Below are 72,089 nucleotides of genomic sequence, written 5' to 3' on the forward strand. Positions count from 1 at the left end.
CACTAGACCATGTGCCCTGGTTTGCTCATGGCTTTTTGAATTGGCTGATCCGTCATTACCATAATGGTATGAGCTTGGAAGTATGGATGAAGCTTTCTTGAAGTGACAATTAATGAAAAGGCCATCTTCTCTATCCTTGGGTACTTTGCTTCGGCGTCCTAAAAGGCTTGACTTGTGTAGTACACGGGTTGTTGCACCTTGGATTCTTCACAAATTAAAGCTAAGCTAATGGCTGTCTATGATACAGCCAGATACAAGAAAAGATCTTCTCCTTCTACAGACGGGCTCAAAAGAGAAGGTTTCGCTAGATACTCTTTAAGATTCTAGAAGGCTGCTTCACACTCGTCCGTCCATTGAATAGCTTGCTTAAGAGTTTTAAAGAAGGGGAGGCACTTATCAGTGGCCTTCGAGACAAACCTGTTCAATGTCGCCACTCGTCTACCTTTGCACCTCATTGACCATCCTGGGAGAAGTCATGTCAGGTATGGCTCTAACCTTCTCTGGATTTGCCTCAATCCCTTGCTGAGACACCATCAAACTGAGGAATTTTCCTGATGAGACTCAAAAACACATTTCGCAGGACTGAGCTTCATTCTATACCTTCTCAAAGCATCGAACGTCTCTTGGAGGTCTTCAAGGTGGGTTTTCACTTCCTTACTTTTTATGAGCATGTCGTCCACATAGACCTCCATATTCATGCCTATCTGTTGGTTGAACATTTGGTTTACCAGTTTCTAGTACATGGCACCTACATTCTTCAGTCCAAACGGTATGACTTTGTAGCAATATAGGCCCTGGCTAGTGACAAATGCAGTTTTTTCCTGGTCTTCTTCCTTCATGAGAATTTGGTTATAACCTGAAAAGGCATCCATGAAGGTTAGCAGTTCATAGCCAGCTGTTGAATCAACGAGCTGATCAATTCTGGGAAGGGAAAAACTATCTTTGGGGCATGCGTTATTTAAGCCTGTGAAGTCCACACACATTGTCTACTTTCCATTGGACTTTTTTACCATGACGACATTGGCAAGCCATTTGGGGTAGCAAACCTCTCAAATAAATCCCTGCAGTTAAGAGCTTCTCTACCTCTTCCAAAACTACTTTGTTTCACTCTGGGGCAAATACTCGTCTCTTCTATTGGACAGGCTTCTTCATTGGGTCGACATTAAGACAATGCTCTATCACACGTTCGTCAATTCCTAGCATATCTTTATGGCTCCATGCAAAGACATCCAGGTTCCTTTTCAAAAGCTTCACCAGCTTGTCCTTTAAGGAATTTTGGAGCTCCTTTCCTACCTTGGTAGTTTTGGAAGAGTCTCCTTCCACCAACTCTATATTCTCTACCTCTCCATGGGCTTGGATGCTAGGACCGCTTGGTAACATTCCTTGGCTAAGAGTTGGTCTCCACTTATTTCTCCAATCCTGTGTTGGGAATTTCAGTTTTAAGCAGTATGTGGAAGTTGCAGCCTTAAGGCGATTTAGGGCTGGTCGTCCTAGAATCACATTATAAGATGAATGGCAGTCAACGATTAGAAAGTCTACCTCCCTTGTTACTTGTGCTAAGTGAGTTCCTGCTGTAATCTGTAGGGAAATGATGCCCTTTGGATATACACGGTCCCCACTGAAACTGACCAAGGGAAACTCGAAAGGTCTGAGGTGTTTTGGATCCAAATTCTCCGTTGGAATGCTATCATGTACATCATATCTGCCGAGCTTCTGTTATCTATCAAAACTCTCTAGGTGTTGTACCTTTGATGGTTATCATGATAACGAGGGGATCATCATGTGGTTGCCTGATTCCTTTCGCATCTCACTTGGAAAAAAATGTCGTCATTTCTGGTGCAATGATGTTTGGCTATCTAGTGCTTGACATGAACACTGTTGACTTGCCTTTGGACTGCCTTCCTTAAGGACTTGTACGATCCCCCCAGTAATTGGTCCTTCAGTGATCGTCCTTATTTCTCCTACGACCTATTTGGGATTATCCCGATCTTCTTCTTTGTGGTTGTTAGTAGACATCTCTTTCGTCCGATGGCCAGTCTGAAAGTCTTTTTTGACAAATTTTTGGAGTTTTCCCCTTTGGATTAACTCCTCTATCTATTCTTTCAAATCCCAGCATTTGTCAGTATAATAACCATAATCCTTGTGGAATCGATGGTACTTCTTTGAGTCTCTCCGCTTTAAGGATGAACTCAATGGTTTAGGCCATTTTAGTGCAGGGTTGTCCTTTATCTGCATGAGGATTTTGTCCACGGGCATTAGTAAAGGTGTGAAATTCGGCTTTTTCTTTGATGATGCCTCTAGACCACTTTTGCTGGCCTTGGCTTCTGAGAGATTATCTTTACAATCCCTCTTCTTGCCCTGGGATTCAGTGCTCTCTTCCGTCTTTCGCTTGCTTGTTAGTCCCTTTGCAGTTAATGCATTCTCCATTCATATATACTTCTGTGCTTTGAACAACAAATCTTTCATTGAGGTTAGAGGGGTCTTCCCTAAAGAGAAGACGAGGTCAGGATTGTTCAACCCTACCTGGAAGGTCGTCATCATCACCTAATCATCTACTTCGTCAATTTCCAGCACTGCTTGGTTGAAGCGTTTCACGTACTCTTTCAGGGTTTCCCTTTCCTGTTGCTTCGCAGTTAGCAGATAGGAGGTGGGCCTCTTATGGCGTTAGCCCCCAATGAAATGGCAAACAAACGAATTGCTTAGCTACTTAAGGTTCGCGATAGATGTCATGGGTAGCTTGCTAAACCACACCCTTACAGCTCCTCTAAGGGCTGCTGGGAACGACCTACAAATTACCTCGTCTGGGGTCTGCTAGAGGTTTAATATCATCTTGAATGCCCCTATGTGATCTAGGGGATCCTTAGTGCCATCGTAAACTTCTAATTGTGGGAGATGAAATTTAGGAGGCAAGGGGCACTCCAAAACGCTAGTAGTGAAGGGTGAGTCAGTCCTTTTGATCATGCCATCAAGATTTATCACTGTCTTTCCCTTCATGGCGTTCTTGACTTCATCCAACTCCTTCCTCATGTTCTTCATCATCTCATCACTACCACGAGTCGACTGTGCGGTATGCTCAAAAGTTTCTCTTCTGCTATTTCTTGGGCTATGTGCTTCGTCGTCATTTTTGTTGCAGTTACGTCGTGAATTTGACGTACTCGTGCCCTCTGGTCGCACTTTTCACTTCAAGTCTTCATTTTGTTTCATCAATTCTTGCACATTAGCTGTCAGTGCTTGAATTTGTTAAGCCATCACCACTGAGTCTATCAGTGCAGTTGTGGTTGAGTCCATCGGTTGTAAGGAACTTAGTCAGTAGAGAATTCAACAACTTATTGATTGAGAGTCTGTCATTCCCACAGACGACGCCAAACTGATAGAACGTGATTTCGCCTTGTCAGTATGTTCCTCGTTAGTACGATAGATGACGTTGAGATCCTGTGTAAGAGGAAACACTAAGTAGATAATGACACTGGTTTGGGGCTTGCCAAGGACTCTCCAATACTTAAATTAGCTTAAACTCTTTAGAAATAAGTAATATATAGAGTAATTTGTGTATGTGTTCAATATCCCTATTTACTTGTCTCTCCTGCCTTTATATAGCCTCAGACTGAGTAAATGCTCAGTCTACTGACCTCTCTATCATTGTACCATAGTTGGAGGATTTATGCTCAATAATGACCACTTAATCCCAGCCTTTTAACATTCATAACAGCCATTTAAATACGCATCATTGGACGGCAGTAACGCTTGTCCATACTTTTACTCGTCATTAACATAGACGGTTTGCAAATACGGACGACCATTTATGCACTACTCATCAGAAGATGTAAGTGCTCATTCACATTATTTAAGAGTACATGTGATGCTATTTATGTGTAATTTGTAAGTATAAGGTGTAAAAAGTAGTATAGTTTAAGGTGTAAGTGTAATTTGTTCCGACACTTTCTCTTCTTTTTGCCTTATATGGGCGTAGGTTTAACGTTCTCAATGTGATGCTATTTATGTTCGAAACACACGCCAAGCTATTTTAAAGTGCAGTGTAACCAACACACGTCGCATTTATTGGTTATAATATGAAAAAAGAACTCATTAGCGAAGAAAAATTTAAGATTACTCAAATCTTGGATGTGATGTGCATTTGAAAGACCCCACAAATTGCAACTGCCAATTGCCACTGTCCTTTTGGACAATATGTTTTGCTTTCCAAACAAAATCATGACATTAATACATTTCTTCAACATTTCTGAATTGAATTCCATCCCATCCACAATTTCTAACAAGACTATGAGCATTTTGAGGTACTTAGGTTTTGACAGTACTTCTACGAGCTTCACTCATTCTACTCACCCCATTTGCATGACTCGTTAAGTCGCAATAATTCTCTTTTAGATATTGAATCATGTGTTGTCCCCTTTCTTTGATTTCCATCTCCACTAACTCCCTATAGATTGCACTTTTTTCTATCATGCATTAGGTATTGGTTGGGCTCAACTAATGAAAAAGCTTATTTTTAGGAGGGTCAACATTGGAACGGTGGCAAAAAGTTTTATAGTTCAATTTGCCATTTTATTGTGTTTCTAGACATCCAAAATTTTAATTTCTCTACACCCAACTATCGATGTATAAATAAATAAATAAAAATTGGTAATGGGTAACCTAATTACTTCTTAGAAATCGAAATCAATACACATATCTATCTATAAATATAAAAATTTAATTAAAAGAGAGGGGGGAGGGGGGGTTTGTGTTAGGATAATAAGATGAGCTCAAACTGAATTTACTATTTGCAATCAGTGATAGAAATTAAACAACTGTTAAATGAATGAGTTGAATAAAAATTATAGGGTAACTTATTATTACCTCAATTAGTTAGAACATGAATAAGACCACCTAGGGATGTGGTCCAATAGTTTTGATTTTGGTGTGAAGTAGGTCTTGGCTTCCCTATAAGACAATAACATGACGTTGGTTTGGTTTAAGGACTACTGTTTTTTGCTATTTGGAATTATTTAGATCATTAAGTGGGACTAAAGTTAGGTTATGGCTCAACTTATTTGAGCGAGCGCTTGTAAATTATTTTTTTGGATCTCACATTTTGTGGGCCTGTGTTTTCTTGGATCCAAGTCATTCAACACCTTATGGACCCTTTTAGGTACCTTAGACATTGGTTCCTCAGTAGATAGGGAGTTGACATGATCACATTCAAATTAGGTTGTCACAGTTGATCACCCCTTACCCTATTGTTCATTAAAAATGGAACCTTTTTAGCTTATGGTTAATTTTCTTTTAAAACATCACTTTCAATGTTTGGTTGTAATTTCTCTTTCATTCCATGTAATGTTTCAAATGTATTTGGTTGGTTTTCCTTAATAGATTCTACAACATATCAAGACAAACCATACTCGTTTATATAATAGGTTTATTGTGGAAAGAAGTCCAATAAACTATTTGAAGTGAAGCATGACTACCTTTTTAAAAATAAAATAGAAAGAAAAGAAGTGTGAGGCATCACTTAAGTATGTGCAGTGCAAAGGTGGCTTGGCTGGAAAGAAGAGTTTATAGTGGTGTTGCCACTATCAACCTTTTTTCTTTTTTTCTTTTTTCAGTCCTCTTCTGTACAAGTACTCCTGATTACATGTTAAGGTCAATGCCCACAACGTGACTTTTGATTCTTTGGTTTGCATATTGAGCCGCCTGCTAATTTTTTTCTTTTTCTTTTTTAGTTTGGTGTAAAAAAGAGGATCCATTGCTGATGAGGCTCCACATATTACGCATTAGCGATATTTAGAAAATTATTTATAGTAAGCAAATTTTGTTTCTATTGTGCATTGATGGTGTTGGAGAAAATATCAATAATGGATCATGTTTGTGCTGTTTTTTTTTTTTTTTTTTTTTTTTTTTAAAGAGATGGACCTCTTGATCGCGTATCTTTTAATTTTGTTTCTATTCCTGCACTTGTTTTATCTTTCAGTGGCTTCTCTTTTTCAGTGGGGGAGTAAAAAAAAAAAAAACATTTGAGAACAAATGAGAAAATCCAAGCAAATCTCTTGTAGGAAAATAAAAAAAAATTTGAATTTTTTCCGACAAGTAAGGGATTGGGATTTAAACCCAACTTCTCTCTATTAGCTCTCGTTTGGGAGGAGGAAATAGAATGGAAAAAATAATTTTAGAATATTCTTCACTTCCCTTATTTGAGAGTTTTAATGAAAGGAATGTAAAGTTCATTTTCTTGTTTGGGAGTTTAAGTGGAAGGAAATATAATGGGTAAGAGGGAACACTCATTCCCTCTATGTTAGTCCCAAACAAGATTACTTATATTTCATTTATTTTCATTCATTTATTTTAAAACATTTAATCAAAGTTACTTAATTTCATTCCATTCATTTCCCTTATTTAAATACATTTCATTCCCTTATAATCATTTTATTTCATTCCATTCTACTCCCTTATGAACTCCCAAACGAAACCTTAGGGAGACCGGAAATATATCTAATTGAATCACAATATTTTTAATTAATATTTATATTATATTAATTTGTTAATAGTACTAATAAAAAAAATTGTTAATAGTAATTTTTCTAATATGGGCGTATTCATGCATGTGTGACCGAGTTTTTTTTTTTTTTTTTTTTTGGGCATTGTGTGACCTAATTAATCCTCCTTATAAGGTTAATATCTAATAAGTAACTTGATTTCAAACCTTAATCAAATTTTTCACTCCTTACTTTGCAAGATTTTGAGGCTTGGCAATACCTCGAATGATCAAATCATAATCTAATTTGAATTCATCATTTCACATTAATTTTGTTTAGTATGATTCTCTTTAAAATTTGTACGGTTTTTTTTTTTTTTTTCCTTTTCTATTTTAACTAGATTGTGCATGAACTTGCATACATATACAATCGTAACTACACACAAAACATAAAGAGAACTATCATCTTTCTAAACTTTAACAAGTACAGAGAATTTGTCTAGTTTGCTTTAGACATGCACATCTAAAAAAGGAAATAGTTAAAGGGTTTCTTAATAAAAATACAAGCATAATATATGTTTGCTCTTGCCAAATTTTTTTTTTTCCCCTTAAGTTCATTGGATTGGTTCAATTTTTTGAGGCCAATTAAAATTTTTTAATGTCTAAATTTTAAAATATTATTCAAAAATTTGTGGAGCCCCACGAACCCTTAAGGCAAGCGTGCAAAGAAGGTGATGATAAATAACAAAATATTTCACCAATTATTGTTAGCATGCATGAATTATTTTAGAATTTTTGTGCTAAATAATTTAATTATTGACTCAATATGTTAAGGTAAAATACAAGATGTTGCAAATTTCCAATGTTGTTGTGACATAAAAAAGAAAAAGAATTCATCAGGAAAAAAAAAATATATATATATATATATATATTTATATAATTAGGTTTTAGTTAGGTAAAGCAGGCCCATTGGCACAGTGAGTCTAACCAACCGAAAGGAAACCAAGACCCAGTGGTTTCATTCCAGACGAGTCTAGACCATGAGGATGCCTTGAGGTCCTAAAATCCATTGGAGGACGAGTTTACTAGGGACGAATTCATCCTACGAACATGTCTTTACGTGCAAGCATATGGAATGGACAGACGCATGTCAAATAAAAAGCAACACACATATGCTAAAAGTGACGGATATAAGATACCATAAATAAAATGAAGTCTTTACAAATAAAGCCCAAAAAGCAGTAGGGCACTTAATATTGCTTGAAAAATAAAAAGCTAAGTTAGGGGATCTTGAGGGACGGGAGCTGAAGGGTTCTTATCCTTCCCCAAGGGGGGGTCTTGGGCATCCTGAACAAGGGAACCTTCAATGGTCTGAGGAACAGTAGGTAGGGTTAGAGAAGTGACGAGAGCGTCTGTAGCAAGTTGTGTAAGGATGACGCCATCATCCTTAGGGTCAGGTACTGACTCAGTAAAGTCGTCGCTCTCTCCAAGGACAGTATTGCCGGTAGGTGTTAACAGCAGAGACTCATCCATGGTAATCTTGGATAAATCCAAAGTTTTTAGATGGACTTGACTTGTTTAAGGCAGTCCTCGAACCCATTACCATAGTAGTCGGCGTAGGAATCAATAAACAACTGCGACGCCTTGAATTCCTCTACGGCGTCAACTCTAGCCGTCTCTACCTACCCCAAAAAAGTCATCAGCTCTTTCTCTACTGATGCCTTGGCCTCCTGCATCTTCACCTTCTAACGGCCCTCCTCTTCTAACTTATCCCTTAGTTCATTCACCTCCATATTTAGGGTGTGAAAGGCATCCTTATATTTTTCTTGCTCATCCTTCAAATTTGTATTATGCTTCCTTAAACGATCGACGACCCCCTCCTTGGCGACGCACCAGTCTTGGAGCACCTTCATATGCACCAGGGCTTGAAAGAAACACAACCGTCAATCAAAAAATAAAAAGTGATGAGAGGAAATTAGCCAAGAAAATATGCTCACCCAGGAGAGGTTGAAGAAAGTCGACGCCCCCAGCTCGTCGGTCCCTTGCTCAACACAAGGGTCCACATCCATTGGCTTTATGATTAACTCCATGGTTTCAATAGCGTACTCCTTGTGCATGAGAAGGCGACGGGATCCCTCAGCAACGAGACCAGTTGACATCATTAGTCCTTTACCTGCTTCGTGGCTAGGCTTAAAGGTGACTTCTTCTTGGGATGTACATCCCCAGGGGTGATGGTAGCTTTTTTGGGAGGATGGCCGCCCCCTTTCCAACGGCCTTAGGGGCTGACGAGGACTCCCCCTCTTTCAACTTAGCCTTCTTCTCTTCCTCTTTCTTACGAGTGGTAGTTGCCCTCACCTTCTGCTTGGCTGCCTCCATTTCTGCAAAGACAAATGACGAGTGTTATAACAAGTATCCAAGTACAAAAACGACGAGAGAAATTAAGGGATACTTATGCCGACAAGAATAGGCGTTTAGCCTATAGGCTATTGGCGTTGGCTCCAGACCTCTATAGTAAAGGTGTAAAGTGTCGAGTTTAATGAGGTCCTGACACTTTCGCTCCTCCAACGGGATCTTTGTTACCTGATGGATAAAGGCTTCTTGCTCGTTTGTGATATGTGGATGGACACTATCTGAAGACAAGAAAAATAGACGACGTTAGAAGTTGAAACAAAAAAAAAAATGAACGAAAGGGATAGACGGGATTAACTTGAATCCTTGACAAAAGCCCAAGTGTTGTCAAGACCATGGGGCATCGTCTCCTACTCTTCCTGACAACATACCCAATTCATCCTTTTAACAAAAAAATACCTGCCCTTCCAATTCCTATTGGAGTTAGGCATGTCAGATACTAGCTTCAGCGCCTTCTTTCTTGCCACGAAGTGGTATATTCCTTGGGGTGAGACTATATGTTGAGGACGATAGCACCAAAAGAACTCGTCAATGGTTAGCTAACGGTTCCCACCACTTAGACGACCCCATAAAATCTTAGCCCCAATAAATATCCTCCAAGCGTTAGGGGCAATTTGGCTGACAGAAAAACCCAAAAAAATTGGCTAACTGATGGTGAAGTGCCATCAGCGGTAGCCTCAATCTTGCCGTAAACATGGCATCATACATGCCAACATTGGTGGTCTTCCCTGAATGGCATTTCTCAAACTTCCTAGGGAGATGGATTGGGATGTCGTCCAGGATTTGGTAGCGGTCACATAATGTGTTAAAAACCTTGTCCAACATCGTCGGCAAAAAGTCATTGATAGTCCATATCTTAGGGAGGATGAAAGGATGGTCATCTCCAGGGCTTCCTGAGGTACTCTCTAAAGCCCCGTCACCGTCATTATTATCCCCGTCACTCTCTCTCTCTCTTCTTCCCCCTCATCATCCTCGTGGATTGACGACTGTTCACTTGTCGCGTCTCTAAACATCTTACTACCTACAAACGACGGATTCATTCTAAGAACCTAAGTTGACGGCCTCACTAAAGAAGTGATAAAATTGAAAAATGAAAATAAGAAATAGAGTAAAAGAAAAGGGAACTTACGAGTAAAACACTCCCTCAAAAAAGGACGGTTTCAAAGAGATGATGGTAGCAAAGGTGATGAGATCAGCAAGCTGACGAAAGCAAGGCGTTCAGAAGGTGACGGGCTTTCTCTCTCAAGATCAGCAAGTGTTAAAACTAAGGAAATAAGGAGAAGAGTTGAGATATATATAGATAGAAAATGCACAGAAGATGAGGTGACACCCTCATCCAGAAGCAGGGCCAATTAACTCACGCCATGTGTCGCATTTAATAAAGGCTGCTTGAGGTACCACCCATAAATGACCTCACTTTTCTCCTAAATAAATAATAAATAATAAAAAACCACAAAACTAACTCCATAGCCCGTCAACTAAAGCTGACGAGGCTGTGGAGTAGAGGGCAGCTGATAAGGGTAATTTCATAATCCACTCATGATAAGGCAAAAGGTGACGGTCCCAATAAACTCTTTAGCTTTACTTGTAAGAGATGGCAATGGCACAAAGGTCTACAGTTCCACCTCTAAGCTGATGACGTCACCCTAGACGATGAAACAAGAAGCTGACGGTTTAAGGATGAAGAGGACATATAAACTATTAGATGAGTCTGACATGCGTTGTCTTGGTCTCCATGCATGCATGTATAAGGAAACATCTTGTGCCCCACGCTTAACCGTAAACAGAAAGACTCTTACAAGGAAAGGATTCCGTAAGATACGCGAATCAAAGAGGACCTTTCCTATAAGGAAATATCTTCTTAACCAAGGCACAGATGTTAACCCTACATTACTATACTACTATAAAAACCCCAAGACACTTACAATCAAGGTACGCATAATTTATCCTAGGTCTGGCACTCTAGAGTTGTGAGAAGTTTTCTAACTTAACCTTCGGAGGGTCTTTGGTCGGCATCACATCGGTGCTCTCTATTAGATCTTCTCTTTTTGTCGTACAGGTATTGTTGCGAGTGCGTAGGGGCTGTGTGGCTCATTGGAAATTTTTCAGCATCATCACTATTAATGTAGGTTTTTCAAAATTGGTTATTGAGGGCAACAATACCAATGTCATGGGTTCAATCACTTCTACTAGTGTAAACCATCTCGGTTAGGCTATATTATTAAGGACATTCAAAGTCTTGCTCATAGGCTTAGTTGGATGAGTGCTAGTTGTGTAAAATGAGGTGCAAATACTGTGGCCCATTCTTTGGCTAAGTATGCCAGGAATATCACTGAGGATATGTACTAGATGGAGGACTCTCCTCTGCCAACTTGGGATACTATGATTCATTATCTATTCATTGAATGGAAATTGATTTCGTTTTCCAAAAAAAAGGGTTAGATGCCAACAACCTTGTAACTTAATTGGCTCATTCTAATGTACTAAATGCTTGGGGGTCTTGGAGGGAAAGAGTTCGAATTGCGGAGTTATAACATATTGTAACCATCTCAAAAAAAAAAATATATATATATATATATATTTATATATATAAGGTTAGTTATTGATTCTCAAAAAATAATAATAATAAAATAAAAAATACAGGTTGGCTATCTTTAATGTGGTACCCATTTAAATTATTGTTGAAGTTATAATAGATTCGTTACCTATTAAAGAACTCCAATATAAATTACCTAAAACTTTAAGATTTTAAGAGCATTTCAATAAATAAAAAATAAAAAAATTGCACAATCAAAAAGTTACTTTATTTATTTTACATTATTACTTTAACAATACACCTTACATCATATATTCACTTACCACCATTTTTAAATATTTTTTTCAATTTTATTTTACATTACTACTTTAACCATAATTCTACATCTCATACTCTATTCTTTTTGTAAGATTAAAACAATCTCGTTGGAATAAAATTATACAGTTTTAAGATATAAATGTTGCTACAGTAACATTTATTTTTAGGTGTTAATTGCAGCAAAATACAAAAATATTAATAGTAATAGAGCACTGGTTGTGGAAGTAATATTAATCATTTGATGATACATTAAAAGGCAAATAGATAAAAATTTAAAGTAAAACATCAGATAAAAATGTTCTAAAAAAGTCGCTCAAGAGGAGTAATTTTTAGGTACTCATGGAGCATTGTAAATGGTGCTCTGAGGGAGCACCATTTCACTATATTCCGGGAGTATTCAAGTATTTTCCCTCGAGAGTATGAGCTTAGCTAGTCCATATGCTACTAATTTATAAGCAATAAAACAATATTATGTACACAACAAAATTCACAAATTTTTTCACAACTTATTTTATAGTTTATTTTTTAAAAATAGTTACAAATATTGCCATCCTCGCAGCTTGAATCTTTTCCCCCCCTAAAATTCCAATCACTTTTATGCATAGAAATACCAATTTAATTGCAAGACCTTAGCAACTTATTCAATAGTTAGATTTTGAGTATACAACATCACTTTCTTGGAATTATCATTTATATTATTTTTGTTATACATCAATTACCTAAACAGTTATGAAAAATCATATATTATATAATAAAAATTAGGCTTAGACGCCGTGGTTGCGCCAATTGGCTTCACCAAATTGCATAATTTTTTTTAGATTTTTAGATTTAAAAAAATATATAATTTTTCTTCTCCTATAATCTCTAAGTTGATAAAAATCTTAATTTGATTACTGATGATGCTGTAAATATCACCAGTGAGCCACGATCTTCCCATGCTCGTAACGATACCTGCACAGCAAACAGAGAAGACCTAATAGAGAGCATCGGTGTGGTGTCGGCCAAATACCATTTGAAGGTCAAGTTAGAACTATTCTCATAACTCTAGAGTGCTAGAGAATGGCAAATTATGCGTACTTTGATTTGTGAGGGTATTGGGGCTTTTATAGTAGCAGAAGGTTGATCTCTCTTCCTTGGTGTAGAAGTCTTTTCCTTATAGGAATCCTTTTGAATAGTCTCAAACGTGATGGACAAAACATTTCCTTATAAAGGACATCTTTATTAATGTGCATATTTTCCGGAATCCTCTTTGTGTTATGATTCTATTTACCTTGGGATTCTATGGTGGCTAAGTGTGTGTTGCAAGTATTTCCTATCTAGGGTTTCTGGCCGCCATGTGGGTGCTTGATCCGTTTCTGTTGCATCTGTTTATGCAAATTTGTCCATAATAGCCCTCTACACAGGTTGGGCCTGTCCTTTATTGGCCCACAAACGTGGAACCATCAGACCCATTTCATGAAGATCCGTTAACCTAGATTTTTACCCTCTTCAGTTGCCCCTTCACCCCATGGGGTCGTCATTTTTGAGCAGAAGGACCCGTGGGGTGACGGTTCGAGGTTTAGGGGATGACTGTTCAAACGCCTGTGGGTCGACGGTTCCAATACGGAGGCTGTGAACTGTGCTTACCCTTGACAGGTTGTCAGGAAGCCATTTATGACTTATAACACGTGTCGCTCTTTCATTGGATATTATCTCGAATCGAAGCGTTGCTTCGTCTTCCGTGCACTTTCTCTATAAATATCATACTCTTCTTTTCTCATTTCTCTACTTTCCACTAAAACACATTGTCAGAGCGATTTCGTCATCCTTCTCAGAGACCACTCCATTCAGTTGCTGTATCCGTCATCAACGCCCTTCCTCTGTTCACTTACTGACTTGGTAAGTACTCTCTTTTTCACAAGTCTCTTTTACCTTCAGAGACTTTTTATTTTCCTAGACTTTATACAACTGTCACCCCTTCTAGACCTGTCAGAATCTTAGGTTTTGTCGTCATGTGTAGGCAATGTCTAATGCGTCAAGTAACTAGTCAGTTGTCCATGATGGGGTGGATTACGAGGAAGTATATCCGTCCGGTCACAAAGACCAAGAGAGTCCAAGAGAAGAGAGGAGTTCGTCTGCCTCTTCCTCATCCTCAACAAATGAGGATATGAAGATGGCTGACCCAGAGGAGGTTTCTGATGATGGCAAGGAACAACCAATAAAGTTCGTCATAGGTGCTAATGGACTTAGGGAGTTCATCATGCTACTAGAGCGGACAGTGAATGTTTTTAGGTCCACCATCAAGGAGAAACACTTCAACACTCTTAGGGCTAATTACCAAATTCCAGATAACATCCCCATCCGTCTACCATATAAGTCAGAGAAATGCTACTATGAAGGGGTAGAGGGTGTTGAGGTGTATGAACAGATGCTGAAGGCAGGACTTAGGTTTCCACTAAGCTCCCTTTACCGTGAGCTTCTCAAATACTTGGGCCTGTCTGTTAACCAAGTGTCCCCAAACGCCTGGAGGGTCTTCATAGCAATGGAGGTCTTGTACGGTGCTACGTCAAATGGTGCTAGGAGGCTGACGGTGCGAGAATTCCTTCACTGCTACCGTCCAGATAAAATAGACAAATCAATGGGAATGTATAGTTTTGTGCCTAGGAGTCTGTTGTTGAAGGTTATATTTGAAACCCTAGACTCCAATAGGGACTGGAAGAGCCGTTATTTCTTCCTAGAGGGTGATGAGTGGATGTGTCGTCCAGGGGACACGGAACACATGCCCGTCGACACAACTTGGGGCATATTGCCTCCGTCCAGTATGCACCCGTCCTAGTGTGTGAACTCTTTACAACTGTTCAATTCATTATAATTTCAACACTTTTAATCGTCTTCTTCTTTGCTGTTAGACGGCGTCCACAAGTTGAACTTGAGGAGTTTAGCTTTCCTAAGAGAATTTTTGCCAAGACCAAGTCGGAGGAAAGGACTTGGGCCAAACTAGTCACACTTGATACCATCCATTGGTATTGTGACGGACCTGAACCAATGCTAGCAGCCGTCAAATACAACGCCAGAATTCGTCAACGTAAGTCCGTCGTCCTCATACTGTTTGAAGGGTTTTAATTTTTATCTTAGTAATTAACTTCATCCGTCCACCTCTATAGAAATGGAGGACACTAAGATGAGGGCAATGATTAAGGCACAGGCTGCCAAGAAAAAGGAGACCGGTGATGTGGATCCCAAGGGGACGGGCTCAAGCAACCCGTCTATAAAAAGGAAGCAACCGTTCAAAGGGGACCGTCCTTCTAAGAAACCCAAGGTTCCTTTGGAGCCCGTTGTAGGCCTAATGGCTGAGGGTGCAAAGACAGTCACCCCAGTGAAGCATGGGCTGGCAAAGGCCCTATGAAGGCTCTGTCCACCAGTCATGAGAAGCCACCTATCCTCCTCAGCGAAGACTCTAAATATGCCTTGGAGCAGCTTTCATCCATCATAACGTCGGAGGATTATGAGAACTTAGGCAATCATTCCACGAAAGCAATGGGGGAGACCGGACTCTTTGCAATCGCTTAAGTAATCTTGCCCGTTAGCCTTCCGTCTGTCCTTTCCACTTGGCTTTCCATCTAACCCCCCCCCCCCTTTTGTGTTTCAAGCTATAATTATGATGAAAGGGATGATGAAACGGTGTCTTAACCGTGAGACAGCCTTGGAGCGTGTACAAGCAAAGGCAGAGCTGACAAAGAATGAACTGAGTCAGCTTAAAAACTGGAAATCCACAATAGAGAAGAAGTTTGATCTCTCGGAGAAGGTGAGGAAGGAGCTTGAGTAGAGCATGGTGGAGGTGAAGAAGGCCCTTGAGGCCAAAAGTAAAGAGGTCCAGGACCTGAAGTATAAGCTCCGTCAGGCTAAAGAGGTGGTGATACGTAAGTACCGTGACTCCGACGCCTTGCTGTCCGAGCTGGGAGACTCTTATTTGGAGGGTTTTAATGATACTCTCCGTCAGATTAAGAAGGCCTACCCTGACTTGGATTTGTCCAACATTAAAGTTGAAGGCCAAGCTCAAACATCCGTCATGCCCGTCGCCTCGAAGGATACTGAGGATCTTTTTGCTGAAGATGTAAACCAAGGCGACAGGGGGTCAACCCAGGCGCAAAATGTCCAAGGTCCAGCCCAACCTATTGGGGATGATGCCTGTTAGCTTGAGGAGGAGAAGGATGCCGACGTTCAAGAATAGTTTTTTTTTTTTTTTTTTTTTTTGTAAGTTGGGAGAACAATTCATCATTATATTTGTATGTTGAACAATTGCCCTTCAAGGGTTTTATGATTTTTTTATCCGTCAATGGTATTTATTTTGCTAAATGGCTTATTCCGTAGTTTTTATGCAACACGCCCGTCTTATTTAGTCTTTTTGTGTGACCGGTTGTGACCTTTGTAATCTGAATATGATTTAGTGAAATTTCCATCCTCCTTGGGTGGACCGTCCATTTTATGGATTTGATAAAGTTTTCTTCCTTCTTAGATGATCCGTCCACCTTATGGACTAAGATTTTCATCCGTCTTGGATGATTCGTCCATTTTATAGACTAAAATGGTCGTACCGTCTACTTTATGGATTTAGTAGAGCTTCCATCAAACTTGGATGGAACGTCCATTTTATGGTCTTATGATCTGTCCATTTTGTGCACCTTTTTTCTTATCCATTTGGACAAACCGTCTATTATACGAACCATCCACTTTATGGACTTTGTTACTCATCCTGTTTGGATGATCTGTCCACTTTATGAACGTTGTTTCTCATCCTCCTTGGATGATCCGTCCATTTTATGGACTTAATAAGAATTTTCATCCTTTTTGGATGATCCGTCCACTTTTGTGGACTTTAGTTTATACTCGTCCACCTTTTGGACTTAGAATTTTTATCCTCCTAGGATGATCCGTCCAGTTTGTGGACTTTAGTTTATACCCATCCACCTTTTGGACTTAGAATTTTCATCCTCTTGGGATGATCTGTCCAGTTTGTGGACTTTAGTTTATATCCGTCCATTTTTTAGACTTAGAATTTTCATCCTCCTGGGATGATCCGTCCAGTTTGTGGACTTTATAAGAATTCAAGTAGAAAAACATAGATGTGTCTAAATATTCTTCTTAAAAAAAAAAAAAAAAAAACATGCATTTTTAGAAAAGTACCTGCCCCTTTAGGCTTAAAAAGATGCATAAAGTATTGTAGCAAAAAATTGTCTAAGTAAAACTAGTAACTGTAGTAAAACTAAATAAACTGGGAAATTGGGAAGCATCATTGCTCTTCATATTATCTCTACTGGTAGTATTTCCGTAGGTTTTCCATGTTCCATGGGTGCTGAAGCTTTCGCCCATCCAGCGTCTCTAGGTGGTAGGTGCCCTTCCTCTGCCATAATGCGATCTTGTAGGGTCTTTCCCAGTTGGGACCGAGCTTTCCTTAAGAAGGATCTCTAGTAGTGCCCATTACCTTTCGTAGTACAAGATCTCCAACCTGAACGTATCTATGCCTAACATTGAAATTGTAGTGTTTCGCCATGAATTTTGATACCGCGCCAACCTTTGCTCCGCTATCGCCCAGACTTCATCCACTAGGTCGAGCTGAAGGCGCATGGCCTCTTCGCTCTTATCCTCGTCGTAGTTCTCCACCCAATAGCTTGTAAGCCCTACTTCTGCTGGGATGACAGCGTCACTTCCGTATGCTAGTCAGAACGACGTTTCTCCAGTGGGTGTTCTTGCTGTAGTTCGGTACGCCCACATAACGCTAGGTAGCTCGTCCGGCTAGATACCTTTTGCCCCCTCGAGCCGAGTCCTGATGATCTTGAGCAAGGATCGATTCGTGACTTCAACTTGCCCATTGGCTTGTGGGTGTGCGGGTGACGAGTAGTGATTCTTGATACCTAGCTCCGAACAAAAGTCCCTAAATGCGCTGTTGTCGAATTGCTTTCCGTTGTCGGAGATATGCATTCTGGGTATCCCGTACCTGCAAATGATATTCCTTCAAACAAAACTTTGAATGTTCTTCTCCGTGATAGTGGCTAGGGCTTCTGTTTCCACCCACTTAGTGAAGTAGTCGATACCAATTACCAGAAACTTTAGCTGCCTAATTGCTGTCAGGAAGGGGCCCATGATATCTAATTCCCATTGAGTGAATGGCCAAGGGGCTGTCATGGGGGTCAGCTCTTCGGACGGTTGCCTGATGAAATTACTGAACCTTTGACACTTGTTGCAGGTCTTGACATAAGCTTGTGCGTCCTTCAGCATTGTAGGCCAATAGTATCCTGCTTGGATCAACTTGTGCACTAATGACCATGGCCCTGAGTGGTTTCCGCAGATACCCTCGTGGACTTCTCTCATTACGTAATCTGTTTCCTCGTGGCTTAAACACCTCAGGTACGGTCGAGAGAATCCTCTTTTATATAAGACATCTTTTATCAGCACAAATCGTGATGCTTGGACCTTCAACTTCCTAGCGACATCATTCCCGTCTGGTAACACGCTAGTCTTCAGGTATGATATCAATGGCGTAGTCCAATTGCTTTCAGAATCTAATTCCTGCACATTTGTTTCGTCATCAATAAGTGAGGAGATTTGAACAAATGACAATAACTGTTCAGGGACAAGCATAAATTCTGCTGAGACAGCTTTTGCTAGACGGTCGGCACATTCGTTTTCCCCCCTTGGGATTTGAACAAATCTGACTTCGAGGCTGCCGACTCGATTCTTCACCTCTTCTAGATACCCCCTTCATTCTTTCATTCTTGCACGCACTCTTAGCCACCATTAATCTGACTGGTTACTAGCTATGAGTCGCAATGTACGACCACGTTTTTAGCACATGCTACCTTTACGAGGTCTAGCCCCGCCACCAATGCTTCATATTCGGCTTCGTTGTTGGTCGTGGGGAAGTCCAGTTGGATCATGCACTTGATCTTATCCCCCTCCGGGGTTTGGATTACCACACTAGCCCCTCCTGCTCGTTTATTAGAAGATCCGTTCGTATAAATATTCCATTGTTGGATCTCCTCTGCCCCCTGGCCGTCCCCGAGGGTGAATTCCGCGATGAAGTTAGCCACCACTTACCCTTTTATAGCTGTTCACTGACGGTACTGTATATCAAATTCACTAAGCTCCACTGCCCACAAAGCCATCCGTCCTGCAGCCTCGGGGCTACTCATGGCTCTTCTCAGGGGCTTGTCCGTCAAGACAACGATGTTATGCGCTTGGAAGTATGGCTTGAGTTTTCGCGCTGTGATTATCAACACGAAGGCCAACTTCTCCATTTGAGAGTACCTCTCTTCTACTCCTCGGAGCACTCGGCTTGTAAAGTAGATTGTTCTCTGAGAGCCATCTTCCTCTCTTACCAAAGTTGCGCTAATAGCGGCTTGCGAAACAGTTAAGTATACGTAGAGTTCTTCTCTTGGCTTGGATGGATTGAGCAACGAGGGACATGAAAGATACACCTTCTAGCATTCGTCCGTCCACTCAAACGATTTTCTCAGAGTGCGAAAGAAAGGTAGACATTTGTCCGTCGCTTTCAAGATGAACCTATTCAGGGCTGCGATTTTTCCATTCAAGTTTTGCACCTCCTTGACCGTCCTTGGTGGTTCTAACTTCATTATGGCCCGTATCTTCTTCGCGTTAACCTCTATACCTTTTTGGGATACCATGGAGCCCAAGAATTTCCCTGCCGTCATTCCGAACGCGCACTTGCTTGGAATTAGCTTCATGTTATATGAACGGAGGGTGTCAAAGGTCTCCTAGAGGTCGTCTAGGTGATCATCTTTGCGCAGGCTCTTCATTAGCTCGTCATCAACATAAACTTGTATGTTCCTCCCAATCTGGTGTGCGAACATTTTGTTCATTAATCTCTAGTATGTCGCCCCAGCATTTTTGAGTCCGAATGGCATCATCTTGTAGCAGAACAGTCCCTGGCTGGTAAAAAAAGAGGTCTTCTCTTGATCGGCTTCTTCCATTTTGATATGGTTATAGCTCGAGAAAGCGTCCATGAAACTCAAAAGCTGGTGTCCTGTAGTTGAGTCTACTAAAGTATCTATTCGTGAGAGTGGATAGCTGTCCTTAGGGCAAGACTTATTGAGGTCCATGAAATCTACGCACATCCTCCATTTTCCATTGACCTTTTTAACCATGACCATGTTTGCCAACTAATCGGGGTAGTACACTTCTCGGATGAAATCTGCCTTAAGCAACTTTTGAACTTCCTCGGCTATGGCCTTGTCCCACTCCTGAGCGAATACTCCTTTCTTTTGCCGGATTGGGGAAAATGAGGGCGATACATTCAACCTATGAACTATGATTGGGGGGTCGATTCCTGGCATGTCCTCGTGACTCCAGGCGAACACATCTTAATTGTCTCTTAGGAATGCTGTGAGCATTTGGTGTACCGGCCAACTTGCCAGTGTACCCACTCTAGTCTTCCATTTTGGCCTTAAGTCATCAAGGATCACTTCTTCTAATTCTTCAATCGGCTCCGCTACTGCTCGTTGTTCTCCTATGCACATTGTTTGCTGATGATCGTCCTTCTCTAACATAGCAATATAGCATTCTTGCGCTGCCACCTGATTTTCGCATAGTTCTCTTACTCCATAATCTGTAGGGAATTTGATTATTAAATGGTAGGTTGAAGTTACAGCCTTCCACGAGTTGAGGGTGGGTTGTCTGAGAATGGCATTGTAAGCGAATGAGCAGTCGACCACTAGGAATGTCATGTCCTCTACAATTATCCTTATGTCTCCAACTCAGAAGTTGTCGTGCCCCCTACAATCATCCTTATGTCTCCAATGGGCGGCCTTGGGCATTCATTCTCCCGTCACAGGGCCTACTCTTGGGGTGGATCCGTTCTTTCCTTGCTAATGAACCTCTATAGCTTTCCTTGTCTTATAAGAGCCTCTATTTGCTGTTTCAAATCATAGCAATCAGCTGTGTCGTGCCCGTGCTCTCAATGAAAGCGGCAGTACTTGTCCCTTGGCCTCTTACTTGGATCTCCCTTCAGCTTGCTGGGGAATGCCAGGGCTCATTCATCTTTGATCTACATTAAGACATGATCTATTGGGGCAGTTAATGGGGTGAAGCTTTTGAACCTCCCTGTGGGGGGTTTGGAGCATCTATCATTCCATCGTTCTTTGATTCTAGCCATCTTTTGCCCCATATCTTACCATGTGTCGTCCTGTCTTTCCCTATTTCTAGGCTTCTCCTTGCAGGCCAACAGTGCGTCTTCCGCGTTCATATATTTGGTGGCCCTGTAAAGCACATCTGACATGGTCTTTGGATCGTTTTTGTATAGAGAAAATAAGAATTTACCCTTTCGTAACCCATTAGTGAATGTTGCTCCGAGTATCTTGTCATCTGCTTCGTCAATTGAGAGGGCCTCCTTGTTGAAATGGGTTATTTAGGACCTCAGCATCTCGTCCTCCCGCTGCTTAATGTTCATCAAACATGCAATAGACTTCTTGTATCTGTGCCCTCCAATGAAGTGCAAAGTGAACTGGGCACTCAGCTTCTTGAAAGTACTGATGGAGTTAGACATCAACCGACTGAAACAAATTCTCGCAGCACCTTCAACATTGTAGGAAAGGCCCTACACATGATTTCTTCCGCAACTCCTTGAAGGTGCATCAAGGTCTTGAAGGTCTCCAAGTGATCTAGAGGGTCCTTGATTCCGTCGTAACTGTCTATTTGTGGCATGCGGAATTTATGCGGTAGAGGGAAGGAATTGACGGAGGCAGTGAACGGTGAGTCGGTTCGGTTGACTAGGTCGTCAAAATTGCTGGAGACTCGTCCCTTGAGGGCGTTCATCATGACTTCTATCTGTTCCTTCATTGCTTGCATCTCTACAACAATAGGTGGTGGAGTCGTATCCATAAGGGACGGGAGGCTCATTTTTTGTCGCTCCGGTTTACTTGGGGCGTTACTACCCTCTGGCCCTTCTTGGTCCCTTCACTCGGCATTGGTACCTTCTTGGTCCTTTTCTTGAGTACCGTGCCCCGCCTTCTGGCGCAATTGTTCTTCCAAAACTTGGTTTTGCTTAGTGAGGCGCTCCATGGCCGCGGTTAGGGTCTGTACTTGTCTTTCGAGAGTGGTTGGGCGTGGCTTGTCTCCCTGAATGTTATTGGTGGTGGTCACCATCGAACGAGTAAGAACTATACAACTCTTAGTCCGGGAAGCGTTTGTTATGGCTTATAAGTCTCGCAAACTTCCCACAGACGGCACCAACTGATGATGCCATAAATATCACCAGTGAGCCAAACGATCTTCGCACGCTCGTAACGATACTTGCATAGCAAACAGAGAAGACCTAACAGAGAGCACGGGTGTGGTGTCGGCTAAATACCCTCCAAAAGTCAAGTAAGAACTATTCTTACAACTCTAGAGTGCTAGAGAAGGGCAAATTATGCGTACCTTGATTTGTGGGGATATTGGGGTTTTTATAGTAGCAGAAGGTTGATTTCTCTTCCTTGGTGTAGAAGTCTTTTCCTTGGTATAGAAGTCTTTTCCTTATAGGAATCCTCTTGAATAGTCCCAAACGTGGTGGACAAGACATTTCCTTATAGAGGAAATCTTATTAATGTGCGTATCTTCCGGAATCCTCTTTGTGCTAGGATTCCATTTACGTTGGGATTCTATGGTGGCTAAGTGTGTGTCGCAAGTATTTCCCATCTAGGGTTTCTGGCCACCACGTGTGTGCTTGATCCGTTTTTGTTGCATTTGTTTATGCAGATCTGTCCATAACATCCCTCTACACAAGTTGGGCCTGTCCTCTATCGGCCCACAGACGTGGAACCGTCAGGCCCATTTCATGAAGATCCATCAACCTAGATTTTTACCTTCTTCAATTACAATCCAAATTCTTCCTATAATCTATTTAATCCTTATTTAATCTTAATTTGATTACAATCCAAATTCTTTATCTAATTTTTTTTTATACATAAATTATAGTGAAATTAGAATATATAAATTTAAAATTATAATCATTCAATTTTAATAATAATAAAATAAATATTGTTATTATTAGTATTTTTTAGATTTTCAAAAAAATAAAAACATAAATTATATTGTAATCTTAAAAAAACATAAATTATATCATATATATATATATATATATAATATTTTGTTCTTATCTTTTTTTTTTTTTTTTTAATTCATCGCTGCTCGAACCCTTTCCTCCCTAAACCTCCAAACACTTTGTACATGGAAATGTACCAATTCAGCTACAATTTCTTTGGCGAAAAGGAAATTTAAAGAAAAAGAAAAAGGAAAAGAAAAGAAAAGAATAAAAAAAAAAAGGACCACCCTCTGTACAAAAACCGCTCTCCCTAGTCCTATTTCGGTATTTCCTACTTCACTCTCTGCCTGTCGTTTTTGTTTACGTCATAAAAGAAGCGAAAAGGCAAAGAAGAAAACACACTTACTCACACAGCTACACCCTCTCTCTCTCTCTCTGTTTATCACCCAAAATCTAGAGAACCCATTTGTTATTTCTGTGCCATTTGAAGATAATTTTTCCTATGCATAGCCAGTTCCATTTCCTCTTATTTTTCTTTAATGCTTTATGGCAATAGTGGGTTACTCTTTATTAAATACTATCAAGAAACTTATTTTTCTTGATTTATGATTCATGGCTGTTAAATCTGGGATCTTTGTCCAAATCTAGTCATACCCATTTGGTTAGTGACAGTCAAGGAGGTTTCAGACAAGGTATGTTATTCATGGGTTTTATGTTTATTCTTAAACTAGTTTTTTTTTAAATTTTTTTTCCCTTTTTATGCTTTTGTTTCTTTGATATATTTTCTGTGATTTTCACTGATCTGTCTGCGTGTTATTGGCTTAGTTATTCAAGTTATTGCTATTTTTGTTATGTGGGGTTTTGATAATTGAGTGATAGGTCTCTGTGGTCCAATCCTTTGTCTACCTAACTTTATTTTAATATTTCAAATCATAGATCTTTATGAGGGTTTGATATTAAGAGTACTGTGAAAGTGAGAGAAAAAAAAAAAACCTTGTTCTTCGATTGGCAGACCCATTGTTGTAAGAAATTTGCTTTAGAATGTTCCTTTCTATATCATTTTGTTGCTTTGTCTTTCGATGCTTTTCCTGTATTTTTGGTGACAAATCAGTGGTTTGCATTTTTGGCTTTTGTTGTTCCTAAACGGTTTTTAATTGTAGTTTTTATTTCCCAGATATGTATGTTTTGCTTACTTTCCTTTATATGATATTTTGCTTTCTGGGGTTGTGATCTCATTTCCAGCTGCTTAGTTGTTTCAATTTATTATTATTTATTTATCTTTTCTGGGTATGCCTGTAATCTCATATGTAATTAATTAGTTGTGATGTTATTTTCTCCTGGTCATGATTCTTAATTATTTTGTCAGCGTATATGAAAATTTTGTTTTATTGTATTTCTCATCATTTCTTACTTGATTCCTTGTATTTGTTTACTTGGAATGTTTTAAATAATTATAACAATTTATTGTCATTTGTTCTTCACATTGAAGGCATTGAGAGGTTCAAATTCTCTCAATTATATATAAGGGGGAATCCTAGCTTTTGAGTTGTATAGATAAATTCCTTGTAATGGCTTAGGGAAACCTGTTAATCTTAAACACATGGAAGGTGAATGAAATTTGGTTAAAATAGTAGTACTAAGATTCTGTTATAGAACTTCGACTATTTAATTTGAAAGTTGATTTTTGTTATGTTGCCCATTGATGTGTTTATTCATCTATCAAATTTATAAATCTTATCCTCTAGACAGGAAAGAGGGAACAGGGTTTTGAAGAATTAACCTGACACTAGTATTTGCTTGCAAAGGCTTCTTGTTAATATGATAAATCTCTATTTTTCTTCTTTTAATTATTATTGTTCTCCTCATTTTGTGACATGACATTGATTTTGCATGCTGTTTCCTTTTAATAATCTCTTAATGTGTTTCTTGTTTAGTGGCAAGAAGAGGCTCTGATTAATTTTCCTATGTAACATAATTTTATTTATTTTTCTTGAGGTAGGTTATTACTCTTAACGCTGCTTGGTCATGGATGGAGAATCATCATGGATCAACCATTGCCTTGATGAAACAGTCAGAGAGTTTGGGGAGTTTGATTCATTCTCCGAACTTAATGATGAAGGCAACACAGAAGCTACTGCAGTTTCTGTGGATTTGATCCTCCCTGATGACCTGTTGGAACGGATCCTAGCCTATCTCCCCATTGCAAGCATATTCAGAGCAGGTTCTGTGTGTAAAAGATGGCATGAGATTGTTAGCTCAAACAGGTTTTTATGGAACTTTTCACATGTCCTTACACAAAAACCATGGTATTTTATGTTTACAAGCTGTGATGAATCAACCAGTTATGCCTATGATCCCACCCTTCGGAAGTGGTATGGCTTTGAACTCCCTAACATCAAGCCAGATTGTTTCATTGCTTCATCGTGTGGATTGGTTGGCTTCATGGACAATGACAGCAGAAGTGAGCTATATGTGTGCAACCCAATAACCAAATGCTTCAGGAAGCTTGTGGAGCCCCCAGGATTGAAATTTTCTGATTACAGTGCACTTGCAATCTCAGTGGACGGGATATCACATGTTTATACCATCACAGTAGTGAAATCTAAGCAAGTCCCTGGAAATTTTTTCCAATGGGATATCGCAATTCATATTTATGATTCAGAAACAAGGATGTGGACAACCCCTTTGACAGAGGTTTTCGGTGGATGGAGAGGTGGTGATGAAAGTGTGATCTGTGATGGGGTTTTGTACTTTTTGATTTATTCAACTGGGAATGGTGCCCCAGAAAATCGTCATGGCCTAATTGCATATAATCTCTCTAGCCGTTTTTCCCACAGTTTGTTGAATAGGAGTTTTATTCCAGTACCTTGTCCTCTTACATGTGGCCGTCTGATGAACCTGAAGGGGAAGCTGGTGATGGTGGGAGGAATTGGGAAACAAGATCGAGCTGACATAATCAAGGGGATTGGCATCTGGCTTCTAAATGGTAGGGAGTGGCAAGAGATAGCACGTATGCCTCATAAATATTTTCAAGGGTTTGGGGAGTTTGATGATGTTTTTGCTAGCAGTGGTACGGATGATCTCATATACATCCAAAGCTATGGAGCTCCAGCACTTCTTGTCTTTGATATGAACCAGAAGCAATGGAGATGGTCACTGAAGTGCCCCGTGACAAAGAGGTTCCCACTTCAGCTGTTTTCTGGATTTTGCTTTGAACCCAGGCTTGAAATTGCTCCCTAATTCATTTCTCTTTGGAATTATGTGGTGGTATTGATGAATTTGCCTTACATTCCCATGGCTTTCTTTTGTTTCCATTTGCAATTATATTTGGTTATTATGAAATGTGTGTTCTGAAAAGTTTATACAAAATGTAAATGCAGATAAATCTGCTCCATTCACGATTATGGGAAATATCATTCTTTGCATTCAGTCTCAGAAATACCACAAGGCTTTGAGATTCCTTTTTATTGATAATTAATCTATGTCGTTGTCGTCTTTCTAAATGGGGTTTACTTTTAGTACTTTTTTAATTGGACATCTCCAATTGTTTTAAATATACATTGGCAAGTGGTCGTGGATTTTAATTTCTACCTTTTATTTAGTTAATGGATGATGTGACAATTTCTCGTTGAAACAAAAGGGGATTCCAGTTAAAAAAGTTAAAAAAATACTAGAAGAAAGCCAAACCTTTCTAAATGAACCATTTCTGCATGTTTCTCCTTGGGATTTCCAAAATTTCTGCTTTCTACAAATGTTGCTAAAATTTTATTTGATGTTCATTAAAAGGCCTCGTATCCAATATGGGCACATCTGATCTTCTTAGGGATAGTGTCCAAAAAAGAAGATATTCTTAGGGATGGGAGATGATCTCTTTCCATCCCCAAGGGAAATTTCTAGATAGTTATCTCATTTCCTGATTTAGTATTTTTGTAGTATTTATTACCAGATCAAATCTTCGAATTGGGACTTGTTCTCTTCCCCAGAGGGGCTCTCTGCAATCCCCAAGTAAGAAGTAACGAATTTTGAGATGGGCTACCATGTTGAAGTGTCTAGTTATAAAATATTTTTCATTTTCGTACTTAAAAAATTGTGTAGATCAAGGTGGGATTGCAAACTTTTGTTTTTCAACCAGTGAATATTATAATTTGATAGCTTAAATCCGTATAGAGTTTGTACTTGTTAGCTGTATCAACAATGAGTTTGTACCGTATATGCTTTTAAAATGATTTATTTTTTATTTTTATTTTTTCCATTTGGCCTTAAATTTTTAACAATTTTGTTAGCGGTGACTTTGCAAAACAATACGGAAAAAGAGCATCTCGAGTTTTTAAAACTCGAGTCTTAAATGCTTGAGTTCCAGAGCTGGCAAACAAAATTTATCCACGTGAAATCTACGTGGAACTCGAGTCTTATAGACTGGAGTTCCTTCATTATCATATACCCTTCAACTCTATTTCTTTGTTTTGGGTTTCTTCATCTTCCTGGGTTTCTTTTTTTTCTTCATCTTCATTCTGTTCTTCTTTTACTGGGTTTCATCTTCGTTTTGTTCTTCTTCTATTGGGCTTCATCTTCGTTTTGTTCTTAAGAAAAGGGACATTGGAATTTATTGAGAGTAGATAGCAAGCTGTGGTGGATTCGAGAACCAAAAACGCAATTCTAACGGTAGAACGATCCCGAGCACCAACGCCACCGGAAGCAAAAGTTCGGCTCGGAATCCGACAACTCAACGCCGTCGTTGGATCGTGTTTGCGCTCATTTTTTAGTGCGAGATCTGGAAGGAAATATATATAGAAAGTAAAAGATATTTGAGAATTGAAATGTGAGGAGAGAGTGAAAATGGTAATGGAAAAGCATTTACCTCAATTTGGGAGACTCGATGAGATCACACAACTTCATTGTTAAAGTTGGTTTTTTTTTTTTTTTTGGAGATGCTTTTTTTATTTTGTTTTTTTTTTTTTGGTTTTTGAAAAAAATTTCATGTGGGTTTCTTCTTCTTTGCTCGGGACTAAGGGGATAAAGCGACTGACTATATCGAGCTCTGACGCCAGGAAGGCATTGCTGGAGACGACGAATTAGCCTCATATTCATGGATTTCTTCTTCTTTATTCTGCTGGGTTTCTTCTCCTTCTTCGTTGTTTTTCTTGTTCTCTCTGTGGAACTCGAGTCTCATAGACTCGATTTCCGCGTTTTTCACTAATAAAATTGAGTTTTAGAGACTTGAGATGCTAGTTTGCTAATACCTTTCAAACGTGTATTAACTTACTATTTTGTCCTCCCTTACTATGCTATTATGCAAATATCCCCTTTTTAAAATACGAGAACAAGTTTGGTCAATGTTTGTGTTAGTGTTTTAAGTCATTGCTGGTTTAATACACACATTAGTTGGAACTCATGCATTCAAAGTGATGGGAGTGATGGGCTGAAGGTGTTTTTACATTACATCAATCACAATTTAGCAACATTTAGCGAGTGATGGGTTCATCGACTGTGTTTAAAAAATATTATATTTAACTTCCATTTTAAAAAGGAGGGTGAGGAGGGGTAAGTTTGCCTTGTGTGTGTGGGTTGGTGGAGAAGTGATGAGCTCAACGCTTGCTTTTTAACAAAAGTGGATTGTGACCAAGACACAGGGAAAGTTCAGATTAATGGGACACAGTTGTTTAAACAAATGTGGTAATATCTAAAAATTGACAACGGTGATGTGTTGTCCAAAAACTGTTGTTTTGTATTTAAAATAGGTACCATTTTGGTCTTCCACCTCGGATTTCAGTCTCTATATTAAAATAAGTTGGTTGTCTTGTGTTAATTTCAAATGGCCTTAATTGTGGATGGAAAGACACAAATTGTTGGTGCTTCTTATGATTTTTAATCAGGGACGGAGCTTTTTGAAGGGAAAGGGAGCCATGGCCCTCGAAATTCTATAATATTTTTTAATGCTACATATAAATTTATAATAAAGCTTAAAAGTTTCGGTCCAAAAATTATACATGGCCTCTCCTCCTAAGAAAAAATCGTTGAAAGTTGATCATCAATATATATATATATATATATATATCATTGAAAGTAGGGTCAAAGAAACCAAAAATAAAATAATCACCTCTCGCCCTCCCAAAGATAATAATAATAATAATAATTTCCACGCTTTACTGGTTTCATTGTTTTAGTGTTAAAGTGTTTGGCATTTTTTTTTCCCAATTCAAATAACAATAGGTGTGACTAAAATGGTGGCGTTTGGTGATTTTCTTAGAGTGCAAATAACTTATGACTCAATTAGAAGAATTAACCGCACACATTTGGTGCGATGATCAGTCCACAAGTATAAGTGCTTGTGGAGTGTGGAGGGCAAGAGCTAGGATTCAAGTCTCTAGGAGGGAGCTTCACACGCATATACACTTAGATTAGGTTAGAGTAGAATTCTATCTTGTATAAAAAAAAAAAATAGAATAATTAAATTATCAATTTAGTGAGATGGATTAGGATAAAGCAATAACCTATCAACTTGTTTGTGTACAGTTGTACTTATTCTTCTGGTTATACCAAAACTATATAGTATGCATTTTTTTTTTTATAAGTACAGTGTGCAATTATTAGTAATGAATATTGTCAAATCTAGATTTTTCAACAAAAATAGAAGATATTTTTTAACAAACTCTTTGTTTGGTACATTGAAAATGAAATTGTTCTGAACAAATTTTTTTTTTTTTTAAAAAACATAATTATACTAACTGATGTAGTTTTGATTTTCTTTTATTAGTTTTGTTTTAAATTTTGGTATATTTATTATTCAAAAATGGTCAAAAAATTTGAGTTCATATATTTTTTTTGTCACTCAAAGATAAAATCTTGGTTTCGTGCCTTCATCCTCGTTTTTAATCAAATTTTTTTCATTGATGAGTAACTAAGATTAGATAATTTTGTTGACATGGTACATTCCGCTAGATAACTAGCCTTCCTAATCTATAAGTCTAGAGACACTTCTTTTTTTTCTTTACAAATTTTTCATAACTGAAAAGGTTTCAAGTTATTGATATACAATAAAATAGCATCAGTGGTGAAATAATGTGAATATTAATAACAATTTGCCACCTTAACTAACGGTAAAAAAGTTATGAAATTTTTTGTATACATGGTAAATTGTGAGGTGTCATGCCATGTCAACAATAATGTATCTTTCCTGTTTTTGACTCTTGTGTTGAATAGTTGTCCTTCCCATTTTGATGATGTTATTAGGAAGGAAGCTTTTTATAGTGTGTAATTCATTTTCTACTAAAGTCTTGATTCATTAAGAAAAGAAACAATAATGTGGCCTTGGTTGCCATGTCATGGATAGGATTTGGTAGGAAATTGTGAGACATGGTAGCAATTTTCACCTCTAGTTCAATTTAAGGCAGCAATTTTTTTTATAGGAATTTAAGGCAATATTGACTCCATTTAAAAAGAAAATAGATTAACTTGATACAAGCAGAAGAGAATATCTCTAACTAAAAAATTAAAAAAAAAAATTAGCAGAGAATAATTACTAAAAAGACAAATACTGTTTACCACATGATGCCATAATATACAAGATATAAAGACACAATTAATTTAACAACAGGTGCAATTGGGATTGCAGCTTCATCAAGGGGTGAGGTGAGACAAACATTCCAATGTTTGGACAACTTCCACTCATGAAAGTCAATCAAGCAACAATAGAAGGTTTCTTGTCATCTAAAATTGCATTTGGGCAATCGATTGGAACATGCAAAGATAATTAAAGAATAATAAGCGGTGGTGGAATGGAGGGAAATCAACCAAAGTACAAGTTGGGTGGGCCCAAGAGTCGAGTTAAGAAGGTTTATTCCAAATTGATGCTATGTTTGGAAGTTTGGAGGGAATGGAAAGTAGAGGGAGTAGAGGGAATAGTTATCCTCCATTTTGTTTGGATGTCTTTAAAATTAAGGGAAGAGGAATAATTAACTTTTTCATAATTTGTAATTTTGTTAATATGGTAAGGGTAAATTTAGTAATTCATTTGGTCAAGTATTTTTATGCTTTACTCTTCCTCAAAATCTCTTCAATTTGGGGGAATTAAAAATGAGGGGTTAGAAGTAGTTAGAACCCCTCTAAATCCCTCCTCCTCCTCTTTCAAAAAACATCTAAATAAGGTAATTTAACTTACTCTCCCTCCCTCTACTCTACTCCCCTCCATCCAAACAAGTTATAAGTTTAACCCTGTTGATCTAGCCCAATTGATCTAAGATCTAAATCCATGACCATAAAACTGAATCATTTTTTATTTAGGCTTCTCTAGTGCCCATTTGGAATGCAACTATAAGCCAGCTTATTGTTTATTTTTTTCTACTATTTGCAGGTTTCATGTAAGTCACGTATTTATTCTATTTAACTTTTACTTATCTATAACACTTTCAACAAAAAATTTTAGACAAAAAAAATAGATAAATTATTCCCAAACAAATACTAATTTAGAGTTGTTTATGGGAAAGCGCAAATTAAAAGCTCCAACATAGCATTGTCATGAGTACCATATTAATTAGGGGCACCCCCATGTGGAACAACATCCCAAGCACCCACGTATATAGGAGTCCCAACAATAGGAATGTTTAGGAACCCTTACCCCATGATAATGATGGGAATTCTAGCCTTTTACCCATATTTTTCAAAATATTTGGTAATATGCCCATGTTTCCAAACTATTTAGGTCCATGCCTCTGTTTCAAAACTCGATTGGTAGAAAATCGAGTATGGGATGATGAAACTTTAAAAAAAAAAAATTTAAAATTTTTTATATTTTTTTAGTTTGATCAGCCCAAACCTATAGCTGCATTCAGGAACACCTATAGCAGCGTTTTAAATGGAATTCGAGTTCCATGCATTTTTTTTTTAAATTTTAAATTTGATCAGCCCAAAACCTATAGCTGCGTTCAGATCGTGCTATAGTGGCGTTTAAAGGGAACTCGAGCTTTATGAACTCGGGTTTCATTCAATTTTTTTTTTATAAGTTTGATCGGGCATAACTCGATTTTAAACCAATCGAGTTCTTCATTGAAACTTGATTTTGAGAAAATCAAGTTTCAAAACAAGGGCACGAACCTAAATAGTTTGGAAACAAGAGCATATTGCCAAATATTTTGAAAAATAGGAGTAAAAGGTTAGAATTCCCTGATAATGACACCAATGGCAAGGGATAATAGAGTTTTAGCAATCACCATTAAAAGAAAGAGGTGTGCTTTGAAATCCATTGACCTCCCAACAAAACAAGATATATAATCATAAACACTGCCACAGTCCAACCCTAGTGGGAACTAGAGAGATAAAAGCTACCACATTTACTGCCATGATCACAAAAATATTTTGGACCAAAGAGCTTAGGCGTACCAAAATAAGGGATTATTGTGACCAAGAGTTTGTCAAACTGAAGAAGGAGGTCTAGAGACTTTGAAAATCGTAATGAGGAAGAACTCCCCCTTGCCACGAGTAACTGGGAAGGAGTTCATGCTCCCCCAAAATTTTTTTTGGGAACAACGCATTTTGATAGCCCAAATCCATGGATTTAAAATCCCTCAATCATGGTGGAATTTCTGAAATTCTCTCACGCACGCGACAAGCTTCTTCCTCTCTATCTATCTCTTCCTCGACTCGTGACAAGCTTCTTCTTCTTCTCTTTCTTTCTGGTGGCAACACCGTTCAGGTTTGTTTCTCTTATCTCTTCTCTTCCTCTTTAACCTCTTCATTTCTCAACTGTTCAGGTTTTACTGTGGGTTTCATTTTATTTTTTTGTGGGTTTATCTGGGTTTCATTTGATTTTTTTTTTTTTTGTGGGTTTTGTTTTATAGTATTTTATGTGATTTGTATATTTCTGTTTTCATTTGTGGGTTTGAAATGCAAATTACTTGTTTGATGAAATGCCTCAATCTATCTATGAGTTGTGAAGAAAAAGCAGAAGATACTATGATCTTTGAAGCCCTCTTACTTTGGTTTGTACTGCTTGGAAAGTAGAAAGTTGTTGAAGAATGTTAATGCTGTCATTAAATGTGTTTAACTGAAATGGAGAAAAGGATTTGGGTCATAAGTCAACAACTAGTTGTGTATGTAGTACTTTTGCTCTAAGCATTGAGTGAGGCAATGTTAAAAAATATAACAGGTTTCTTCTAAGGATAATTTATTGGGTGCAATTGAAAATTCCTTTCTAACTTTGGATGGTAGAGAGCCCTTGGAAATCAAAATGCATTTGGTGGCTGTGATTTAATTTCTCCCTTTGTTTAAGGACTTGTTATATTTTTCTTTTTGTTTTAGCCTATGCTTCAAGAGCTGGGGAGAGAAAAAATCCCAACTTCTGAGATTAATTCAAGAGCATGAGGCTAAATTCCTTCATCTAATTAATGAAACTGTTGAAGGTGGTGAAGGGTGACTTTTATTTATGTTTCTCATCACAGTGCTTTATTGGTTGTACTATTGAGTTGATTTTTTATGTTAGTGGCACTCATTGGAGATCACAGTTCAATCTCTTGACAAATTGAAACTATTAATGGTTCCCATTTCATGAGTTTTTATATTCAATTAATAATTTAATATGTTGTCCGTTGCACTAATTCCTATGAAGTTTGTAAAGTTGTGATTTACAAATATGTATTTTGTTGGCTTTTATTCCGTGTCAAATTTGATTGTAATTTTATTCAATCTCGTGTACCCTGTATTTGTTGTGGGATGTAATTGTAAGGGTTGTGTGTTAGAGAGAGAGAGTGTGAAGACTCAAGCAAGTGAAGCCAGAAGAATTCTCGCGGGTGTCTCGCGACTAAGCTTCCCGCGAAGTGAAGCATATGCCTTGCACATGATTGGAATGCGAAGAGTCTGTACAGATGGAGACAGCTGTGTCTCGCGAATATCTCGCGGGTAAGGCCTTCCCGCGAGACACCCGCGAGACATTCTGTTCTGCCAGTCTGTACTGCCTGATACACACTTTCTATACCCTCATTATATATACCCATATTACCCACAAATGTGATAGAGAGTTTCTGAGAGAAAACCCTAGCTAAAACACTTGAGAGTTAGAAATTATTATACCAACAATTCTCTACACCTTTGTTTGTGGGATTTCCTCATCTCTTACCTCTCCATTTCCATACCATTGACAGGTCAATAGCCCAAACACTTACCACACCTTTTGAGAGTGTCCAGTGAGGTTTTGGTGCTGCTGGGAAACATTGGAAGACCAAGGATGGTAGATGCAACATGGAGCTTGTTGCGGGATCTGGAGAGCTGGACAAGACACGGTTCTGAGAAGCCTTGTTGGAGTAGGAGCTTGGAGGGCTTAGGTACAGAGGGTAGATTAGGCTTGGAGGGTCTCTTGCTTACCTATGTATCCCAACTGATTATCTAGTGGATCGATTTCCGCTTAGAGGGCGGTGGAGAGGTTTTTCGCTGAGTTCTTCAGTTTCCTCTTCAATAACACGTCTCGGTTTTATCTCTGTTTGCATCTCTCTTCCCTACTCTTGTTCATTTCATTTTACTACTGTGTTGCTTTAAATATGGATTAGAGTAGCTCTCTTGTTTGTTTGTTTGCGTTTACACTATTCTGCACTTAGTATTAAGTTAGTGTAAAATCAACCAAGCCGTAATTTGAATTGGGAGTCTAAACAAGCTCTTGTGTTTTCAACACATTTTTGAGCTTTCAAAGTTTGTTTAGCTTTTATGGAATAAATTTGTGAGCTTTTATTAGCTTCCATTGTGTATATTTTGCTATTTAAATAGTGTCATTATTGGAAAAATTACATTTACTTGTTGACATGCTATATAAGCACACACATTTGGAAGTTAATTGAATATGGCTCTGTTTTTAAAAGACTCAAAAAGAACATTCAATACTTTCAAGGTTTATGTCTGCAAGTAAATGGTTTTCTTTCCTGTATTCTGGCAACCAAATACTTCCTCTTGGGTTATATGTAGAAGAGATTTAAGTTGCTTTTTGGATCAGTTGCCTTTGTAGTTGCAATTACATGGATTTGAGAAATGGGATGAATGGAGTGAGGAGCCTCTCTGTTCCTTTGTTTAGTTGCCAATTAGCTTTGTTCTCTTTGTTTTTACTGCTTCCTCCCTATTCTTGTGGTTGTTGCAGTTGGGTTGAGAGTGTAGATTTTGGGATTGATTTTCGGGGTTAATAGAGGGATTTTTCTGGTTCTGTTTAGGCAGAGATTTTTTGGAGATTCTTCTGGGCTTGTTTTCTAGGTTTTTTCAGTGGGTTTTAGGGCTGTTTCTAGGTATTTTTCTGGTATAATTTGAGGGTCTCTGTGAGGTTTTTTGGTAGAGTTTTCTGTAATTTATAGGAATGTTTTGTGGTTTTTGGTGGTGTTTTAGAGCTGGGTTTGCAGGTGGGGTTTAAGTGAGCTCTTGGCTGGGTTTTATTGACGGTTTGGGATTAATTTTCTGGTTGTTGGGATTTGTTATTATAAATTAATAGATTTCAATAGTTTTGTTTAATTATATTAATTCATGATTGCATGTCTTTTTATTTTTTTATTTTTTACTTTAGAAAAATGCAAAAGTGGGTGCTTATATAAACATAGTTATTGACAATTGGGAAGACATTAAGATCTTATGTAGGAGGGATAGAGCTACTGATATTGGTGTAGCACATATGGATGATGTTGTTGAAGTTATGGCCAAGGAAGGAGAAAATGAGGTGAATTCTCGCATTGTACAACCATGTCAACATTCGTTATCAACAAGTTTTGCAGCTGAGCCTCACCAAAGAAAAAGGAGTAGGAAAGATCCATTAACTTAAATTGTTGTAGATACTAGTTCCTCACTTTTAATTATTAAGAACTTTAGAATATTTTTTTAGTTGAAGATTTTATATTTTGTGAAAAAACCCATGCATTTGGGTTCTCTCTCTATGTTGATATAGAACATTTTAGTTGTCAATAGTTGTCCAGACATTTCATCTTGACAATTGAATTATCAATGGCTTTTTCATTACCTTACGTATTTATTAAATTGTTACTAAAATTAAAATGTAGAAGGATTAAAAAGAAAATAATTAAAAATATATTTTATTGACCTTAAATCCAAATCCAAACCCAAATCTAGGTATCTAAACAATAAAATTTCAAATGGTGAATTCCAAATCGTTCATTATTTAAAAAGACCCAAACAAGGAATTAATGGATTTTAAATCAAGGCATTTCAAACCTAAATCCAAATCCAAATGTTGCCATCCAAACACAACCTAAAGAAATTTTAATTGAGTTTGTTCATTTGATCTAACACTCCCTTTCACGTGTGGGCACCTTAGCTGCCATTGAGTGGGGGTTCAATATGTGGAAATTTATATGGGAGGTGAGGCGGAGATAGGGGATTAAACCAAGACCTCTTGTTTTGATATCATATTAAATTACTGATTCTCTCAGATGCTTAAACTATTAGAAAAAGATGAATTTATTCATTTAATCTAACATGATCGACATTATTTAATTTTATTATGGCCCTAGTGAAAATATAGTCCATTAAATTCAAATTTAATTCAGGTACAAACCTCCTTATTTTCCTCGATATCAACAAGACTGGTTTCTTTTTAGTATTTCTTGGAGTGAGAGGCTCAGTTGATGTCTCATTCTTAAAGATAATGACTCTCTTGAAATAAGCATAACTCACTAAATTCATCATCATTTACATGCAACCCATCAACTAAATCCCTTGCCAATTTATTTCCAGTTCAAGAATTATCATCAAACACACAATCATCCAATTCCCAAGCCATACCCAAACCTCTAAGGCTCTCCAATTCTAAACTCTAGCATCCAAATCTCAAGAATCCACTTGAATTCCCTTAAGGAACCTAAAACCCAAATGCATTCCCAACAAATTTTTTGGGGGAGCATGAACTCCTTCCTAGTTACTCGTGAGTTCTTCCTCATTACGATTCTCAAAGTCTCTAGACCTCCTTTAGTTTGACAAACTCTTGGTCACAATAATCCCTTATTCTGGTATGCCTAAGCTCTTTGGTCCAAAATATTTTTGTGAGCATGGCAATAAATGTGGTAGCTTTTGTCTCTCTAGTTCCCACTAGGGTTAGACCGTGGGGGTGTTTATGATTATGTAGCTTGTTTTGCTAGGAGGTTAATGGATTTCAAAGCCCTCTTTCTTAATGGTTGATAAGGGTATTTTTGGGCAAGAAAATTGAGATCCATAAACAAACAAAGCCCTTAAAGGAAAAGATTGGCGATACCTATGGACCCGTAGGTCCTATAAAAATCGATGGGTTCCTTAGAGAGCTGATGGCCATACGGATGGACCAACGATAAAGCTGATGGGTGCATCTCCTTGACAGACCGACGAGGGATCCCTAATCAATGAAAGACCCCTAACCAATGGATAGAAAGATTGACGGGTTCTATGTGGCCTCACTTGGTCCACAAGTACACACATATATGGAAACATCTTGCGTATCACGCACAAAGACCCTATCACATGATTTTCACCTCCCAGAATAGAGAGTATCCCCAAGATCTCGATAGCATTAATTCCACCTTCTCCAAATAAGAAAAATCCCCTTATTCTCTGGATCTAGGGCTCTTCCCCACCACTATATAAGTGACAGTTCTCCTTATTTCTTAGGTACGCAGAAAATCCCTAGCTCTCTCACTATAAAGTTCTTAGAGATTTCTCATTCACTAACTTATCATTTGGAGGGTCTTTGGCCACCGGTACCTTCTGTTTGGTTCTTTTCTTCTTATTCTACAGGTGTCCATCAGTGTCATCAAGAGCCATCAACTCATTGACGATTTTTGTGCATTATCAGTTGGTGCCATTTGTGGAAAACGAGTGATTAGCCATATCACCACTTCTAAGAAAAAGATTTTATGGTTTGCTAATCAACTCCATTTTCCCTGTGGATTTGACCTTGAACTTGGTGAGATATTACTTCGTAAGTGTTCCATTGTGTTTGGGGAGGTTTTTGATATTGAGACTTCTTCACAAATTTTGTAATATCTATCCAATTCTTTTATTTTATTTTTTTATGTAATTTAGTTTTTATTTTTATTTTTATTGTTCTAGGTGTTGGTTTTTTTTCTTTTTCTTTCTTGCTTAAGTAGCGCATGCATATTTGATGTCGTGATAGTCATAATTACTTGGTTAGGATTGAGTCAAATAATTTGTTTGGCAATTTATTTGATTCACATAATCATTCACACTTGACATCATGGCAGATTTAGAGAGTAATCATGGTGATGAGAATAATTTAAATAATAAAGAGTTTCATGATCACCAACCCTTTAGAACTCTTAAGGAATATTTCTAACTTACTAGGAGTAGTGCATTATCATGCATCATTTTTTTCAACTAATACAAATAATTTTAATTCTAAGCCCAATATAATTCTATTTCTTGCTAAATTTCTCTTGGATGGACCTAAACAAGTTACAAAGGCCTAAAAAAGTTGGGCCTGTGGTTAACCAAGCCCAAGCCCAATTGGCTAACTTAAAAGGAAAAGCACATTCAGAGGAAGACTTGGGGGCTGTTTGGATTGGCAATTCTCATCACTCAATTCTCAAAAATGATGGGACCTATCTCAATTCTCAAAAAAAAGTTTGTTTGGCAAGCCATAACTCAGTTTCCAATTTTTTGTTTCCATCACTCAATTATCTGATTTTTGAGTTATGAGTTATGGAAACTGAAAACACCTTTTGGCTGTTTTCAGTTTCCATAACTCATAAGTCAATGACATTTTTGTAATTAAACACACATGAGGGACCCACTCAGTAGCAACTTTTGACCAACTGACTTTTTTTTTTCTTCTTCTTTCTCACTAGTTCGGTCTTCACTAGGTTTTTTTTTTTTTTTTCTTCTTCTTCTTCTTCACTAGGTTCGGTCTTCACTGGGTTTTTTTTTTTTTTTTTTTTTTTTTTTTTTTTTTTCATTGGGTTCGGTCTTCTTCACTGGGTGTTTTTTTTTTTTTTTTTTTTTTTTTTTTTTTTTTTTTTCACTGGGTTCGGGTTTCTGGGTACTGAAAAAAAAAAAAAAAACTGCACCGTGACAGGCGTGGGCCCCCCAAATAGTGTGAAAAATAGTGAGTGATGGAAACTGAGTGATGAAGGCAAATAGATGTGAAAAATTGAGTGATAAGTGATGAGTGATGAGTGATGGAAATTGAGTGACGGAAATTGAGTGATCAAATTTTGTTAGCCAAACAGGCTCTTGAATTCCTATCCGAGTGGGTTAAGCAAGAGATTTCTCTGCAATTAGGGCATGAGTGGGTCGGGTGAGACCTTGAGGTTACCTAGGGCGGCGGCGGAGTCTCCGATGGTGGTTTCTACAGCTTCGATGAGGCTTAAATCGACGGTTCTCAACTCCTGTTAAGTAGCGGAGCTTCTTGCCCCCATCTCGGTGGCTACTCATCCCGATAGGGAGGTCGAGAGGCAGTTTAGGGATGATATAAGGATCACAGAGGATTCGCATAGTCCTAGGAAGCTCAAAGTTATGGGTAAAGGCTCAAATCCAGCGATGTCGACGTCGGAAATCATTTCAGTGAGTGGCAATCTCCTTTATCGTTATTAGTGGGAGGCTTCGAATTGTTTTTCTCCCTTGACCAATTTGTTAGGGAGGGGGATCCTTGTTCTGAGGAGGAGGAGAAAGTTTTTACGGAAGACCCTCGTGTGAGTGATAAAGAGGGGTGTGCCTCCCAAACAGGTATGATGGTGTTGGATGCTGAGAATGCAGATGGACTACAAATTTGTGAGTTTGAGCTTCTGTATCTTCCATGGGGACAAAGTGGGGTTGACATCAGAGAGTCTGGTAGTGGAGAGAACGAGAGTGGTCCTCTAGAGTGTGCTCCGTTGTCTCAGTGGGATCCTAGGGTAGCCAAGGATATGGTGATGAACATGGTGGTTGAAGAGAGTGAGTTTGAAGCAACAAAGGTGGAACATTAGAAATGGGTGTCTACAATGATGAATAGTTTCTGCAAAATGGTGGGTTTTCCCATTGTAAGACATGAAGCTCAACATGTGGCTTTATTTCGTTTACTAGAACGGAATGTCTTGAGGTTGCTAATGACGGATGTAATTAGAGACCTGTTAAATTTAGACAGAAAAGTCTTAGGGAACTTTGGGGTTTGTTATTTATAGTAAATTATGATGGGACTTATTCTCGGAATAGAGGTTCGTTGAATGGTTTGGGGGCAATTGGTAGTTGTAAATGACTTTAAGACTTCTTTCTTGGAAAGTTAGGGGGATTAAATAACCCTTATCTTGGAAAGTTAGGGGGATTAAATAACCCTTAAAAGAGGGAGGTTTGCAAGAATCTTCTTAAGGAATGGCGATGTGATATTGTATGACTCTAGGAAACTAGACTTTCTTCTTTGAATTCTACTATTGTACGGAGCTTATGGGGTAGTCCCTTTATTGATTAGGCTGTATTGGATGCAGTTCAAACATCTGAAGGGGTTTTGCTGATTTGGGATAAATAGGTGGTTGAGAAAATTAATGTTCTGTTGGTTAGTTCTTTATTAGTGTACTTCTTATAGGAGTATTGGATGGATTCAAATGGGTTTGTATTGGTATATATGGCCCCAATGTTGATCATCATAGGGCTGTTTTGTGGGAGGAGTTGTCTAGGGTGCGTGTTCGGTGGACCACGACTTGTTTCTTATTTGGTGATTTTAATATTATTAGATATCCATGCGAGAGGCTTGGTTGTGAGTCTTTTAGCCCAACCATGTTTGCTTTCTCAAACTTTATTGAGAATAATTATCTAATGTATTTACCATTAAATAGGGCTTTTTTTACCTGGTTTAGGGATGCTGTGCTGCAATCTATGTCCCGTATTGACAGGACGTTGGTGTATGTGAATTAGGTGGATCTTTTTGGGAATGTGTCTCAAAGGGTGCTTCCTCATGTTATTTCTGATCATTTTCTACTTTTGGTGGAAGTTGGTATGTTGGTAAGGGTCACTGTGCTTTTAAGTTTGAGAATATGTGGCTTAAAGTTGAGGGTTTTATTGAGAGAGTTAAACAATGGTAGGATGGGTATCACTTTATGGGCACTCCAAGTTTTGTTTTGGCTTAGAAATGAAAGGATTTTAAAGAATACCTAAAGAAGCAGAATAAGGAGGAATTTGGAGATTTTTCTTTTAGGAAGAAGTGTTTATTTTCTGAATTAATGCTAAGGAAGAATTGCTGGGACTTTCACATGAGGAACAATCCCTCTGAACACAAGTTAAAGGTGAGATTGAAATGTTAGTTGCTTTGGAAGAGTCTTTTTGGAGACAAAAGTCCCGTGTTCTATATGTGAAGGAGGGAGATAATAACACTTGCTTCTTTTATAGATTAGCGTGATAAGCCAAAAATGTATTGACCCCTTATGGTAAATTAACCAATTAATTAGTCAAGTGAAATTAATTAGATTCAATTACATACAATAAGCGTGGTAGCACAAGCAAATCACCAAGTAAGTTAGATGCAATAGAAAATAAATTTGACACAGGTGATTTGTTTCAAATGGGGAAAACTACCGAGACAAAACTCCATGGGGTGAATTTAAGGTCACCACTCCCGAGAATTCACTATTATCAAAACAAGCGGTTACAAGTAAAGGAATCCCAGTACCTTATACTAACCTATAATTGAACCCTTACCCCAATATACAATTGGACTTGTAATGTAATGAAAATCTCTCTTTTCAATGCACGACTCTAAGTACGTGACTAATTAATCGATGCATAAATCCCAGTATGTGAATAACACACCGACTTGAGAAGGATGTTGACTGCAAAGTTCTTTAGATCATCCACACGATGAAGATCAAGAAGATCTTTGGTCACAAAACCCTATGGCATACAAATGTAGTAACTTCTTCAAGAGAAAGATGAACTAGGGCAAATTGTCTCCAATCACAATATTCCTACATAAAAACTTTGCATCAAGTTTCATCATCTGAGACAGCCCTTAAAATAATTCTTATATATGTCTAGGGTTGTGAGAAAAGAAAACCTAAAAACATAGCTTGAATATGCGTGAAAAATAGTTCTGAAAAATTGATTTTCATAATTCTCGATAGATATAGTTGTCGAGCTTATCTAACCTTCACATCTTAAATCTCAATAGATACATCTGTCGATATTTAAAACACAACACTTCTTCACTTGATTCTTGGACAGATTTGCATGGGTTCAATACTTTATCTTTTGTTTCTTGAAATATTAAACACATCTTAGATCTACCCAATTCTCCAATTCTAAATGACATATTTTCTTAACATGATCCATATATGTCCTAACAATCTCCCCCTTTGGCAATCCATGACAAAATCACAACAAACAAATAAAATATGAGAGAAGTCATAAATCACTCAACTCATATTTACTTGTTGAATACAATAAAATCTACCCTAAAACAAACTCTTAAAAACTTTGCAAGAAGAGAGTTCATGGCATGGAAGACTTTGACAACTTTTAGTTCTGAAACACTTTAAACAAAACTCGTAACAGCATCTAAGTGTGAAATAGAAATAGAAGATTGCATACACTAAATAAGAAGCATGTGCATAAAGAGAGAAAAGAAACAACACATGGAAAGATAGGTGAAAATGTAATGACAACCTCGTCAAATATATATATATATATATATATATATAAAATGAATACAAGGTTTACTATCACTAAGTGGTCACAAGACCAATGTACAAGAACAAAGTATCTAAAAGATAAAGAAAAGAAAAAGATACAAAATGTCCTCACTACATCCCTCATAAACAAAAAAGCACTCCCCTTAACAAAAAATCTTCTATACTAACTCTCCCTCTAAGAACATGACTACTCTCATACCCAAAACTACATCCCTTTTTTGTCACGAATGACAAAGGGCAAGTCATTGAGAAGCAGTCATCTCCTCATCACCGGAAGAGGCATCCTTATCCTCATCATCATCTCAGATGCCTTTAGAAAAGGAGAGGGAGACTTTACGAAGCCACCAAGGTGAGCCTGTTATCGTGTAATACAACTGACATGGGTGTTCACCTGACACAACTCATCACTGAGAGTGTCAAGGCGAGCATCCATGCACTGAAGCTATGCCATGACCACCTCGAGGGTCACACCACCTGTGGAAGTAAAAGGTACGGAGATAGAAGGAGTGAAAGAGGCTGGAGGAGTCGTCGTCTCAGTCTGTGGTCGCTTTAGTCAAAGTTTGGCCTCGCTCCGTCTAACGGACGCGTTGCTGATGGCACCCATGATAGAGAAGTGAGCAGACTTAGGATAGGAGACAGACGCATGGCGAATGATCCTTGTGATAGTAGAAGGGAAAATAAGCTTATCATTGGTCGTCATATCCTTATAAACATCTACAAGGGAGAGTATGAAGTGAGAGGAAAAATCTATGGTAAGCCCCTCAAGGAGGGATAACAAAAATCGAGCACGAGGCTCAGTAATCGAATTATAGTGAGACAAGCAATGTAAAACAAATGTCATCACCATATTCAGAAACCTCGGACCTTTTGCAAAGCTCAAGCAAGGGGTGTTTTGACGGTCACCCCAAGATGAAGGTGTCTCACATAAGAGAGATATGAGTTCGTCTTTGGACACAATCCGCAGATGAGGATAGCCGGGGTAATCAGGATGTGAGACATGTAGCATATTAGAGATAAGCTCTGGAGTGACTACTATACGTATACCTCGAATAGAAGTGAGAAAGCGAGGTATGGAAGACTCAAATCCGTGCATATTAGAGTAAAACTCCTATATAATCATGGAGGGACAACTGACTGAGATGTCACAAAGGGACTCCCAACCCCTACTATGAATGATAGTGGGTAAGTCAGTATCGAAAAAATCTGAAAGGATGACCAACGTTCCAAATGAATGCCACATCTAGAAAAGTTCTTCGAAAAGTCCTTACAAGCTTTATCATCATAGAACCTGACATGAAGAGGAGTAGAATCAAAGGAAGAAGATGCCTTGGAATGAAGAGGGTCCCGGGACAGAGCAGACTTGCACTTGGGTGCCATGCGCAGATTATTCGAGAGAAAGAGAGAGAGAGAGACACACACACAGAGAACAGTACCAATTAATAACAAAAATCAAAAGGAAGAAAAGAGACATACATATGCATGAAAGATGCATGAACATGTGACATGCAACAATATAAGCATCATGGGCTTAGCCCAATTCAAACCTATCAGCACACAAGATTTCAACATATAAACCACACATCTAAATGCATGAAAACATGGTGAAAATGAAAATGTGATGCAATGCATGAACAAATAGGATCATGTAAACATAACCCAACCCAAAAATTTCACAAAAACCTCATCAATTTTCAAAAACCCCAAAATTTTTCAAAAATTCCAAAAATCTAGGTCTAAATGAATGAAATTCATGATAAAAAGAGAGAAAAGAGATCATACTAGATGAAGAACACAAGGTTTGGGCCAAAAATCAAGTGGGGAAGGTGAAGAGGTTGAGTGAGGAGTGTTTGGGAGAGAGAAAAGAGTGTTTTTGTCGAGAGAAATCAGAGAGAAATGAGAAAAAAATTGTGTAGAAACTATATATAGAAAAACAAAGCTCGATGGATCGAGAGCTATCAAGAATCTGTCGAGCACTAATTCTCAATAGATAAATCTATCGAGGTGTTGTCGAGAAACTATCGACGGCCAAAGAACCTCAATGGATTGAACAACTATCGAGTAGACAAAAACTTTCTCGATGGATCGAGAATCTGTTGAGAAGTTATCGAGACAAGTTCTAGAAAGCTTCGATGGATCAAGATTTCGTTAACTTTTGTCGAGAAAGGAAGATCAAAGATCTCAATGGATAGCTAGCTGTCGAGAACTATTGAGATGTGCAAAAATAGTTTTTCAAAGAAGAGAAAAAAACATAAATGAATGCAATCAAGCAAGCTACTTAACCAAAAATCCAAACAACATATTAAGCTCTCAAAAACATATTTCAACAAAAAAAATGTCAAGCATTTAGATCCAAAACACACACACATACACACACACACTAAACAAGTCTAACCAATTTTATATTTCAAATACAAGTTAAGACAGTTTAGTGAGCATACATTAACACACGTATTCCTTGTGATGACCAAATCACATTATACCTGCACATGTATCAAAAGTAGTAAAGAATTTTGCGTGTTGTGTGTGAAAACATTGCAAGATTGCATAAGTGTCTACATGTTATGACTATTTGAGATATGAGAAAATCAATTTAACTCACACACAATCATAACTGCTTGATGGGGACTATCACCTTTGAGGTACATCTTATAACTTCGACATCTCCTAGAAGACAAGCTTGCAATCTCATATAAAACATTTTGATTCTTTTTGCTTTTAATTTTTCTTTGCATATTTTTTCTTTTGAGCATATCATTCATGGACATATAAGAGAGAGAAAAGAAATACTCAATTATGTTAAGGTTTTGATATTTCACTTTTGCTATGCCAAAGCATACATATGTCATTTCATGATTGGTGGCCAATAGTGGGGAGATAGTTATTTATGCATTTCTCTTAGGATTTTCTAGTCATTCCCGTCAAAAGAGTGAAGTAAAAGAGATTACTTAATCTTACTCATCACAAACATGAGTCACAAAACTTACTTGCTTAGTTGTGCATAGAGATGCTCATCTACGGTACAAAAGATACAAAGTTTAGAAAACTTTGTTTCAATAGCCATCCAAGGTACACAAGTACCAATGTATACAAAACACACCGTTTTTGTATTTTCCTGATTTTTCAATTTTTATTTTATTTTTTATTTTTAAGAAAACAAAATAAAGTAAAACTGAAAACAAACAAACAAAAACATGTTAAACAAAGCATAGCATAAAAACTAGACTAACTTGAAAACAAGAAAGCAAAACACACAAGTAATGCAAACAAAAATTAGAGGGAGAGATAAAAAGTGACTAGATCACTTAGAACCTTTTTCTTTTCACACCTTGGAAGAACCTTTCTGTTTAGCGAACCCTTGATCCGATCGTGAGGGGGAAGAATTGAAATCGTTCAAGTTCGAAAGGAACATAATGGCTTTGAGAAGATCTCCAAAAGGAGCAAAAGAAGATGAAAATTGATTTTGGTTTCTGGATGAGATCACACTGTTGCTCTGTTAAATGGCTAACCACTTGTAGCAATTAGGCCGAGTATGTCCTAAAGCTCCACAGTGATGACAGAGATGCTACTTCTTTTGTTTAGACTTTTGATTATTTCTCTTCTTAGTCCGAAGGTTTTTAGTCTTTTTCTTATCAGGCTTAGGGGGTTCTCTCAAGATAGATTTACCCTTGTCTATGTTCTCACTAGCTAAAACAGTTTTCACATTATTTTTCTCAGATTCAACATTATTAGCAGGTGAAACAAACACAATAGTACTAGAAGATGCAATATTAGAGGAAGAGAAATCATACCCCAAGCCGGTTCTATTAGAAGCAGATTTCTGAAAGATAAGCATCTCATTAAGCTTTGCACTAGAAGTCCACTCCAATTGAGCTTTAACTTGAAAAAGCTATGCTTCAAGTTTCTTGGTCTTTTCAACCAAGAAATTGTTCTCAAACCGTAGTGCTCCAATGGTCTGATTAGCTTCGTTTGCTTTGTGGAAAACTCTTCTCGATCAGTTCCACATCACTCAGCTTCTTGGTGGCTAGCCTATATAGTTTCTCATGCTTCTCAAAAACTTTGTACAATTATTCATAGGTTGTATGGATGTCATCTTAATCGTCCATTTTCTCAACTCATCTATTGTTTTTGAACCCCCATTGGTAGGATCAACTGTAGCAGTGAAGGCATTCAAGATTCCCTTGTCATCATTGTCATCTGAATCATCCTTAGGCTCAGTGCCACTCAAGGTAGCAGCAAGGGCTTTGCTTTTCCCAATGGTCTTGAGATAAGTTGGACATTCTTGTTTCATATGTCCAAAACCTTGACATCTGAAGCACTTTGGTCTGGAGGGAATAGTGTACTGATCACCATCCCTAGAATCTTTCTTCCCTCTATCTTGGCTCTTGAATTGTGAAGAGCTAGATTGCTTATGGTCTTTGTCGAATCCTTTCGCATTGGCATTCTTCATGAACTTTTTGAATTGCCTTTTGGTATAGCATTTCATCTTTGAATCTTCATCATCAGAAGACTCATCAGTATCACTGCTTTTGGCTTTCAAAGCCATGCTCTTGCTCTTGCTTGATTTCTCGATCCTAGACAAACCCAATTCATAGGTTTGCAAGTTTCCAACCAGCTCTGTCATAGGAATTTGATCAATGTCTTTTGATTCTTCAATGGCGGTGATCTTGGCATGGAATCTCTCTGGAAGAGATCTGAGTACCTTTCTAACAATCTTGGGTTCTGAAATGGTTTCCCCAAGATTAAATGCAAAGTTCACTATATCCTTCAGCTTGGCATAGAACTCATCAAATGACTCATCCTCCTCCATCTTAATCTCTTCAAAGCTCGTGGTAAGCCTTTGAAGCTTTGAATTCTTGGCAGCCTTTGTTCCTTCATAGGTTGTCTAGACGATGGTCCATGCTTCCTTTGCAGTTTCGGGGGAGGATATCTTCTTGAACTCTTCATTGGTGACTAGGCTGAATAAAGCATTCAATTCTCTACTGTTGAAGTTTGCCACTTTGATCTTAACATCATCCCAATCAACCATTTGGCTTAGTCCAGCCTATCTCCACAACTTGCCACACTTTTTTTATCTAAAGATTGCAAGAAAGCTCTCATGCGTACTTTCCAGTATGCATAGTTAGTGTCATCAAATAAATGAGGTATAATTAATGATTGTCCTCTATCCATGACAACAGGGGTCAATGGATCACACAACAATGATTAACCCTAATTAGAGTATGCCTGCTCTGATACCACTTGATAGGCTAAGAATGTATTGATCCCTTATGGTAAATTAACCAATTAATTAGCCAAGTGAAATTAATTATATTCAATTACATGCAATAAGCGTGGTAGCACAAACAAATTACCAACTAGTTAAATGCAGTGGAAAATAAATTTGACACAAGTGATTTGTTTACGAATGGGGAAAACTACCGAGACAAAACCCCATCAGGTGAATTTAAGGTCACCATTCCCGAGAATCCACTATTATCAAAACAAGCGGTTACAAGTAAAGGAATCTCAGTACCTTATATTAACCTACAATTGAACCCTTACCCTAATAGGCAATTGAACTTGTAATGTAGTGACAATCTCTCATTTCAATGCATGGCTCCAAGTACGTGACTAACCAATCGATGCACGGATCCTAGTACGTGACTAACACACCAACTTGAGAAGGATATTGGATGCGATGTTCTTCAGTTTATCCACACGATGAAGATCAAGAAGCTCTTTGGTCACAAAACCCTACTGCATACAAACACAGCAGCTTCTTCAAGAGAAAGATGAACTAGGGAAAATTCTCTCCGGTCACAATATGCTTGCATAAAAATTTTGCATCAAGTTTCATCATTTGAAACAACCTTTATATATGTCTAGGGTTGTGAGAAAAGAAAACCTAAACATATAGCTTGGATATGCGTAAAAAACAGTTCTGAAAAATTGATTTTTGTAATTCTCGATAGATACAGTTGTTGAGCTTATTTGTCGAGCTTCACATTTTAAATCTCGATAAATACATTTGTCGAGCTATCTGTCGAGCTTTAAAACATAGCACTTCTTCGCTTGATTCTTAGACAGATTTACATGGCTTCAATACTTTAACTTTAACTTTTGTTCCTTGAAGTATTAAACACATCCTAGATCTACCCAATTACAAGTGTGTTTTGTTAAAGGATTAGCCAATTCTAAATGACATATGTTCTTAACATGATTCACATATGTCCTAACATAGCGAATTCTCATAGAAGAGCTAATCACATTAGAAGTATAGAGGTAGATGGTGTTTTATATGATGATGAATCTACTATACAATCTCAGGTGGTTTAGTTCTATCAAAATATCTATACAGAGATAGATACGTGGCGTCCAACTATGGATGGACTGGATTTTGCTTGTATTGGAGAGGATGAAAGGTTGTCTCTTGAGAGGGAGTTCTCAAAAGAAGATGTTACCCAAGTTTTGACTGAGATGGAAGGGGATAAAGCAACTGGTCTACATGGCTTCACCATGGCTTTTTGCCACAAATGTTGGAGGGTGGTGGAGGTGGATGTCATGGCTATTTTTGAGCACTTTCATAGGTATTCAGTGTTTGAATGGTCTTTAAATGCCTCATTTCTCTCTTTAATTCCCAAGAAAAATAATGCTATTAATGTTAAGGATTTTCGGCCTACCAGTTTGGTAGGGAGTGTGTACAAGCTACTGTCTAAGGTTTTGGCAAATAGATTGAGGGTTGTGTTAAATAGTCTTATCTTTGAGTCTCAAAATTCCTTTGTTGGTGGGAGACAAATTTTGGATTTAGTGCTTATTGCAAATGGGTGTCTAGATAGCAGATTGAAGAGTCATGTTTTGGGCCTGGACATTAAAAAAGCCTATGATCATGTGAATTGGGATGCATTATTCTATTTGTTAGGAAGGATGGGTTTTGGGGTGAAATGGAGGGGGTAGATTAAGGCTTGTATCACTACTGTTCGCTTCTCTGTTCTAGTGAATGGATCTCCAGTAAACTTTTTTGGAAGCTCTCATGGGTTGAGACAAGTGTAGACACTCAATTTTTCACCCATAATTTAATCTTGGAAGATGACTGAAATGATCATTCTAAACACCCAAGAATCATAATTGCATTTCATGCATTAAATCATTCATCAAATGTCATAAAAATGATCTTGTGACTTTGACAATCGTGACGATATGCCTGATTCCCAAATTGGACCGCCGGATTGAAAGATATCACAAGATCAAGTTTTCACGGTCTGCATGCATTTTATGTGAGTGAAGCTGATCATGTGTGATTAATTGAAATTAATTTTGATTGGTCAACAATTAAAATTAATAAGTAATTTATGTGATTGGCTATTGGATTTGATCAACAATAAGCTTGGTTGTATAGAAATAAAATGGATAACCAGATGATAAGGGAGTTGTTGAAAATTAAGTTTAAAAAAAATTAATCATCATTCAGATAATTATTATTTTAAGGACCTAATAATCAAGTTAAAAGGGATTTATTTTGGAATACAAATTTAAAAAACGTCCAAGTGCGATTCCCGACTTAGAAAATCCCTAAAAAAGAGTCCAAATCAAATGAAAAGAGAAAACTAGGCCAAGCACCCAAGAGTGCCAATGGGCACTCTAGGAGTGCCAATCAGCACATGGCAAGTGCTAATCCGCATTTCCACAGTGTCGATTGGCACAACTTCAAGACCCGACCCAGAAATTTTTAGATAAGATTAGAACACATCAAATTCGATTTTATAGGGATAAAATTTGACCTAACTCATGTACGCTATTTTCCTAAGCAACCCTAGCCTGTTTTTTATGCACAACACCTCTATAAATACAAAATTAAAATTAGAATTCAGCATCCCTCTGCTCTTAATGTTAAAGAAATTCTAGAAGTTCAACTTCAAGACTTTCTTTTCTGTTAAGTATAATTTCTCTAGGATTTAGAGAGACTCATCCTCTCTCTAACTCTAAAGTGATTTCCCCATTCCCTTGTAGAATTCATTGATGCATTACTGCAGGTAAGCTTTTATCTTTTTTTGATTTATATGTTCATGCATCCAATTCAATTCTCTATGCCTTTCTAACATGCTCTTTCTTCTTTTTATAAATTTTTCTTCATGTCAAATAAACATATTATGATGTTTGTTTATATGCATGTGTTTGTTCACATAGATATAAAAAATACATATGATTAAATCCTAGATCTGCTGCTTCATTTAAACCCAAAAATCAGATTTGAAGTTTTAAATCAAAATCCCATTCTTTTTCTAACCCAAAAATCAGATCTGAAGTTTTAAATCAAAATCCCATTCTTTTTCTAATCCAAAAATCAGATTTGAATTTTTTTTTTTTTTAAATCTCTATTGTTTTCTAAACCAAAAACCAAATCTGAGGTTTTAAATCAAAATCCCATTCTTTTCTAAATCAAAAATCAGATCTAAATTTATTTTAAAAATCTCTATTCTTTTTCTAAATAAAAAATCAAATCTGAAATTATTTTTTTAAAACCTCTTCTGTTTTCTAAAACAAAGAATCAAATCTGAAATTTTATTTTGAAAATTCATTCTTTCTTATTTTAAAAAATCAGATCTGAAAATTTCTTTCAAAACCCATTCTATTTTTTAATTAAACAATCAGATTTGAATTTTCCTCTTGGAAGTTCATTCTATTCTTTAATTAAAAAAATCAGATTTGGAGACTCTTTTTAAAATCCATTCTTCTTTAATTTTTAAAATCAAATCTGAATTTTTATTTATTTATTTCTTTTGTCTGTTAATAGGTTTGAAACTTCACTTGAAAATCCTTTTTCTGTATGCAAAATTCAGATGTGATTTCTACTTGCATAGATGCAACAGATCTAAGATTTTGCATATTAACCAACCATAGATCTAGGAATATTGACACAACAATTTTCATGTCATTTTTTTGGATATTTAAAAGGTCATTTAAAAGTCTAAAAGACCAGACTTTGTCTGGGCAGAATGGGTGCCTACCACCTTCCCATTTTGTAACTTAGCCCCTGAACTTTAGATCTTAGGTTCGTAGAAGAGTATTTTATTTTCTTTTGATAGATTGTAACTAGGAAACAAGGTCTTGTAAGTTCTTTTTTACTAGATTATAACTAGGGAATAAAGTCATGTATAGTTCCTTCTATCAAAGTGTATTCATTTAAATTAATGGGAATGTGTATTATCTAAGACAATCTTGTAATCTTTTATATAGTCTTTTTTATTTTTTTATTTTTTTTATTTTTTATTTTTATTTTTACTTATATAATAAATGGTGACTCCATATAAATCCTAAAAAGAGAAGGTGCCGATGCCTAAACTCCTTTTCTGAGAGCTGAGTTTCTCGGTCTCTCATAGTGGCGACTCCATTGGGGATGTCGAGGGCTAAGCTTCACATTAGACTTTAAATGACCAATTAAATAACCTTGTGCTTGTATGATATCGCTTATGTTTGTATAATATTGTTTATATGATATTGTGTGGAATGTTGTTTGAAATGCCATATTGTTTGTTTATAGTTTTCCCTAATTGTCATTGTGTATGCCATTAAACAACAATTATGTATAAACCCATCTCAAAATCTGATGATAGTAACCATGGATCATCGGTCTTCATTAGATTCGGGTACCTAGTGGTGAACTCACCAACTTATAGCCCAAAGTCACTGAATCATTTCTTGTTGACTGAAAAGGATAAACCGTGTCGTTTTGACCAATGTAACGTTCATTACATTACAAGTTGGGAGGTGTAATGTCCTAGCTATGGGAAACAATAAAACAACAAACCCACCCTACAATGTAATGTCCTAGAACCTGTCCTTTGGTTGGTCCATGTTAAAATTGCATTGCATTCTGTGCGTGTTTGTTTTGATTGATTGGATTAAAATAGATGGGGACCTAGCCTTGATTGAGCCAACCTACCTTTTCTTTGGGGAAAATCTGGTCAAGATTAGAGGGAAGACTCCAAAGAGAACCAAAGAATAATAACCAAGCAAGTTCTAGTTCCAAGCCTATTACAATACTAAAGCCATTGTGCATAAAAGGCACCCCATAGTTACAACACCGCAACCTAGTGTTTGATTTACAAAACAACCTAAGCCACAAAAGATCTAAAGACTCTGTCACCATGGAAGAAGGAGAGAACACCAAAATGCTAAAGAATAGATGAGTACTTAAAGCTGCTAAACACAATGGTGGCTAGCCAAATCCAATTGAGGGAAGAACTCAAAAACAAGATTAGTTTTGACAAGGCTTTTGAGAAATCAAATTGGGAAAATAGTTTCTTCCTTAGAAATAATTAAAGAGAGGTTTTTAATTTGTAAAAAAAAAATGTGCAAAGGTGCTGTCTGTGTGTTTTAGAAACAAGAATTAGGGTTTTAGAGAAGTTGGAGGCTAAAAAATGTCTCTCTCTAGCTAGGGTTTTGATTAGAGGCATAAGATGAGTATTTATAAGTTAAAATTATGGTTTTTATACTTTTTAATGATCTTTGGACGTTCTCAAGGGTCCATGGGCTGGCCCACATCAAAACATTATGTTTTGGGCCCTTAAAATGAAGTTTTAAAACCTAGAAAATCGGACTGCACAGTTTGCCCAACTTAAAACAGTCATAACTCACTCAATTTAATCCCAAATTAGGAAAAATTTGTGTTCAAATTGACGCCCAAGATGTATACTTTCTAATGAAACAAACCTTATTCAAATATTATTTGTGGATCAAAAGTTATGGACAAAACAGTGAGTAAAGGTCATTTTTTAGCATCGTTTTCAAAGTGATTTGAGCACTTTTGAGTTGTGATTACTTCCAAACTATCAAAATAACTTCAATTACCTTTTGTAAACATATCAAGCTCATAATTGGGATTGGGTACTAAAGTTTATTAACTGGGTACAAAATTAGGTGTCTAAATGTTCAAATAGTGTGTAAAACACCTTGAACATTTAGACCCCTAAATTACAAATTATCAATTCAAGCTTATTGTCAAACAATGTATGTGTGGAATATTTAAATAAGCTAAAATAGAATTGATAAAACAATCTAAACCAAATAAAATCACAACCACAACAGAAATTAAATCACAAAGATTAAGGGAAGAGAGCTGCAAACACAAAGACAACATAGCGATGTGTTATCGAAGAGGAAACCGAAGTCCTCAGCGTAAAACCTCTCCGCCGCCCTCCAAGCGGTCAATAATCCACTAGAAAATGAAGTTGGGATACATGAACAGCAGAAGACCCTCCAAGCCTAATCTACCTAGTGTACCTAAGCCCTCCAAGCTTCTTGGTCTAACGAGGTTACGCCGAACCTTTGTCTTCTCTAGCTTACCGGATTTCGCTATAGCCCATAGCATTAACCAATATCAATTGGTTCCTTCCTAACTGCTTCCCAAGCGCCAAATAACCTTCTCACAAATATGGGTATGGTGAGAAAATGATTTGGCTAAATGTACCTCTCAAGGATGTATTAATGGAGAGGGTGAGATTAGAGAAATTTGGAGAATCAAAGGATGAAGATTGTGGATGAGTCAATCTTGTTTTTCTCTAGGGTTTCTCTCTTAAAATTCTCTTTGGAAGCTCTCCACAATATGTGGGTATAAGGGATATTTATACTGGTGTGGTTTGGTGACTTGACCTTGCGACTTGACTAAGTCGAAGTTTAAGTCACGAGCTAACTGCCTGGCTAGACTGGAAGTTTTATCCTATAGTGCTCTAGCTGGTGTGACTCTTCAGCTCCTCTACATGCTTCACATGTGTGCTAGCTTTGGTGACTTGCCAGCCGCGAGCTAGTCACGAGATCTAGTTACAAGGCCCTGCTGAGTGCACACTTTTAAGCTTTTTCTTCACACTCTCTCACACACTACCCTTACATGATTCCCACCTAAATACAGGGTCTCTAAATGCTGAATTACAAGCAAATTTGGCACGAAATAAAGCCAACAAGATGGTTGATTAAATTCAACCTTACAGTGTCTACAGCAGACAAGCAAAGAAACAAGTAAAAGGAAAAGCATGCTAAAAGACAAACTAGCAAAAGATGCCAAAGGGGGGCAAACAAGCATGTGAAGCACTCAAAAAGGCAAACAAACACGTTATCAAACAAAAGAGGGTGTCCTAGGAGGAAAAATGTAGGTTTGGATTGAGTGTCCATAGTTCCATTGGATTGGAGTATAGACAACACACAGACTCATGCATGAACATGTAGGCAAGCGTGCAAAGATGCAAAGAAGCAAAGAAGCAAAGAAGGCCAAATGGGTGACTCAAAGCAAGCAAGGCAAGCATAATAATATTGTACAAAGTGAAGAAAGGTGTGTACCAAGCACACCAACACCACGGAGGTGTATCTCACAAGTGGTTACATCCAAACAAGCCCTATGAAGGACAAAAGCAAGTGGCCCCAAAGACCGATAAGAACATGCTCATGGAGGGCACAAAGCATGGCAAAGTGTAGATCTAGACAGGAAAACATGGATATAAAGCATAGAAGCAAGCAAGCAAACATAGACATGCATAAAGGAAATGATCCAAACCCTTTGATATAGGACTAGGTGTATGGATGTAGGTCTAGACCACAAGATCTAGGTCTACACCCTACTAAAAGGGTCAAAACACAAGAAAATGGAGATAACAAGAGATAGAAAAGCTTTAGAAGAACAAGTCATAGCAACCACTATGTAGATCTAAACACATGAACATGGCAAGGAGCACACAAAGGTATAGATTTGAGCAAGAATGTAGTAAGGAGCACATAAACAAGTAGATCTAAGCATAGACATGGCAAGGAGCACATAAACATGTCGATCTAAGCATAGACATAGCAAGGAGCACATAAACATGTAGATCTAAGCACAAACACAATAATTAGGCATATCCTAACCCAAGAAGGTTAGGCCTTCATCATTAAAGCATTAAAACAAGGTAAAAAGCAAGGAGACATGCTAGCAAATCTATAGAACATGCTAGGAAGCAAGATAAAACAAGAAAATGCTAGGAAAAGCATTAAAGCATATTATAAAGCAAGAAAAAGCAAAGGGTGTAGATTGTAGTTGAAAAGCTCAAAATTTGGGTTTCTAGGACCCTCGAGAGTCAACTCCTAGTCAAACTTGGTCAAAGTCCACGAAAATCATTGAGTAGCTTGGTTTCAATGAAGAAACATGAAAAATGTTGTTTTGGGATGATTTTGACCAACTTTGACTTTCGGTCAACCTAGGGTTGACCAGGGGTGTTTTGGTCAATTTGACCTAAAATGGCACTTTAAGTACTTCGATGCCCGAACTAGTCATGCCACGTCAATCTAGATGTTTCTGCAGCCCTTTGGAGAAAAGTTAATATTTTTAAAATTTTTAGGGTCCACTACGAAAATTGAGGGCGGACAAAATATGGTATCTACAGCTGCCCCTTCTTTATATGACATCTCGATGGTAAGGAGCTGTGTACGTTGATTGGTGGTCAGAGAAGGTGTGTTGGGCAGACCTAACAGCCACTAAAGGTGCACTAGGTTGCCCAGGCCGTACGATGGCCTATAAATGGGCCCCAAAGCTCCATTTTGACCTAGTGGGTCCAACTTTTAACTTCAATTCGCAACTTTAGTCTTCTGTTCTGCATTTGAGGTCAGTGTCTTTTTTCTCTTTCTCTTTATTTTTTTTTCTATAAAAATATGTTAGTAGCAATGCATCTAGGAAAACATGCTAGCAATTATTTTATTTTGATATTTTTGCATATATGTTTTTTTTTTTTAATTTTTTAATTTATACCATGATGATGTTGGAAAAAATATATGTTCACATGTTTAAGTAGCATAGGTGAAATTGCATATGTTGGATGCTATGAAAAAACACGAAACACTATGAAAACTAAGAGAAGAGCTAGGTAGATATGAGAAACTATGCATGATAAAGATGGTAAATTTTGGAACATTGAAAATGTGAAAAAAATGCAATTTTGAAATAAGAGTAATTTTTGAAACGTAGGAATAGACGACCGGCCCCGAATATAAACGCTGAAAGAGATTAAACGATCGTTGTTGAATATAAATCTCGAAAGCTGGATAGGATTAAACGACCGCTGCTAAATATGAGGATGGATAGGATTAAATGACCGCTGCCGAATACATACCTTGAAAGAGATTAAATGATCGCTACTGAATATAAATCTTGAAAAGATGGATAGGATTAAATGACCGCTACCAAATATAAACCTTGAAAGATATTAAATGATTGCTGCCAAATATAAATCTCATATGGATGGAGAGGATTAAATGACCACCATCGAATATAAACCTTGAAAGAGATTAAACAATTGCCGCTGAATATAAATCTCAAAAAGATGGATAGGATTAAACGATCGTTGCTAAATATAAACCCTAAATGAGATATTTTGAAAACTTGAAATTTTGAGATGAGGATTACGAATAAATGACCGTCGTTGAATTAAATCCTGAGAGTGGTATTTCAAAAACTTGAATACTTTTGAGGCAAAAGAGATAGGATTAAACGATCACCGCTGAATATAAATCCAAAGAGAGAGGCATTTAGAAAACTTGAATACTTTCGATGCAAAAGAGATAAGATTAGATGACCGCCGCCAAATATAAATCCTAAGAGAGAGGCATTTTCAAAACTTGAATACTTTTAAGGCAAAAGAGATAGGATTAAACGATTGTCGTCGAATATAAATCCTAAGAGAGAAGCATTTTGAAAACTTGAAAACTTTTGAGGCAAAAGAGATAGGATTAAATGATTGCTATCAATTATAAATCCTAAGAGAGAAGCGTTTTGAAAACTTGAATACTTTTGAGGCAAAAGAGATAGGATTAAACAACTGCTGCCGAATATAAATCCTCAAAGAGAGGCATTTTAAAAACCTTGATATTTTGAGAAAACATGACATTTTGGTATGAGCATGCATGATATGTGTTAGGTAGTAGGGTTAGACATACTACTTGTTTGTTCGCATTGCTATATGTTATTGGCTTACTAATCAAATTTGAATTTGCTTTTGTAGATTATGTCTTGACGAGCGAGATCCAATGGAGATCATGGGAAGGCTCCCGCTGTTATTCCATCCTGAGTAGACTCATCTAGCTATGATGATGACACCGTTTCCATTAGTAAGCAAGTTGCTCAGACCCTTTAGAGGCACTTTGATCAAGGAGGTGATGACATCGTTCCCCTAGGACTGAGGAGGTGATGACACCCATTAGAGGCACATCATACTAGGAGTCGATATTCAGTGGAGATGGCTAGTGCCTCATATTAGTCCTGCATTGGTTCAGGAGGTGGTTCTTCATAGTTCCCTTAGACCAAGGAGGGATGAGGCCCAGGGGGTGACGAGCTCATGTTTGATATAGATACTGACCTGGTGGCTGATGATACAGTTGGGCAAGGCCCTGGTGCTCTTAGGTGCAGGAGCCATAGACCAACGTTTCCACCTCGCCAGGCCGCATCCAAGGCCTATACTAGAGAGATCGATGACAGCATTGAGGACACCCATCTACAACATGATCTAAAGAGGCATCCTTTTGCACAGGTGCGGAAGGGTTAGGTATGCTCTGTTCTTCACATTTTGCCTTGTTCCATAAGGCATGGATTGGTTAAGGCCTTGGTGCAGTGATTTCATGCTGAGACGGGCACTTTTCACTTGAGTTGCAGGGAGTATGCAGTTCTTACCCTTGACTAGACAACCATTTTAGGGCTTAGATTTGGAGGGGAGCTGGTCCTAACTGAGTTTGTGAGCTTCGCGGCAATGAGCGAGCTTCTGGGCATCCTTTACCCCCTTACCAGGAAGACTAAAGGGTACTTTGGGCCTAGTGATAAGCCTCAGATCTGCATGCAGTGGCTGCAGATGAACATACCTTGGAGGACAGAGCTAGATGACGTCAATCTCAAGTGGTTCTTTTTTTGCTTCATCGGTAGTTGCCTGCTAGGTAACAACCAGTCAATGCTAACTTGCATGATGTTGGGAGCCATAAGAGTGGCATCCATCATAAGGGCTTATGATTGGGGGTTAGTTTCCTATAGATTTTTCATTTCCTATTTAAGGCAGGTGGCGCACCAGGGCTTTAGGATCCTTGAGGGTTTTTGGCAGATTTTGACATGGTGGGCATATGAGTACATCCCAGCTATGTGACCACAGTATACTGGCCTTTCCATGATGATATATCCCAGGGAATATGCTTGGTCCTGTTGCTACATTTCCAGTGTCATTTTGACACAGAGGACTACTATTAGTGCCGCACTCAATTGCGATACCTAGGTGAGATACGCAACACTCCATATGATGGAGGGTTGTTAGCTAGGCCCGATGTCACTCCTACCATGGGTTAGTCACGCGCTTGGTGTCGGTTTTGGGCTTTGACAAGTTGAGAGTTCTTTTTGGCTGAGTGGACTATCCACCAGGTCATGCCGACCTTTAGAGTGTGTAGAGATCCACCTCTTGAGATATCTTGTCCTGAGGTGATTATGGACGACCTTGCTTATGTAATAGGTTCCTTTGAGGGCTTCGTGACAGAGGATACTGATTATGCTGCCTGGTTTTTAGCATCATCGACTGGGCCTATCATTGATGATTGCACTATGAACGGGGGTAGAGTAATCGGGGGTATTGCTCATGCCCAGAGAGCTTCGAAGGCCTGTTTAGGATTGCATGTAGAGGCACTATAAGCTTAAGTACGAGATCTTGAGAGTGTTGTTGTCACAAGGGAGGGGTATATGCAGGAGGAGATTGTAGTGCATTGGCTCAAGAAAAGGAGCTATGGCAGACAGAGTAGGAAAGTTTGGCCATTGCCATGGAGAGAGAGAAAGGAGCTAGCATATTGCTAAGGCATGCTTGCTCCAGGGGTATATTGGCATTTTGATCAGCAAGATAAGGGGACAGGGGATGTCTATGCCTTCGAAACCCTTCATTCCAGGCAGAGATCCTCCCATTAAGAGACATGAGACTGAGTACATACCAGTTCCTCTAGGTCTTGCTGGTGGATGGGGATTCACTTTTGTTTCAGATTAGGCACGGGGCCCTACACCAGGGCAAGCTTCGTTTTGCCAATTGCAAGCAAAAGGCGAGTGACTCATTACCCTAGAGTCATTTAAAAAAAAAAAAATACAAACAAAGGTGCTTTTACGAGCTCAAATAACCAAACAAACATGGGTGCTCTTATGAGTTTAAAAGGATAGATATTTGTGGTGTCCATCTGGGGCTCTTGCCTCAAACTTTTCTGGGTGGTTTGCGCTTGTCTTCTTCTCCATCTCTATCTCTACTTGCTCTTGTGAGGCTCTTGCCTTGGGGTGACCTTAGTCTCTATCTCTATCTATACCTCTTCTATTGTGCCTGCATATTCAATTTCCTCGAGCTATGTGCATAAGTCTGTGTAATGTGCCTGCATGTTCAATTCTCTTGGGATATATGCACAAGTTCTATCTGTTTTGACCCACGAGGGAGTCTTGGGTGAATGTTCCACTGGGAATGATAAAGGGGAACTCACTGGAGAGTATGACCTTCTTGAAGTTTTAGTTACCCTCGGGGGAGCTTCCTTATTGGGGAAAAAAGAACTTGCTGAGAAGTTTGATGATTCTGACCTACGAGGAAGTCTTTGAACATATGTGATCCACTAGGGAAGATTTTCTTTTTCTTCATGGCTCACTGGGGAACTTGTGTTGACTCTACCCACAAGGGGTTTCATCAAATCCATGGGGATTATCTTTTTCACAACTCACGAGGGGGTTGCCATTATGCCTTGAACCTGCGGGGGAGTCCCTTCATGATATTGTATGTTATTGGGGAATTTTTTTGAAAATTTGAACTCACGAGGGAGTTCTTTTGGTGACTTATGGTCCACTGAGGGATGCTCTTGATGCTATTAATCTGCTGTGGCTACTTGTGTGGTCTTCATGTCTTTTACCCAACTGAGGGCGTTTTGATAATTTTGACATGTTCTTGGATTTTTCTTTTGCACTTCCTACCTTCCAGGAACCCACAGGAGATTTTGAGGGATTTTTTGTTTTTGCTAAACTACACGTAGTTTAGTGGTGGCCTAAACTACGTGTAGTTTGGTTACCAAGTGTGTTCTCGCCTCTTCATTTTTCCTCAATGGTAACCAACCGTTTCTATTTTATTAATTTTGCTCACCCCTTCATATTCTCTTTACTCTTCAACTTTTTTTTTTTTTTTTTTTTTTCAAAAGCTTCTACCTTCTCTCTCCCCTTGTACGTATAAGTTAGATTTGTAAACCTTGTACGGAAAGTGTGTGAGATATCTAACAATACATTTTGATGAAAAAGCTCAAAACAATAAAAATGGAAGGATGAATATCCCTTGCTTTGTCAAGCTTTGTATCACTTAAAAATAGAGGTTTCCCTTGTACAGTAGAGATATTCTTATTAAAGGAAGGACCTTTTCTCTACCTCACTTCCTTACAAACTCTCTACCATTTTCACTATTGTTCTATTATGGTTCTTACCCTAATAGTCCAGCAACATGTTCCTCTTATAGTCTGAGGAATGTTGCTAGGTACATGACAGATGTCACATCGTGATTCCCCCATTTGAACCCTAATACAGCTATTGTACTATGTAGTGGCTAAAGGAGAGAGAATGAGCACGCCAAGGTTAGTACAATGGCGTGAAAAGTAACCCAACCACTATATGGGGAGCAATCCTTGGATAAGGAATGGGACATCAAGGGTCTTGAGAGTAATGCACATTTCCCCAACAGTGGTACAGCACAAGTACGACCAATGGGAAGGAAGGATTTCATAACCTCTGACCAAAGAGAGTCACTATCCCTCTTTTATGAGTGCTGGGTGTCCATGTTAGGTGTAAATCTCACTTTCCCCAAGATGATCATGCCATTGGCACAAACCAAAGATCTCTTCTCCTAGCCAACGTTCCATTTTCGTGCTTATAGTCATTCCATGTGTAGGGTCTAGATCCAAACATGTCAGCATTCTCCCATGCCTTGGCTAGTGTACTATACATTAGCCCTTTGATTGTTAATGGTGTTTGATGAGAGAAGCCTTTGAAAATCACATTGTATCAAACTTCAATGCTCAAGCAATTATACCTTATGACGTTTGAAATGGGACTCGTGGCCTTCGCGGGTGCTCCTAGCCATTTTGGTATTATTTTGTATCCCGCGCTTGGCAGACAAACATTGCTCTCCATAAATGTCGCGTCTTTTCACTTGACTCCAATTGGTGATTTAAATAGGCAAAGATCTTCCTTTAATCTTCATTCCTTTTGTATTCGTATAGCTTCTTCTTCTTCTTCTAAAAAAGAAACCTTCCATTGTAAAAAATGGCTAGTTCTTCTTCTTCTTCAAGCTCTAACTCCCCAAAGAATGACTCCACTTCCTCCATCAATGAATCTTCCAACACCAATAATGCACCTCCACCTAGCCCTGAAATGGTTCCTTTCCCTCCTCCCCTTCCTTTCCCAATCTTTCCCTTCCCTCCCCCCTCAAGTCTTCCTTTCTCACAAAGTTCAAATGTGGGAGGGAAGTAAGGAAGATGCAGTGGAGGATTCTAAGCTTTGATTGAAGGCTGAAGAGGATGCTGAAGATGAGGCTTATGATGCCTTTATGGGGGCCTTTTCTATGTGTAGAGGAAGGCGTAGAGCTTTCCAAGAGGGCTTTGACTCAAACACCTTTTCTTAAAGTGAGTCCGATTCTAATTTTGGGGAGTCAAAGTCTTCTAATGACTCCAGCTCTGGGGATGGTGAAGGCGAGGAGGAGGAAGAAGAGGGAGATGAAGAGGATGAGGAGGACAAGACTCTAGATTACCCTCAAGAGGATTTTTCTTTTGAGGTAGATGAGGAAGCCTACAAGTTTTGCTCTCCTTAAGTTGTCAAGCTTTGAACCTGCAAAATTTATGATTTTTTTTTTTTTTGGTGTGTGTGTGTGTAAGAAAAGGGGTGATAGGCCAAAAGGGCCATGCAATGTAAATCTCCTTTCCTTTTTTTTTTTTTTTGAATATATATAAACAACATTGGTTTGTTCCCAAAAATATTATGTGGTCATAATGTTTATTGTTATTTTTATCATGTTATTACCTTTCTCTTGAAAATGCTGCACAAAAAGAACAACATATAAACATGTCAGTTAATGAAAACACAAGACAAAAGTAACAAATGAACCTATAGTGAAGTATCATGACTTTTCCATTGACTTTGTGAAGGCGGTTTCCTTGAATTTTTTAACTGATTTTGTTAGAAACTGACTTTCCCCGTGTTGACACATGTCCATAAATTTGAAAAGGTGCCACTTTTGAACGGCTCTATTTAGAGGGAAAGAGGATACTTGTTTAAATTATAAAAGGAAAGAAATTGCTCAGAGAAGAACATATCTCTTTTCCTCATTTTTCTCATTCTTCCTTTATCTTCTTCTCTTTTAAACACCAAAATTTAGAATCCTCCATGATCACTTAAACAATGGGTGCGAAAGGTATTCTGAGATCCAATTCTTTAAAGGTTGCATAACCCTCAAACCCTAAAATCAATAGGCCACTACTGGAAGGGATGAAATCCTTCAACCAATGAGCAATGGATCATTCCCCCTTTCTTTAAAGACTACCTGTTTGATAAAAGTTTTGATTAGGACTATTCCCTATTCTTTAGACCCTTCATACATGGCATGTGGAGAGCTTGATGATTTGCTAACCATGGATCTAGACCTGAAGCACATTCCTTAGCTTGGCACTTGCAGAGGAGATTTTTCTCCCACCACTGATGTTGGTGTCAAAAGGTGTTAACACATCCTCCTTTCATGGAAATCCTGCAAAAAGTGCACTTGGGGCACACTATGTTGGCATTCTCCAATTTAGACATTTGCAAGGATAGTGAGAGTCTCCTTTCTCTTCTGTATCGTTGGAATTCTACCACCCATACTTTCTTCATTGGGTGCTAAGAAGTCTCCCTTTATCTTGAAGATGTCTATGAAATCTTGTGACTTCCCTTGTTTGGTGATGGAGAAGTTGCCAATATCTCCTTGTCTCCTGATGAAGCCAAATCTGTAAAGTTTCTTGAAGAAGCAGTGAAATTTTTTTTGAAGAAGCCAATTCTGAAGGCAACAAGGAAGAGAAAAGCCCCTAGCGATGAGGTGCTAGAAGACATCAATGTTGGTGTTGACAGAGGTTCCAGGGCTAACTTCTAGGGATGGATTAGATACTTCTGGAGGGAATATGCTAGTCTAGACTCTTTGAAGGAGGGCACAGACTTCATGGTAGGAGAAGGTAACTCTAGCCCTTACGAACTTAAAGCTTTCATTGCTTTCTTGCTTTCTTGCAATTTGTTTGAAGGATATCCTCATGAGAAGATCCTAGGTAAACATTTCCCCTTAGCTGTTAAGTTAGCCAAAGGATATTCTTTTCCCCTTGCTCCTTACCTCTTAGGAACTTTATATTCTCATTTAGATCACTTCACCCTTGACCTAAAATGTTCTTAGGGTAGATTCCAAAAAGAAACGTTTATACCTGTAGCATTTTTACAAATTTGGCTGTGGGAGCATTTTAGGAACTATGCTCCTATCTCCAAAGCTTTAACTTCCTTTAAAACTAGCCTGCTGTCACCCCAAGGCTTGCCAAGATCATGGTGATGGAATAAGGCTATGGTATCCTCTGATAGCTTTCTTTGTATGGTTTTAAATGACCCTACTTACTGGACAGCCAGGCCTTATTCTCCTTTAGAGGGTGCACTTCCTCCATTGTTCCAATCTTTAATAGATGAAACTATTTCTCATTATAGAGATGTTCCTTGGTTTAAGGAGGAGCTCTCTTTCATTGCCTGTGCCTTTACTTCTCACCTTCTAGCACACTTTCAAGATGATTTTGAAATCCAAGCCTATTGTCCTTATAGATTTGCCCGCCAATTTGGTTTTGACTAAGGTGTACTGGGGCATCTTTCTACCCTAGCCCTCCCTATTGTTGTAGCATCATTGGCTTTCAAGAGCAACAATCTTATCAAAGTGTTAGTGTCTAGTTCTGAAGTTCCTTTTACTTCCCCCTCCTGAGCTGGATTACCTTCACCCAGGTTTCAAGCATGGTGGGCTGGCATCAGGGAACGCATTAAGAACTTTTTGAATAGTGAGGCTCAATGTGTGGATATCCCATCTATCTTCTAAGGTGACTTGACTTTGAAACTCTTTGCCAAAGCCAAACCTTCTGCCACCAAAAGAAAAGAAAAGAATGCCAAAGTTTCTGCTACAAAGAAACCAAAAGTATGTATCCTCTTCTTTGACTTTGTTATATTTGTAATGTTATCTCTTGATCAATGGCGTATGTGACTTTACTTTCTCCTTTCTCTGTTAAGACCTTTGACAAGTTAAGGAGGAAACTAACCCTCGGACTCAGACTAAAGCAAAAACCACTCTTTTGGCACTAGAGGCCTCTATACAAGAAGTGGATTCTGAGGAGGAAACATAATCTAATGCCAAAAAGGGGGATTTGAATCATGTGTGCACCGACAATCCCCAAGAGAAAGAAGATTTCGCAGAAGTCACTTCTAGAGATCAAGAGAATGGAAGCATTGAGGCAGACCCTGGTCCACTAATCTCATTGCTTTCTCCCCCTTTGAAAGTTGTGTGCTCCAAACTTCTTTCAAAGTATCCTGAGATAATGAGGGATACTGACAAATGGACACTGCCTCTTATGTGATTCATGTCGGAACGCATTGGGCTTGTCGTGTCCCAACCGCAATCTACAGGTAAAGAGGACCACCTTATTTTCCCTTTTAAGGACATCATTTCTGCATTGACTAAAGCTAATGGCATGGGTTTCAATGTCGGGTGGCTAGTGAGCCGTGTCACAACATTAAGAGACCTCCTGAAGGCGGGGCCCTTTGTTCATGCTTCTTTTTAATGTGAGCTCCACTAATGGGGCTATATGCCTTTATACCTGTCTGATCTTTCAGCAAATAATGTCTAGTCTGCTATGCTTCTTCCACAATATAAGGTCCTTCCCATGTTGGTGAAAACTTGTGTTTGATTACTCCGGCCACACCTTGTACATGAGAGGATGTCTTCTAGACATGTTTTCCCACTTGAAACTTCCTTTCTTTAACTTGACCTTCAAGCTTTGCCTTTATACTAGCCTGGTAAAGGCAATTGTGAGAGGTAGCATTGTCTCAATTTTCTTCAATGATCTCTAAGATGTCTTCCCTAGGTATACTTGCTATTTCTACTAACTTCACTATTAGCCTCACTAAATCTAACATAGACTAGGGAAAAGGGTAAGGCTCCTGTAGCTTGTGATTTGGCTATTCTATAAGCCCACAAAGCTGTAGGAAGTTCCTCTCCCCATCCTTTTCCATTTTCCTTCATCATTTTTCCTAATATCTTCAGCAATTTCTTGCTGGAAGCCTTAGCTTAACTATTCCCTTTGGGATAATAAGGTGTTGATGTTGTGTGAGCTATGGAGTACCATTTTGTTAAACAGTGCACATCCTTATTCAGGAATGGTGTGCTATTGTTAGAAATGAATCTACTTGGTACCCTAAAATGACTATTATATTTTCCCTTAGAAAATTAGCCACTAAGCTACTTGTTGCTTTCTTCATGGCCATAGCTTCTACCCATTTTGTAAATAGCTTAGTGGCTATTAGTATCCAAGCACATCCATTAGAAGGGGGATTTATAGGACCTATGAAATCTAGCACCCAATTGTATAATGGATATGGTGCCATAGTTGGGTGTAGGCTTTAATGGTTGGTGTGTATTTCATCCCCTCGCCTTTGACATTCTTGACATATCTTGCTTTCTACAACCAAGGTGTCCTACTGGCTCTCTTTAGTGCAAATCAGGGAGAATACCCTTTACTTCTTTGCTAGGAATACGCACCAACCACTTCCCTTGGAAATTTCTCTTTAACAGCTTCCTATCCACCCGTCTTGAACCTTGTTGCATATCTCTTCAACTTTTCTCTTTTCAAATGATCAGTAGGTAGTAAAACTTGTGAAAGGTATTTTACGTACGAATCCTACCAATCTTCTTATTGTACCTCACTATTCAGCACTTTTGCTTGGTCTAGGGGAATGATGGAACAAGTCTTGCGATCTCCCTGTTCTTCCTTGGCATCACTGGCCATATCTGGCCAAAAGACCCCTAGCCTTTGCAATCTTCTGTATAGACTGACATCAAGGTTCACCCCACACATCTCGTGGTGTAACTATTGCAATCGTGTCTACCTTTCCTATCTTGAGACACACCTCATTAGCAACCCTTCCACTCCTCTGAAAAATAAACTCCCATTAATCTTGAGGAAGACCTTCATGTTTGATGGCAAATTTGATCCAATATCTCTTCCCTAGACCATTACTTTCAACAAGGGTTCTCACCAATCTTCTAGAGGACATAATCTGCCTTTGATCAGGCTAGATTGTTTCTCCACCTTGAGGGTCATTTTCTCTATCTTTAGCATAGACTTTGTGGCTAGGGTGGCCAGTGAATCTACCAACTTGTTCTCATTTTGGTTAATCACCTTGGATTCTATGGATGTGAAGTCTTTCATGAGTTCCTGAAATATGGCCCTATAAGCAGCCAAGCTAGGACTCTTCACTCCATAGGTTCCCTCTACTTGCCTAATGACTAACTTAGAATCCCTAAATACTTTTAATCTTTTGATACCAAGTCTATTGGCAGCCTTTAATCCCACTAATAGGGCTTCATATCCTGCTTTGTTGTTTGAACAAGAGAAGCGTAGCTTATAAGTAAACGTGTGTTCCTCCCTTGGTGACTCCAACACTGCTCCTATCCCTCCTTCCTAAGATGTAGACGAGCCATCGAAGTTCATAGACCATTCTTGTACTTCTATTACCAAAACTTCCTATTAGGGAAGTGAGAAATCACTACTCTTTTCATGGCATGCTGTTAGGAGATACTTCACAGGATTGCTCGTAGTCACCAACTGTACATGATGCCTAAGAAAGTAGTGATTAAACTTTGACACAGCAAAAGCTAAGGAATTGAATACCTTTTCAACTATGAAGTACCTCAGCTCTGATCCCTTCATGAGCCTACTAATGTAGTATATTGGCCTCTCCATGCCTCCTTATTCTTGAGCCAATAGAGCCCCCAATGATTGCTCTGTATTTTCTATATACAACAAAAGAGGCTTCCTAGGCAATGGAGCTACCATGGTAAGGGGATTTGCCAGGATTGCTTGTATCTTCTTAAATGCCTTCTCACATTGGCCACTCCCTTTTTGGTTTATTCAACCAAAGGCTTCAAGATCTCATCTAATTCGGGGATAAATCTTCTCAAATAAGACCCCTTTCCCACAAAGCTTCTCAACTTGTTCAAAGTTACTAGTGGAGTAAGAGCAGCTATTGCCTTAGCTTTCGTAGGATCTAAATAACTCCCCCTTTGATGGAGGAGGAATCCTAGGAATTTTCCTAAGGATACCCCAATGGTGCACTTGAAAGGATTCATCATCAAGTTGTACTCTTTACACCTTTCGAAAACCTACCTTAGGAGCAATAGATGCTCAATCGGGCTTTTTGCCTTTACCACCAAATCATCCATATAATCCTCCACTTGCTTGTGTAGCATGTCACCAAAGATCAGAGTCATGGTCCTCTGATATGTTGGACTAGGATTCTTCAATCCGAAGGGCATCATCTTGTAGTAGAAATTCCCAAAAGGTGTTCTAAAAGTAGTTTTCTAAGTATCTTATGGCTCCATGAAAATATGGTTGTAACCACTGTAGCCATCTATAAAAGAAAAATGCTCGTGTCCAACAGTTGTATCTACCAGAACATAAACATTGGGCAATGGGAATTCATCTTTAGGGCATGCCCTATTGAGATCCCTAAAGTCCATGCAAATTCATATCTACCAACCTTTCTTCTTTACAGGAACTATGTTAGCCAGCCATTCTGGAAATTTAATCTCTTCTTTAAACCCAGCTTTCAAAAGCTTGTTCACTTCAACCATGATCTTTTCCTCAACATCCAAATGATACTTTCTTGTTGGCTGCTTTACAGGCTTAGCCTTAGGGTTAGCATTCAGCTTATGTGTGACCACCTTTGGGTCCAATCCAGGCATCTCTTCATAGTCCCAAGCAAAAACATCTTTGTACTCCTTTAATAAAGCTATCAATCTTCTCTTCTCCTATTCTGGTAAACCTTTGCTTATCTTGACCACCCTCTTTTTCCTCCCTTGTTAAGATTGACTTCAATGAGTTCCTCTTGAACATTCTTTACGACATCATTCATAAACTTAGGGGATTCCTTGATAGGTTCTTCAACCATGCACTCCTCTCTTGACTATTGAGCAAGGCAAAAGGGGTTAGGCTTGCCATTCGCCCGACCCCTTTTCGTTAATCATCAAAATTCATAAATCACCTTCCCATCAAGCTTGGTGATCCTTATGATCTTAAAAGGTCTCTTAGACTCTATGACTTCCCCATCACCATTTTCCTCTTGCTCCAAAACAGAGGCATGGAAAGGAAGAACCCTGTTTTCTCCTTTAGGTTCGAATTCCTGATACAAAGCTGCCTCAGCATAGTGGAGCTTTACCTTATCAAAAGGCATTCTAGTGAATTCAATAGTCACTAGCCTTCCTCTCCAAATGGCCTTCATACATTGGTGATACGTGGAAGCCACTGCTTTATGTGCATTGAGCCAAGGGTAGCCCAAAATAACATGATACAAGGTATCACCATCCATCATGTGCATTAGAGTGCGAGCCCTGATAGGTCCTACCCTCAAGTCCAAGGACACATGTCCCAGGGTACGCTGCTGCAATGACCCTATCTCTACCACCTAGAGTGGCTCTCGAATAATCCTTTCTCGTGGAATGCCCAATGCATCCAATGTCAAGAGAGGCAGAATGTTGGTGGAAGCACCAGTGTCTATTAAGGTCTTTTTAATCTGAGGAGCTCCTAGGAAAGCAGTAACATACAAGGGCCTCTTGCCATCCATGGCCCTGTTGGCTAAATCTTTAGGAGAGAAGGTCATTGATTCCCTGGTTTCTTGGTGTGCCACCAGCAGCTCACTTCCCTAGGAGGCAGCTGCTCCCTAGCTCCTCTGCATTACTTGAGTTAGGGCCTGAGCTGCCTCTCTTCTAGATAATGACTTGTGACCCATCCCTTCAAGAAAGGCATGCACTTTGTCATCTTGTTGAATTCACAGCGTCAACTCTTTATCCATCAATGGTGCAGGTGCAACACTGCTACTAACCATATTCTAAGCTTCTTCCTTCATAGGGTCATCACATCCTATGAAGAAAGTCATTGCCACTTTAGGCCTGAGCATTCTTTGATTTGTACACTTTCTATTCTTAATTACCAAACCACCCTTGGCCACCTTCTTATGGAATATGTTTTTCAGAGCATAACAGTCCATGGTGTGGTAATCACTCCTCCTGTGATACAGACAGTAAAGTGCTCCTTGCTTTTCTTCTTCTGTTGGTTCACGCTTACACTCAGGCAGGACCACCACGCCATCCTTCATCCAAGCTTCAAGGATACTGTATAACTTCTTTGTTGAGATAGAAAAGAAAGGAGGAATACCACTGTAGACACTCGATTTTACACCCATAATTTAGTTTTGGAAGATGACCAAAACGACCATTTTCAAACACCAAGAAATCATAGTTGCATCAATGCATTATATTATTCATTTCATATAATAAAAATGATCTTGAGATGCTAATGGTCGTGACAGTATGCTCGATTCCCAAATTAGATTGCGAGATTGAAAGATATCACAAGATCACGTTTTCATGGTCTGCATGCATTGTATGAGGGTGAAGCTAGTCACGTGTGGTTAATTGAAATTGATTTTGATTGGTTAAACAATTAAAATTAATGAAATAATTGTGTGATTGGTTGTTCATTTTTCTCAGAAATAAGCTAGGGAATAAAATGGATAATCGGGTAACAAGGTAATTGTTGATGATGGAGAAGTAGAAAATTAGTCCCAACTCCAGTTCGTCCAAAGGTATCGTCCAGAGCCAGTAGAGCAGGTTGGACCAAGAATCACCCCAGAAGAATATAAAATGTTCATGGAAGATAATATTACACTTGATCAGCGAAGTCTCCCATGGACGATATACTCGTCCATGAAGGTCGTCCATGGACGATCATCAGATGTCTAGGGACGACCAGATCGTCATACACTAGACGGATGAATACGCAACACTTAGAAAACTTTCGACTCTCTATGCGGTTACTAAACCCGTAGCTGTCGCCATGAATCCCTCAAATGAGTTAACTTCTGTTCGCGGTTACAACTTTAGTAGCCGTTGAGGAAGTTAACTCCGGACTCATTGGCTTCCACAAATCTTGGGGAGGTTATTGGACAAATAACCGTCCCCAGGATCTCTATATAAAGGACCGGTCTGAACCTGAGAGAGATAAGAACATTCTGAGACTTAGACTCCCAAAAAGTTGGAATTTCATTCCTGTGAGACTAACTTTGCCATCGGAGGGGGTTTGGCCGGTCTTCTCCGGTGCCCTTTTTGACAGCGTTTGCTTTTTGTAAGCCTTCCACCGCTCAGTAGCCCATCGAAGCCAGAACATCCACCTTACTGATTCGAAACGATATCAGTTGATAATTAAGTCTTTTTAGAATATTTATCTATTAGATAATTATTTTTTTAAGGACCTGATTATCAAAATTCAAGGGATTAATTTTGGAATATGAGCTAAAAATATGTCTAGGTGCAATTTTCGACTCAAAAAATCCCTAAAAAAGAGTCCAAACCAAATCAAAGTTAGGAATTGAGCTCGGCACTTAAGAGGGCTAATCTGCACTCTTGAAGTACCGATCGACACATGGCAAGTGCCAATCGGCACTTCCTATGTGCTGATTGGCGTAGCTTTGAGGCCCGGCCTAGAAATGTTCTAATCAAGATAAAACGAATCCATTTCAAATTTTTAGGGATAAGAATGCAACCTAATTCATATCTGATCCAATCCAGCTTATTTTTTAAGCATCAAACCTTTAAAAATAGGGCGCTAAAATCAGAAATCGGGACCTTTTTTCTGACTTCTCCCTCCCCTTACATTAAAGAAGTTCTGGAAGTTTTGCTTTAAAATTTTCTTTTTCTATTAAATCCATAGAAATTCACTCTCTTTGAATCTTTCTTTAAGATTTTAGATTTGCAATTTTTCTCATGTTTTTCTTAAACTAAAATCAAATTTGCAAATTTTCTCCATGTTTTTAAAATTAAAGTTAGATCTACATTTTTCTCTTTGTTTCTCTTTCAAAGTAAAACCAAATTTGAATTTTATTTATAAAATATTATTTGTATTTTATTTGTAAAACCAGATCTGTATTTTATTTATATAATATGATCTGTATTTTATTTATAAAATATGATCTGTATTTTATTTATAAAAGCTAATCTATATTTTGTTTACAAAAATCTGGGTTGTTTTTAATAGAAAATCTTATCTGCTTTTTTTAAATAAAAATTTGACCATTTTTTTAGTAAAAACTAGATCTGCATATTTCAAGAAAAAATTGGCATTTTCAAAATAAAAATAAGTTTTTCTCTCACATTTAAAGAATTCAAACAAGATTTGAATTTTTTATTAAAAATTCATTCTTTTTCTTTCACAAAAAACTCAGATCTAAATTTTTCACCAAGCATTCTCATTAAACGTTTATTTTATTTTATTTTATTTTTTTTACAAAATAAAATGGCAGATCTAAGGTTCTTAAATAGTATTTCAACCCTAGGTCTAGGATCTGACATGACATCTGTTGCATATCATTTCATACTTTGAATATGGGTATTTAATGGTTAA

At 38.2% G+C, this 72,089-nt stretch overlaps 1 protein-coding gene across 1 annotated transcript; it reads left to right on the plus strand.

Annotated features, from left to right (window-relative positions):
• The first annotated feature begins 23,078 nt into the window (after nucleotides 1-23,078).
• LOC115987697 (F-box/kelch-repeat protein At3g61590) lies at nucleotides 23,079-26,175 on the plus strand. Its single transcript, XM_031111293.1, has 2 exons — nucleotides 23,079-23,438; nucleotides 24,746-26,175. The coding sequence occupies exon 2, from the start codon at nucleotides 24,772-24,774 to the stop codon at nucleotides 25,984-25,986; it is 1,215 nt and encodes a 404-aa protein (XP_030967153.1). The 5' UTR covers nucleotides 23,079-23,438; nucleotides 24,746-24,771; the 3' UTR covers nucleotides 25,987-26,175.
• The last annotated feature ends 45,914 nt before the right edge of the window (nucleotides 26,176-72,089 follow it).

Source organism: Quercus lobata, chromosome 4, assembly GCF_001633185.2.
Source record: "Quercus lobata isolate SW786 chromosome 4, ValleyOak3.0 Primary Assembly, whole genome shotgun sequence".
In the NCBI taxonomy this organism is placed as follows: domain Eukaryota; kingdom Viridiplantae; phylum Streptophyta; class Magnoliopsida; order Fagales; family Fagaceae; genus Quercus; species Quercus lobata.

Excerpts from the sequence above, each read along its gene's own strand:
- LOC115987697 (XM_031111293.1), top strand. The coding sequence starts at position 24,772 with ATGGATGGAGAATCATCATGGATCAACCATTGCCTTGATGAAACAGTC.